The sequence below is a fragment of the Arachis stenosperma genome, chromosome 9 (assembly GCF_014773155.1).
Source record: "Arachis stenosperma cultivar V10309 chromosome 9, arast.V10309.gnm1.PFL2, whole genome shotgun sequence".
NCBI classification, from domain to species: Eukaryota; Viridiplantae; Streptophyta; class Magnoliopsida; order Fabales; family Fabaceae; genus Arachis; species Arachis stenosperma.
The window spans coordinates 133,969,948-134,030,895 of NC_080385.1; the positions used below are offsets into that span (position 1 = coordinate 133,969,948).

Sequence of the window (60,948 nt, forward strand, 5' to 3'; positions counted from 1 at the left end):
TTTAAATGGTATAATTTTTTCATATTTACCTAAAAAGTCATACTTTCGAGTGTCTCTATCTTTAATAATAATAAAAAAAAACATTCATGAGGTAGCGATGTTTGTGAACCTAGCTATATATACGTGTCTTTTTATATCATTTGTCAAAGTGGCATATTTAAGAAAGATTAAAAAAAATCTATGCATAATTTACACACTTATTTTAATTAAAATATACATTTTAGAAAATTAACTAAAAGGTCTAGCTATTTTCACATTTAAAATAAATTAAAAAAATAATTTCACATATTTTTTAAAATTTAAAGGCTACATACATAACCTAAAATATTTAACCTGTATAACATGCAATTAACCCTAAATATTGTATAAATAATGATGAAGCATTATTATTGTTATTTGTAGGGTGGTGGGCTCTTACATTTTGAGATAGCTGACTTCTGATCAAACCCAATAATAAGAGTAAGCATAAGAATGTATATACCACCACCACCAATACAGCATCTCCTACACTTCATTTGGAATTTGATTTCTTTTTTTGGGTACCCAGAAATTATTTATAATTACTGTGCTATTATTATCATTATTCATTTTATCAGGCTGTACAATATTTTTTATCACAACACTCAATCTTTTTTGGACCTGTAATATATTACATACCAAATATTTATTGGACTTTTAAAAAAAGCCCAACAACCTAATCATCTTCATTAACAAAATCAAATAACATCTAATTAACTTTTCTCTTTCATCAATTTTTGGGCACATTGTAGAATTTGTCGGGATTTTGGAAGCAATAAATACACGCGTAAATTTTTCTATAATGCCACCTAATTTCAGCAGCTGCTGAAAATTTTCTCCTTCAGCACTATAGCATTACCCTAATAATTTATGTTATCGAGTCATCAAAATAATATAAAGTGTAAACACATAAAGAAAAAAGAAAGTGGAGAAGGGGTCTCACTATTTTTATGTATTTATTTTAAGGTGGATGTTAGGATCAATTCTACTAGAGAGACGATAAAAAAACATGAATAATATAAATAATGAACTGTAAGTTTTGATCCGATACAAAAATAAAAAATAAAAAATACTTTTTAAATTATCTAAATAAAAAAACTCACACAGTTATTTTAAATAATTAATCATTTCAAATTCTAATTTACCAAAGCATTTCATTTAAATACTCTCTTTTTTTCAAACTGTTTGCCACCCCACCTTCATCAATTATCCTACCTCACCGGCATTAGAAGCTCCCTCACTAGCCATCATCGTTGCCTCCTATAGACCCTTTTCCGCGCGTCTTTCTCTCCCTCGCCGGCAGCCAATGTCGCGAAGGGGCCCGTCATCCCCGTCGTAAGTCTCTCTCTCACTCGCCGGCAGCCATTATCGTGGAGGGCAAGTCATCCCCGTTGCGCATCTGTTTCTCCCTTGCCGGCAACCAACATTGCGGAGGGGCTCATTCTCTTCATCGCACATCCGTCGTGCCCCGCTCGTCTCTCTCTCTCCTATGCCGAAAGCCAACCTCGGGTCATTTTCAACCACCACCGTTTCTCTCTTTCCATACCATCATAATCCTCGCTGCTGATCTCGTCGGCCCCGTCACTCTACGCTATCCATCCCCATCCGTCGTCGAGCTCTCACCCATAGAGCACCAACCTCGCAGCATCTGGGAAATTCGAGATAGATTCAAATTCAACAAATAACCATCTAGGTAGTTATTCAAATAACCATCTATCTACCTAATGAAATGGACATCCAGTATTTATTAATTATATATATACTTAAACTAACCATCCTCGTAAGAATTACAATAACCATCCACTAATCTATTGAAATGAACATCCATCAATGGGAATGTGAGGGGGAAGGCATGGGTGCAGCTGTGGCTACGGGTGGCGTCAGCACGGCTGGCGGAGGAGGGTGCAACGGCAAAGAAGATGCACGGGTGCGGCTGCGGAAGGGACGATGGCTTTATGCTCCATCGGAACGGCTGTAACCGACAATAACGACGAGTTTTTGCCATAGACCGGAGATTAATGACGACGAGTTTTGGGTATGTATCGGAGATTGGGAGGTTATGGTGAGAGTAGGAGTAACTGTACATTGTGTGAATGTGTTTAATTGTTAATCCTAATGATTCAAATTTCAAAATTTGAAATTAAATAATTAATTAACAATCTTATTTTAAATATTAATTTTACCTTTTTTTTAATTCATTATTCACATTGTTCACAATTATCATTGTTTCCGTATACTTTCTCTATTAGGATGGAAAGATGCTTCATCATCTTATTCATTGATTAAAATTTTAAATATGTTAGTGTTTCTCTATTTTCGTTAATCTCGACAAAATATTGAATCAAACTTGTATCAAAATCTCAATTCAAAAAGCAGATACAAATCCTCTTAAAAAAGGAAACTCAACCCGAAAATTATCAAGTGTATGTTTCGAAAAATAGCTTGTACGGGAGATGTATGAAATATTAGTGAAATTACATTATAAAAAATGTAAATAACTATAACAAATGAACATACAAAAGATAAATGAACTTTTAAATAAACATAAAAGTGAAATAGCAATTGAAAAAAAGGCAAGATGCTTGAAGAAAAGAAAAGAAAACAAATTGACAGTTGACTCCAGATATTCACATGCACTTGCACTCCATGATTCTCCTTGACATTAGTATGATTCGGAAATTACAGAACTTTAGTGCAACTATAAAAGTGTTCAGATTAAAGTCCCTAACTCCTATAAGCTTCTCTTATTTATAGGCAATGATGCTAAATTGCTTATTTCTTTTCTCTTTCTCACAATCTAGCTTCCCTTTTCTCTCGAGTTTTTGTGACCCTCGATCTTGTTTTGACCATGAAAAACTTTGTTCTCCAAGAGCTAAAAGTCCCACGTCTTTTCCTTTTACCTTGGTCACTGTTGGACGAAATTGTGATCCTCAAGGTTGGTCTCTTTGTATTCGTATGAAATCAAAAATACCCCAAAGAGATCATGGTGTGATGAATTGGGATCTTAATAATCCCTGGTGTGATCATAACTCCGTTCAACTTAACCAGCAAGTGTACTGGGTCATCCAAGTAATACCTTACGTGAGTAAGGGTCGATCCCACAGAGATTGTTGGTATGAAGCAAGCTATGGTCACCTTGTAAATCTCAGTTAGGCGGATTAAATGATTTATGATAAGTTCGAAAATAAATAATAAACAGAAAATAAAATAGGATAGAAATACTTATGTAAATCAATAGTGGGAATTTCAGATAGGCGTGTGGAGATGCTAGAATCCTTTCGAATCTTTACTTTCTTATTGCTTTCATCCAATCCTTCTTACTCCTTTCCATGGCAAGCTGTATGTAGGGCATCACCATCATCAATGGCTACTTTTAATCCTCTCGGGAAAATGGTCCTATGCGCTGTCAATGCACGGCTAATCGTCTGGAGGCATCACAATTGTTGATGGCTACATCACATCCTCTTAGTGAAAATGGTCCAAATGCTCTGTCACAGCACGGCTAATCATCTGTCGGTTCTCAATCAGGTTGGAGTAGAATCTGTTGATTCTTTTGCGTCTGTCACTAATGCCCAGCCTTCAGGAGTTTGAAGCCCGTCACAGTCATTCAATACCGGAATCCTACTCGGAATACCACAGACAAGGTTAGACTTTCCGGATTCCCGGGATCCTACTCGGAATACCACAGACAAGGTTAGACTTTTTGGATCCCTATGAATGCCGCCATCTATCTAGCTTATACCACGAAGATTCTGTTGGAGAATCTAAGAGATATGCGCCCGGCCTAAGGTAGAACGGAAGTGGTTGTCAGTCACGCGCGTTCATAGGTGAGAATGATGATGAGTGTCACGGATCATCACATTCATCAAAGTGTTGTGCAACGTATATCTTGGAATAAGAATAAAAGAGAATTGAATAGAAAGTAATAGTAATTGTATTGAAACTTGAGGTACAGCAGAGCTCCACACCCTTAATCTATGGTGTGCAGAAACTCCACCGTTGAAAATACATAAGTGAAAGGTTCAGGCATGGCCGAATGGCCAGCCCCCTAAAACGTGATCAATAGCCTCTTAAGATGAAGAATATAACAAAACTGAGACCAAAGATGAAACGTGGTCAAAAGACTTCTAATACAATAGTAAATTATCTTATTTATACTAGACTAGCTACTAGGGTTTACATGAGTAAGTAATTGATGCATAAATCCACTTCCGGGGCCCACTTGGTGTATGCTTGGGCTGAGCTTGATCTATCCACGAGCTGAGGCTTTTCTTGGAGTTAAACACCGAGTTATAACGTGTTTTGGGCGTTCAACTCCAGGTCGTGACGTGTTTCTGGCGTTTAACTCCAGACAGCAACATATAATTGGGGTTCAACGCCAATTTACGTTGTCAATTCCCGAATAAAGTATAGAGTATTATATATTTCTGGAAAGCTCTGGATGTCTACTTTCTAACGCCGTTGAGAGCGCGCTATTTGGAGTCCTGTAGCTCTAAAAAAATCCATTTTGAGTGCAGGGAGGTCAGATTCCAACAACATCAGCAGTCCTTTTGTCAGCCTTTTTCAGAGTTTTGCTCAAGTCCCTCAATTTCAGCCAGAAATTATCTGAAATTACAGAAAAACACACAAACTCATAGTAAAGTCCAGAAATGTGAATTTAACATAAAAACTAATGAAAACATCCCTAAAATTAGCTTGAACTTACTAAAAACTACCTAAAAACAATGCCAAAAAGCATATAAATTATCCGCTCATCAGTCACCAAGCTTTTGTCCCCCACATTCTTTATTCACCACGAGCCAAATGATTTTCTCACGTGTCTTTAGCAAAATTTGACCTAAGTTCGTTTATACTCGATTCATATCATGCATAGTACAATCAACACTTTTCTCATTGCGGTCGAACTGTACAGTGTTGAATTTTTACACTAACAAATTTTTCCTTAAAAATTATCATTTTAGGAATAAGATGATAAGTTTTACTTAACATGTGCCAATCACGTGCTATTTTTTTCAAAATTCAGAATTTGAAAAGATAGTTACACAGTTTCTGAAATGATGCTTGTATTTTTTTGGAAATACATAAAGTCTCCTAGGATTTTAATGATCTTATTTATTTAAAACATTGCCACTTGTTTACTACTTTCTTCACTTATCAATTCTGCAAAGAAAAATTGTTCTTTCTTCAAGTTTTCTCATTATTTCTATGGATTCCCAACCCGTTTAACAACAAGCTACCTCTCCATCCATTATAGTTGCATCTTCTACTTCCACAACCATTGCCATCACTGCCACTATTACTTCCTCCATTGCTCCAGTAACTATGGCCTTTGCGTCTTCTTCCATTCCAGTTGTTGTTGCTACTACAAAGTCTTCCGCTTCTGGCATGGTAACTACTGCTTAACAACTTCCTCATCATCATGAGAATGGTGATTATGTTCAAATCGTTCCTCCTCTCTCTCTGGTAGTTAACGTTATACAATTTTATAATGATGATGGAAGCTTAAGAGCCTCCAACCCAAATGTTGAGACCACATAGCTCTGGAGAAATCAGGTATTCCTTTCTTTCAAGGTTACTGGCATCTTGTATTCATTTTTAGGACCTCTTTCTACTTAAGAACAGATTGAATCCATTTTATTTTTCTTTCTATCTCACCTGAACATCTTCCTCTGATTTTCTGTAAAAATATTAAGGCTTCTTATTTTGCCTGTCAAATTTTCAAAACTACTCCTCCCAAAGAGTCTAATTCTATTTTCTTGACTTGGATGTCAAGATTAGTCCCCACTTACAAATCTATATAAAAATTAGTAGGATTACTTTTGTCCTTAAACTAGCTACCTTCGACCTATCATATACTACACCTCTTTTAGGAGCTAGTTTATATTTTTGGTGTTCTACTATTAACAACTTCCACTTTTCATATGGGATGATGGGTCCTACTTGAATAGAAGTATCTGCTTTGACTAGCATGCCTCTGATGAGCGGATAATTTATACGCTTTTTGGCATTGTTTTTAGGTAGTTTTTAGTAAGTTCAAGCTACTTTTAGGGATGTTTTCATTAGTTTTTATGATAAATTCACATTTCTGGACTTTACTATGAGTTTGTGTACTTTTCTGTGATTTCAGATAATTTCTGGCTGAAATTGAGGGACTTGAGCAAAACTCTGAAAAAGGCTGACAAAAGGACTGCTGATGCTGTTGGAATCTGACCTCCCTGCACTCGAAATAGATTTTCTGGAGCTACAGAACTCAAAATGGCGCACTCTCAATGGCGTTGGAAAGTAGACATCCAAAGCTTTCCAGCAATATATAATAGTCCATACTTTATTCGGAAATTGACGATGTAACTTGGCGTTGAACGCCAAGTACATGCTGTTGTCTGGAGTTAAACGCCAGAAACACGTCATGATCCGGAGTTGAACGCCCAAAACACGTTATAACTTGGAGTTCAACTCCAAGAAAAGTCTCAGCTCGTGGATAGATCAAGCTCAGCCCAAGCATACTCCAAGTGGGTCCCAGAAGTGGATGTATGCATCAATTACTTACTCATGTAAACCCTAGTAGCTAGTCTAGTATAAATAGGATAATTTACTATTGTATTAGACATCTTTTGATCACTTTAGATCTAAGGAACATCTTGGGACGATTAGTTCTCAGATCATGGGGGCTGGCCTCTCGGCCATGCCTGGACCTCTCACTTATGTATTTTCAACGGTGGAGTTTCTACACACCATAGATTAAGGGTGTGGAGCTCTGCTGTACCTCAAGTTTTAATACAATTACTACTCTTTTCCTATAAACTTCATTTATTCCTGTTCTAAGATATTTGCTACACTTCAACTTGATGAATGTGATGATCCGTGACACTCATCATCATTCTCACCTATGAACGCGCGTGACTGACAACCACTTCCGTTCTACTTTAGGCCGGGCGCATATCTCTTAGATTCCCCAACAGAATCTTCGTGGTATAAGCTAGAATTGATGGCGGCATTCATGAGAATCCGGAAAGTCTAAACCTTGTCTGTGGTATTCCGAGTAGGATTCCGAGATTGAATGACTGTGACGAGCTTCAAACTCCTGAAGGCTGGGCGTTAGTGACAGACGCAAAAGAATCAAGGGATTCTATTCCAACCTGATTGAGAACCGACAGATGATTAGCCGTGCTTTGATAGAGCATTTGGACCTTTTTCACTGAGAAGATGGGATGTAGCCATTGACAACGGTGATGCCCTACATACAGCTTGCCATGGAAATGAGTAAGAAGGATTGAAGGAAGAAATAGAAAAGTAGAAAAAGAAAGGGCACAGTATCTCCATACGCTTATCTGAAATTCCCACCATTAATTTACATAAGTATTTCTATCCTTTTTTATTTATCTTTTAAATATCTAATCCAAATACATTTGAATCCGCCTGACTGAGATTTACAAGGTGACCATAGCTGCTTCATACCAACAATCTCCGTGGGATCGACCCTTACTCACGTAAGGTATTACTTGGACGACCCAGTGCACTTGCTGGTTAGTTGTGCGGAGTTGTGAATTGAATTTTAGACACCGTGATATTGAGAACCAAGTTTTTGGAGCCATTACCGGGGATTATTTCGAGTTAGAAAAGAATGAATCACAATTTCGTGCACCAGCCTCCTAATGGGGAGTGTGTGTCATACTGAGTACCCAGATGATGTTTTCAATATCAATTTTGACTCGACTTCTATGTTGGGTTTCATTCAAAATAACATATGGGGTCTAATGATGAGTTAATCACTGCTAGTAAGCATATAAAGTTTTTCTCTTAATGTCTTAGTGCTTTTGTTTTTTGCTCAAAATCCATTCAGATTCAGAAAAATAATTATTTATCTTTGGCTATCATGATTTATCACAAAAAAAATCAACCTTCCTCAAATCCTCCCAAAAGGACTTCCACACACGAGTTTACAATGGCTTTAAAGAAGAAATTAGTCACCTATTCTCCTCAATATGTGTCTCGTCAATTTGGACTGGCACAAGCACTACTTTCTCCACTATCTCTTGACTCTAAAGCACAAATGATTTATTATGAAGTGTCGAGATTAGAGAAGTTCAACCAAATCTTTGACTTGAACTATCAAAGAATAAGTGCACAATATCATACGCTTGACCTCACTCGCGGTTTTCTTTCAATATCTTCCTTCCAAAAGTAGTAGTGGTCAGCTTATTATGCATCTCATTACACTTCAACTGATTAAACTCTTTCTAATTTGATCCTTCCTACTGCGTAAACTACTACAACATCAAAGAAGAATAAAGGTGAGCATGTCGAAGAAATTTTTAAGTTTGAGAAGTATTACAAGGTCAAATGGTATTTCAGGAAGATAAGGTACATTTTCAATAAGGCCTTATAGGTATGGAAAAAGAAAAAAGAAGCACACTTGTATAAATGTCTTAAATGTTATTTACAAGCCTTTACTCGAGATCTTTTAGCACAGAAAAAATATTTTATGCATCCTTTCAAGTTTTCTTCTTTTCCTAATGTCCTTTTGTACCTTGCTAATCGACTGTCTAACCCTCTTAAAGGAGCCTTAGGAGTGAATTATCAACTTCAAAAAAATGACCCACAGACGTTGGGTGTAAACATGACTAGTATTGTTTACTATCGAGGAACCAGTGATAAAATCCATGGTCAAACAAAGATCGCTGGATATCCTCTAGGTATCTTGTGTTTCCTTGGGTTTTAGCAAATTTTATCTTCTACTCATCTTATATTTTCTATGTGCGTTTTAGTTGCTCGACTTACCCAAATTGCTAGGGTTGCAGCTGACCCTCAATCAGTCGAATTATTTTAAGACTAAGTCAGTAATTGCAAACTTTTTATTCTTTAATTATTGTATGACCTAGCTCTGGATTATTTCTGTCAAATTATTCTATACAACGCCATTAATCGAGCTTGATCTAATTTGCCTAATTCATCCATCATATATACTCGATCAATATTGTTCAACATGTAAATCATTTTGTTTTTGCCACTTTGATAGTTTGTAAATTTATTTCAAGTGGTAAAACAACTTTATGGCCATATACAAGTTTGATGAATCCATATTTGATGATAAATTTTGGTTTGATTTGAGTGAATTTCATCATACAAACCCACATTTATTCATCTAAATAGCATACTTTTGTGTTTTCTCTCTAAATTGTGTCTAATTGTGAAAACATGCTATTTTGTGCTTAATTTAATCAATTTTATTCCACTTTCATTCTATTCGACGCCTTGATCTTTTTTATGAGTGATTTCAGGTGTAATAGATAGGAATGGCTTGATAAGAGTGGAAGAGAAGCATGCAATTGGGAGAAAACATGAAGAAAATAAAGGAGAAAAGCATTTCAGAGTGTTCCCACGCACAAAGGTCAAAATCAGTACCTGTGCCCACGCACAGGTATGTGTGCATGCACAGAATGGAATCAGAAAGTGTGCCCATGCACAACTTCTGTGTGTACGCACAGGAGGAAATTCAGCAAGTATGATTTTGGAAGCTCCCATGCCCAATTCTGATTGTTTTGAAGCCTAAAAGAGGCTAGCAACATACCATACAATACCATACTTCATACAACACACTTAGGAATAGTTTAGGTTAGGTTTTCTCTCAATTTTTCTTAGGGTTTAATTAGGGTTTGTAGAATTTTATAGCTTCAAGTTTTTATTTTGGATCCTTGCTTATTTTCATTGTAAGTATTTCTTAATTTTCTCTTTTATTACACTAATTATTCTACACTTTCTTATATTTTAAGTCATTTTGTCAATACATATATGCTTCTTGCAATTTTGAGTTTTGGTTAATGAATTTGATGTTTGAGTTGTTAGCGTTGATTTTGATCCTTTGTGGTTCATAGTTTTCATCATTTTTCCAATTTTGCCATGTTTCGCCCACCATGTATTTGATGAAATGCGAATTTTAATTATGGGGTAGATTTCGACCCCTTGGCTTGGGGGATTGAGTGTATGGAATACTAGCGTCATAATGTCCGATATTTAGTGATAATTCTTGGGTTGTTAGTTGTTATTGTTTCCACTAACGCTAGCTTTTTACTAAGGTAATTTGTAAGCTAGCTAGGATTTGTGAATTAATAACAATTATGCTCATTTGACTTACTCTTCGATGTTAAGGGTTGACTAAGTGAGATCAATCCATCATAATTATCATAGTTGTGGTTATGGCAAGGAAGGAATCCCATAACTCATCCCAAGTCAAGGTTCCATTTATGTTTTGAACCACATTTCCATCAATTTTGAGCCTTACTTGTTCATATTAGATACTGATGAGCGGATAATTTATACGCTTTTTGGCATTGTTTTTAGTATGTTTTTAGTATGATTTAGTTAGTTTTTAGTATATTTTTATTAGTTTTTAGTTAAAATTCACTTTTCTGGACTTTACTATGAGTTTGTGTATTTTTCTGTGATTTCAGGTATTTTCTGGCTGAAATTGAGGGATCTGAGCAAAAATCCGATTTAGAGGCTGAAAAGGACTGCAGATGCTGTTGGATTCTGACCTCCCTGCACTCGAAGTGGATTTTCTGGAGCTACAGAAGCCCAATTGGCGCGTTCTTAACGGCATTGGAAAGTAGACATCCTGGCTTCCAGCAATGTATAATAGTCCATACTTTGCCCGAAATTTGATGGCCCAAACCGGCGTTGCAATCAGCCTCAGAACTTCCAGCGTTTAACGCTGGAACTGGCATAAAACTGGAGTTAAACGCCCAAACTGGCATGAAGCTGGCGTTTAACTCCAGAAAAGGCCTCTACACATAAACTTCAATGCTCAGCCCAAGCACACACTAAGTGGACCCAGAAGTGGATTTTTACGTCATTTACTCATTTATGTATACCCTAGGTTACTAGTTCACTATTAATAGGATCTTTTGACATTGTTCTGTACCTCACGACACTTTACACTTTTTTTGTGTACTTCCTACAGCATGAGTCTCTAAACCCCATGGTTGGGGGTGAGGAGCTCTGCTGTGTCTTGATGGATTAATGCAATTACTACTGTTTTTCATTCAATCATGGATGAATATGATGATCCGTGACACTCATCATCATTCTCAACTATGAACGTGTGCCTGACAACCACCTCCGTTCTACCTTAGATTAAGTAGATATCTCTTGGATTCTTTAATCAGAATCTTCGTGGTATAAGCTAGAACTGATGGCGGCATTCAAGAGAATCCGGAAGGTCTAAACCTTGTCTGTGGTATTCTGAGTAACGGTGAAACCCTACATACAGCTTGCCATGGAAGGAGCCTTGCGTGTTTGATGAAGAAGACAGTAGAAAAGCAGAGATTCAGAAGATGGAGCATCTCCAAAACCTCAACCTATTCTCCATTACTGCATAACAAGTACTTATTTCATGTTCTTTTGCTTTTCACAATCAACTCTGATAATTTCTGATATCCTACTAAGATTTACGAGATAACCATAGCTTGCTTCAAGCCGACAATCTCCGTGGGATCGACCCTTACTCACGTAGGTATTACTTGGACGACCCAGTGCACTTGCTGGTTAGTTGTGCGGGTTGCAAAGTGTGATTGCAATTTCGTGCACCAAGTTTTGGCGCCGTTGCCGGGGATTGTTCGAGTTTGGACAACTGACGGCTTATCTTGTTGCTTAGATTAGGACTGTTTATTTTTGTTGGTTTAGAGTCTTTTAGTTGAGTCTGGTTTCATATTTTAAGTTTGGTGTCAATTGCATGCTTTTTGCTTTTCTTTTAATTTTCGATTTTGCATGTCCTAGTCCCTTTTTGATCCGTAAAAACTAAGTTTGGTGTCCTCTTGTGTTTTTTCTCTAAAAAAATTTTCGAAAAATTGTGTTTGATTTTCTAAAAATTTTAAGTTTGGTGTCATTTTGTTGTTTTTCTCTTTCCTCTTTTCAAAAATCAAATCTTTTTCATAAAAATTTTTCAATCATATCTTTCTAATTGCTAATCTCAAAATCTTTTTAATTAACTAATTGATTCAGTTTTCAATTTACTTTGATCTTATTTTCTTTCAATTTTTGAATTTTTTTTATTTTATTTTATCATCCTTTTGTTTTTATTTTATTTTTCGGTTAATTCAAAAAAAAAAACAAAATTTATCTATTTGCAATCCATATCATTTCCCTTTATCCATTATGGACCTAAGTGGGATTGATCAGTCCAGAAGGACTCTGGGGTCATATGCCAACCCCATTACAGCTGCATATGGGAGTAGCATCTGTACACCTCCCATCAAAGCAAGCAGCTTTGAGCTAAATCCTCAACTCATTATCATAGTGCAGCAAAATTGCCAGTATTCCGGTCTTCCACAGGAAGAACCTACTGAGTTTCTGGCACAGTTCTTACAAATTGCTGACACAGTACATGATAAAGAGGTGGATCAGGATGTCTACAGGCTATTACTGTTTCCATTTGTTGTAAAAGATCAAGCTAAAAGGTGGTTGAATAACCAACCTACAGCAAGCATAAGACATGGAAACAGTTATCACAAATTCCTGAATCATTTTACCCTCCAAAGAGATGACACAGCTAAGGCTGGACATCCAAGGCTTTAAACAAGAGGATAATGATCCCTTTATAATGCCTGGGAGAGGTATAGAGGTATGCTAAGAAATGCCCCTCTGAAATGTTTTCAGAGTGGGTACAGTTAGACATCTTCTACTATGGGCTTACAGAAAAAGCTCAGATGTCTTTAGACCACTCAGCTGGTGGATCTATCCATATGAGGAAGACAATTGAAGAAGCTCAAGAGCTTATAGACACTGTTGCTAGAAATCAATATTTGTACTCTAGCAATGAGTTCTCTCCAAAAGAGGAAGTCATGACAGTAGTCACTGACCCTAATCCTCAAAAACAGATGATTGAGCTTAATCAACAATTGCTCCTGATGACAGAATAGTTAGCAGAATTTAAAGAGATGCTCCATGAAACTAAAGCTGCTAACAAGAACATAGAACTGCAGTTGAATCAAGTAAAACAGCAAATATCTAAACAGATAACAGAGGAATGTCAAGCAGTTCAACTGAGGAGTGGGAAGACACTGGATAACACTGCTCAAAAGAGCAAAAGGCCAAATAAGGAACAATTGACAGAGGATAACCAACCCACTGTTCAAAATCCCTCTGAGGACAGTAAGAGCCCAGAGAGGAATACTTTTGGCGTTCAAACGCCAGAGAGGGAAGGAAAGTTGGCGTTAAACGCCCATTCCTTGCCCAGTTCTGACGTTCAAACGCCAGAAAAGGGGGAAAAGTTGGCGTTAAACGCCCATTTTCCACCCAATCCTGGCGTTCAGACGCCAAGGGGAGATCAGACACCTGAGAGTGCTGACAGTAATCCCTCTAACAAGACTTCTTCAACCACTTCTGTAAGGAATAAACCTGCAGCATCTAAGGTTGAAGACTATAAAGCCAAGATGCCTTATCCTCAAAAACTCCGCCAAGCGGAACAGGATAAGCAATTTGCCCGCTTTGCAGACTATCTAAGGACTCTTGAAATAAAGATTTCGTTTGCAGAGGCACTTGAACAAATACCTTCTTATGCTAAGTTCATGAAAGAAATCTTAAGTCATAAGAAGGATTGGAGAGAAACTGAAAATGTGTTTCTCACTGAAGAATGCAGTGCAGTCATTCTGAAAAGCTTACCAGAAAAGCTTCAAGATCCTGGAAGCTTTATGATACCATGCACATTAGAAGGTGCCTGCACCAAGACAGCCTTATGCGATCTTGGAGCAAGCATCAATCTAATACCTGCATCCACTATCAGAAAGCTTGGGTTGACTGGAGAAGTCAAACCAACCTGGATATGCCTCCAACTTGCTGATGGCTCCATTAAATACCCATCAGGCATAATAGAGGATATGATTGTCAAAGTTGGACCATTCGCCTTTCCAACTGACTTTGTGGTGCTGGAAATGGAGGAGCACAAGAGTGCAACTCTCATTCTAGGAAGACCTTTCCTAGCAACTGGACGAACTCTCATTGATGTACAGAAAGGAGAAGTAACCCTGAGAGTCAATGAGGATGAGTTCAAGTTGAATGCTGTGAAAGCTATGCAGCATTCAGACACACCAAATGACTGCATGGGCGCTGACATTATTGACTCTCTGGTGGAAGAGATCAATATGACTGAAAGCCTAGAATCAGAGCTTGAAGACATCTTCAAGGATGCTCAACCTGATCAAGAAGAACCACAGAAAACAAAGGAATTTTCGAAAATTCCTCAGGAGGAGGATAAGCCTCCCAAACCTGAACTCAAACCACTACCACCATCCCTGAAGTATGCATTTCTGGGAGAGGGTGACACTTTTCCAGTGATTATAAGCTCTGCTTTGAATCCACAGGAAGAGGAAGCACTGATTCAAGTGCTAAGGACACACAAGACAGCTCTTGGGTGGTCCATAAGTGATCTTAAGGGCATTAGCCCAGCTAGATGCATGCACAAGATCCTGTTAGAGGATAATGCCAAACCAGTGGTCCAACCACAGAGGAGGCTAAATCCAGCCATGAAGGAGGTGGTGCAGAAAGAGGTCACTAAATTACTAGAGGATGGGATTATTTATCCTATTTCTGATAGCCCCTGGGTGAGCCCTGTCCAAGTTGTCCCCAAAAAGGGAGGCATGACAGTGGTTCATAATGAAAAAAATGAACTGGTTCCTACAAGAACAGTCACAGGGTGGCGTATGTGTATTGACTACAGAAGACTCAATACAGCCACCAGAAAGGATCATTTTCCTTTACCATTCATAGACCAAATGCTAGAAAGACTAGCTGGTCATGATTATTACTGCTTTTTGGATGGCTATTCAGGTTACAACCAAATTGCAGTAGATCCTCAGGACCAAGAGAAAATAGCATTTACTTGCCCTTCTGGCGTGTTTGCCTACAGGAGGATGCCTTTTGGTCTGTGTAATGCTCCTGCAACCTTTCAGAGATGCATGTTATCCATCTTCTCTGATATGGTAGAGAAATTCCTGGAAGTCTTCATGGATGATTTCTCAGTATATGGAGACTCATTCAGCTCCTGTCTTAATCACCTAGCACTTGTCCTGAAAAGGTGCCAAGAGACTAACCTGGTTTTGAACTGGGAGAAATGTCACTTTATGGTGACTGAAGGAATTGTCCTTGGGCACAAAATTTCAAGCAAGGGAATAGAGGTGGATAAGGCAAAGGTAGAGGTAATTGAAAAATTACCACTACCTGCCAATGTTAAGGCAATCAGAAGCTTTCTGGGGCATGCAGGATTCTACAGAAGGTTCATAAAGGATTTTTCGAAAATTGCAAAACCTTTGAGTAACCTGCTAGCTGCTGACACGCCATTTGTGTTTGACACACAGTGTCAGCAAGCGTTTGAGACCCTGAAAGCTAAGCTGGTCACATCACCAGTCATCTCTGTACCAGATTGGACATTGCCATTTGAATTAATGTGTGATGCCAGTGACCATGCCATTGGTGCAGTGTTGGGACAGAGGCATAACAAGCTTCTGCACGTCATTTATTATGCTAGCCGTGTTCTAAATGATGCACAGAAGAATTACACAACCACAGAAAAAGAGTTACTTGCAGTGGTCTATGCCATTGACAAGTTTAGATCCTATCTAGTGGGATCCAAAGTGGTTGTGTACACTGACCATGCTGCTCTTAAATACTTACTCACAAAGCAGGATTCAAAACCCAGGCTAATAAGATGGGTGTTGCTTCTGCAAGAGTTTGATATAGAAATAAGAGACAGAAAAGGGACAGAGAACCAGGTAGCTGATCATCTGTCCCGAATAGAACCAGTAGCTGGGGCGTCCCTCCCTTCTACTGAGATCTCTGAGACTTTCCCAGATGAGCAACTCTTTGCCATTCAGGAAGCTCCATGGTTTGCAGATATTGCAAATTATAAAGCTGTGAGGTTCATACCTCAGGAGTACAGCAGAATGCAAAGAAAGAAATTAATTTCAGATGCCAAGTACTACCTATGGGATGAGCCATATCTCTTTAAGAGATGTGCAGACGGAATGATCCACAGATGTGTACCCAGAGAAGAAGCACAAAGGATCCTATGGCATTGCCATGGATCACAGTATGGAGGACATTTTGGAAGTGAGCGAACAGCCACTAAAGTCCTCCAATGTGGCTTCTACTGGCCTACTCTCTATAAAGATTCCCGAGAGTTTGTGCGTAACTGTGACAGTTGCCAAAGAGCTGGTAACTTACCTCACGGATATGCCATGCCTCAACAAGGGATATTAGAGATAGAATTGTTTGATGTATGGGAATGACTTCATGGGGCCATTCCCACCATCATACTCAAACATTACATTCTGGTGGCAGTGGACTATGTATCTAAGGGGTAGAAGCAATTGCTACACCCACTAATGATACCAAGACCGTACTGAAATTCCTCCAGAAACACATCTTCAGTAGGTTTGGTGTTCCCAGAGTACTAATCAGTGACGGGGGCACTCATTTCTGCAATAGACAGCTATACTCTGCTATGGTTAGATATGGAATTAGCCACAAAGTGGCAACTCCGTATCATCCACAGACAAATGGGCAAGCTGAAGTCTCTAACAGAGAGCTAAAAAGAATCCTAGAACGGACTGTGATAGCCCGAAGAAAGGATTGGGCAAAGAGCTTGGATGATGCTCTGTGGGCATACAGAACAGCATTCAAGACTCCTATAGGAACCTCTCCATACCAACTGGTGTATGGGAAGGCCTGTCATCTGCCCGTGGAACTGGAACATAAAGCCTACTGGGCAACCAGATTCCTAAACATGGATGCTCAGTTAGCTGGTGAAAAAAGATTACTCCAGCTAAATGAGCTAGAGGAGTTCAGACTCAATGCCTTTGAAAATGCAAAAATTTATAAGGAAAAGGCAAAGAAATGGCATGACAAGAAGTTGTCATCCAGAGTCTTTGAGCCAGGACAAAAAGTTCTGCTCTTCAACTCTAGGCTCAGATTGTTTCCAGGAAAACTTAAATCCCGGTGGAGGGGTCTGTATGTGATTACAGGAGTGTCACCATATGGATATGTTGAGCTTCAGGATATTGATTCTGACAAAAAGTTCATTGTTAATGGACAGAGAATCAAGCATTATCTTGAAAGCAATTTTGAGCAGGAATGCTCAAAACTGAGACTTGAGTGATTCTCAGTAAAAGTCCAGCTAAAGACAGTAAAGAAGCGCTTGCTGGGAGGCAACCCAGTCATTAGGAGGTTATATGATTTGTTTTTACAGAGGCAAGTATCAAAAATGAAGGAATTCACAGAGTTACAGAAGGATTCAGCTCAAAAAGCAGAGAAAAAGAGCTTACTGGCGAAAAAATGCTAGTAAGGGGCATTTTGGGCGTTAAACGCCAGAATGGGTACCATTCTGGGCGTTTAACGCCAGGAATGGTGCCATTTTGGGCGTTAAACGCCAGAATGGGCACCATTCTGGGCGTTTAACGCCAGGTGTGCAGCATCCTGGGCGTTTAGCAAAACGCCCAGTGATAAAGGAATTCTGGCGTTTAACGCCAGCCAGGGCACCTGGCTGGGCGTTAAACGCCCACAATGGGCAACAAATGGGCGTTAAACGCCAGAATGGATACCATTCTGGGCGTTTAACGCCAGAAAGGTGAGGGGACCAAGATTTTGATTTTCAATCAAATTTTTTTTTAAATTTTTCCTTTCTTACCCATACTTTTCTACATAAATACATCTCAACCTTTCATCATTCACTTTCAAATTTTCAAAAATCTAAAATCATTCTTCAAATCTCTCAAATCAATCCCAAATTTTGTTCAAAAACTTACCCTTCTCTCAAATTCTTTCCATATCTTCTCAAATCTCCTTTCAAATTTTTCTTTTTTTTTCGAAATCTCTCCTCCCCCCTTTATAAATACACGTTCAGCCCCCTCATTCCCCCACACCATTCGAATTTGCTCTACCTCTCTCTCTCTCTTCTTTCCTTTCTTTTGCTTGAGGACAAGCAAACCTCTAAGTTTGGTGTGCTTTTCCGTGATCACTAAGCCAAGATTCATCAAGATCATGGCTCCTAAGGGAAAACAAACCAATTTAAGAGGAAAGAAAGAGAATAATCCAAAGAATCTTTGGAATCAAGAGAAGTTCTTAACCAAAGAACATGAAGACCATTATCACAAAATAATGGGTCTGAGGTCAGTGATCCCGGAAGTAAAATTTGATCTGAAAGAGGATGAGTATCCGGGGATCCAAGAGCAAATTCGAAACAGAGGATGGGAAGTTCTAACCAATCCTGAAATAAAGGTTAGAAGAAATATGGTTCAGGAATTCTACTCAAATCTGTGGCTAACAGATAAGCAGAGAATGACTGGAACTGCTTACCATACCTACAGAACCATGGTCAGAGGGAAAGTTATGTACTTCCATCTGGACAAAATAAGAGAAATCTTCAAATTACCTCAACTGCAAGATGATCCTGAATCCTTTAATAGGAGAATGGTGAGAGCAGATAAAGGGTTGGATCAAGTTCTAGAGGACATATGCCTCCCTGGAACTAAGTGGATAACCAATTCTAAGGGTGTCCCAAACTAAGGGGTCCTCAAAACCAACTCAAGAGGGAGACCTCAAACCAATTGCAAGAGGTTGGCTAGACTTTATTGGGCATTCCATACTACCCACTAGCAACCGTTCTGAGGTCACTATCAAGAGAGCAGTGATGATTCATTGCATTATGCTTGGAAAAGAAGTGGAGGTTCATCATGTGATTGCTTGTGAGATCTACACAATTACAAATAAGAATTCCACTGAAGCCAAACTAGCTTACCCAAGCTTGATCTCCTTGCTCTGTAAAGAGGCTGGGGTAAAGATGGGAGTAGATGAATTCATACCCATTGAACATCCAATCACCAAGAAGTCAATGGAAGGACAAATGCAAGACAACTCTATCAAAAGGAGGGCGCAGGAGTTCCTCCCTGAATTCCCTGAAATTGGCTACTGGGCCAGCCTAGAAGCATTTATCAACAAGTTGCAAGAGACTATGGAGCAACTTAAGGAAGAACAGCAGAATCAGAACTGCATGCTCTGCAAATTGCTGAAGGAACAAGAGAAGCAAGGGCGTGAACTCCAAGAGTTGAAACGCCAAAAGCTCTCCTCTCAAGCTGAGGGAGCATCCACTTCTCAAAATCAAGGTTGTTGAGTCCTAACTCTGTGAAAACCTCTATCATTAGGAGCCTAGTTTAAATTTTTGTTTTCTAATTTTTTTTTAGTCTCATCTTATATCTATTTTTGAGTCTTGTTCTTAATTCATAATTAATAAAATTTAAAATTCATGTCTTAAAGCTATGAATGTCCTATGAATCCATCACCTCTCTTAAATGAAAAATGCTTTAATCACAAAAGAACAAGAAGTACAGGATTTCGAATTTATCCTTGAAACTAGTTGAATTAGTTTGATGTGGTGACAATACTTTTTGTTTTCTGAATGAATGCTTGAACAGTGCATATGTCTTTTGAATTTGTTGTTTTGAGAATGTTAAAATTGTTGGCTCTTGAAAGAATGAGGAAAAAAGAGAACTGTTATTGAGGATCTAAAAAAATCATCAGATTGATTCTTGAAGCAAGAAAAAGCAGTGAATAAAAAAAAAGAGAGAAAAATTTTCAAAAAAAAAAAAGAGAGAGAAAAAAAAAGAGAAAGCAATAAAGTTGTGAACCAAGGCAAAAAGAGTGTGCTTAAGAACCCTGGACACCTCTAATTGGGGACTCTAGCAAAGCTGAGTCACAATCTGAAAAGGTTCACCCAATTATGTGTCTGTGGCATGTATGTATCCGGTGGTAATACTGGAAGACAGAGTGCTTTGGGCCACAGCCAAGACTCATACACTAGCTATGTTCAAGAATCATTATACTTAACTAGGAGAATCAATAACACTATCTGAGTTCTGAGTTCCTAAAGATGCCAATCATTCTGAACTTCAAAGGATAAAGTGAGATGCCAAAACTGTTTGGAAGCAAAAAGCTACTGGTCCCGCTCATCTAATTGGAACTATGTTTCTTTGATATTTTGGAGTCTATAGTATATTCTCTTCTTTTTATTCTATTTTGATTTTCAGTTGCTTGGGGACAAGCAACAATTTAAGTTTGGTGTTGTGATGAGCGGATAATTTATACGCTTTCTGGCATTGTTTTTAGTATGTTTTTAGTATGATTTAGTTAGTTTTTAGTATATTTTTATTAGTTTTTTGTTAAAATTCACTTTTCTGGACTTTACTATGAGTTTGTGTGCTTTTCTGTGATTTCAGGTATTTTCTGGCTGAAATTGAGGGATCTGAGCAAAAATCCGATTTAGAGGCTGAAAAGGACTGCAGATGCTGTTGGATTCTGACCTCCCTGCACTCGAAGTGAATTTTCTGGAGCTACAGAAGCCCAATTGGCTCGCTCTCAACGGCATTGGAAAGTAGACATCCTGGGCTTTCCAACAATGTATAATAGTCCATACTTTTCCCGAGATTTAATGGCCCAAACCGGCGTTGCAAATCAGCCTCAGAACTTCCAGCGTTTAACGCTGGAACTGGCATAAAACTTGGAGTTAAACGCCCAAACTGGCATGAAAGCTGGCGTTTAACTCCAGAAAAGGCCTCTACACATAAAAGCTTCAATGCTCAGCCCAAGCACACACTAAGTGGACCCAGAAGTGGAATTTTACGTCATTTACTCATTTCTGTATACCCTAGGTTACTAGTTCACTATTAATAGGATCTTTTGACATTGTATCTGTACCTCATGACACTTTACACGTTTCTTTGTGTACTTCCTACAGCATGAGTCTCTAAACCCCATGGTTGGGGGTGAGGAGCTCTGCTGTGTCTTGATGGATTAATGCAATTACTACTGTTTTTCATTCAATCATGCTTGCTTCCATTCTAAGATATTACTTGTTCTTAAACCGGATGAATATGATGATCCGTGACACTCATCATCATTCTCAACTATGAACGTGTGCCTGACAACCACCTCCGTTCTACCTTAGATTAAGTAGATATCTCTTGGATTCTTTAATCAGAATCTTCGTGGTATAAGCTAGAACTGATGGCGGCATTCAAGAGAATCCGGAAGGTCTAAACCTTGTCTGTGGTATTCTGAGTAGGATTCAATGATTGAATGACTGTGACGAACTTCAAACTCCTGAGGGCGGGGCGTTAGTGACAGACGCAAAAGAATCATTGGATTCTATTCCGGCCTGATTGAGAACCGACAGATGGATAGCCGTGCCGTGACAGGGTGCGTTGAACATTTCCACTGAGAGGATGGGAGGTAGCCATTGACAACGGTGAAACCCTACATACAGCTTGCCATGGAAGGAGCCTTGCGTGTTTGATGAAGAAGACAGTAGGAAAGCAGAGATTCAGAAGATGGAGCATCTCCAAAACCTCAACCTATTCTCCATTACTGCATAACAAGTACTTATTTCATGTTCTTTTGCTTTTCACAATCAACTCTGATAATTTCTGATATCCTGACTAAGATTTACGAGATAACCATAGCTTGCTTCAAGCCGACAATCTCCGTGGGATCGACCCTTACTCACGTAAGGTATTACTTGGACGACCCAGTGCACTTGCTGGTTAGTTGTGCGGGGTTGCAAAAGTGTGATTGCAATTTCGTGCACCAGATACATAGTTCTTTATTCCTTTATTAGTTTATTAACTGCAATTTTGATCGTTCTTTTATCTCTTTATTGCTTGCTTCTTTATTGAAAACACCCTTATGCTTCTCGCAACCAAAATTGTGCGCTCTTAGGCATTAGTTCCTAGGGAACACAACCCGAGATTTGATTACTCTCGGTTAATTTGAATTAGAAATTTTAAACTTTGATGATGGGAGTTGGTTGTCGGTTTGGTCTATACTTGCAACGGAAGTTATTTTAAGTGAAAAAATCCAAACCGGTGCAAATCTCAATTATCAAGTTTTTGGCGCTGTTGCCGGGGACTAGTGCCATGAGTGTTATAGTTTTGGTTGCTGTGAATATGTGAATAGTGTGAATAGATACTTTTTGGGTTGTTTGATTGTTTTTACTATTAATTAGGATTTTGTTTCTTTTGTTAATTGATGTCTTTAGTTTTTATTTTCAATTTTCTCTATGAGTTATCACCCTCTTGGTTCGGAGTATGGTTGCGATCAATTTGTAGGGCTTGATAACTTCAATTTTGGATTGCATCATACGATTGGGGCATCAATTTTGGAAGGAGCAACCTCCTCTATACTACAATGAGCAAAACCCTCCCCAATATGCATACCCAAACCAAGAATATGGTGGATTTCACTTTGATTATGCACATCCACCACCATATACCTATGACCCATACTCCCAACATAATCTCAATCACCATACTTTCAAACACCACACCAATACCACCATCCACTTCCTTACATATCACCTCAAAACACCTACCAACATGAGTCACCTCACACACATATAACCTTTCTCCCAAACAGTGGACCTCTTTACTCCAATATGAAGTTTTTCCACCCTTGACCCAAAACCATCAAGACCTTCAAACTTGTCTCCAAGAGCAAGAAGGATTCCGAAGAACATAAGGGCGATTCATGGCTACCATAGCCGAAGCGGTGAGCCACTTGGTCCTACTTCGCTCATCCGATCAAGGCATTCCTCTTGAGGAATGTGAAGGGTCAACTAAAGATTGTAGTGAAGAGAAGAGCATGGAGCCACAAGGAAAAGAGGAAGAATTAGAGCATGAATTGAAACAAGAGGAGGAAGGTGGGATAAGTGAGTCGGAGGAGAGAAAGGGAGAGTTGAGGGAGATTGATCAAGATGTAGATTCCATCATTGATGATTTTTTGTCCACCTTGGTCAATTCCCTTAATAATCTTAGTGAGCCTCTTCCTATTGAGTTTGAGAGAGACATGGAGGTAGACTTCTCACAACTTTCTTGTTATGACTTGAGTGATAGGGAAGAGAAAGTTGGTGAGGAAGCAATTCTGGTCGAAAAGCACATTGAGTGGGTGGCAATTTCATCTATGAGCTTCATTGGCCCCCATCAATATGCTATCTTGGAGATAGATTACCAACTCAAAATCTTTCTTGGGTTGTTACATGGTGGAGAAAGGAGTGTTGGTTGCCAAGTAAATCCAAGGCTCATCAAGAAAGGCAATTCAAGCTTTGGGATTCAAGTATGGTGTGAAGGGCAATTGAGTGGTTTGACCTCATGCATAGCACAACAATTATCTTGATTTTTTCTAACAAGGATTCTTGCCAATTTCTCCCAGCCTCCATCTCTCATCTATCCATACAAAATATTTGCAATCCATCGTCTGCAGCGTGAAACATAGGAATAAGGAATCATTCACAATAAGTTAACCTAAACATAAACATAAACATAAAAACAGAAGGACTTACCTTTCATAGAAGACACCTAATGAATCATCTTTTAGGATTTGTCAAAGTTTCAGATTGTAGCAATACCACATCCTACTCACAGAAGCATATCCAAGATAGAGTTTTCTTTTCACCCTTTTTGGAAGGCGAAGGCCCCTCTCTGCTGATGCTTCCATTTGAAGAACAATAGCTACCTCTGCTTCGCCTAGACATTCTAAGGTTTTCAATTTCAAATTTAGGAAATAATTGATGATGAGGATAAATTTAGAAAAGGAGTGATGTTAACGGTAACAAGATGCTTGGACACGTCACATTGCTTTTTCATAACCAGATAAGCACTTAACGTGCCACGTTAGCCTCTAGTTTAACGTAGTAAATGAGTTAATGACGCTTGTGTACTTTCGACAAACGAACCCAGTCTTTCATGGGTACAAAGTCACTTTTTGTGTTGTATGGGTATTTTTGTCAATGTTCGTAAAGTTCATGGATACAAATGGCAGTTTTTCATTCCTTCTTATTAAGATACGATTGGACACAACAAACACGCATATCGATAAGTATGGTATCTGAAATATGTCTGACACGCGAATACAACAACTCAATGAAGTATCAGTGCTACATAGCCTCTCATAGATATTGACTTAATTACTATTAGTATAAAAACTACTTGTATATGTGACCCTAATTTTGAATCTACATCATCCTTCTTTAAAGAAAAATTTCTCATTTTATGACGCACATCAGATATTTTTTCTTTTTTTTTCCTTTCTTTTTTAAAGTAATCAATTAAATTTTTTAGTTTTCTATAATCTATCCAAAACTATAAAAGGGAACATGAAAAATTGATAGAAGAGAGTAGGGAGGAAAAAAAAGCTTTGGACACACATTTTATATTATGAAAATGTGATATATATCTATGAATTATACAGTATTTTAAAAATAATTAAAAACGTTGTTCTAAATTAAATTTTGTTCCTTTTGTCATGATACTATTTTCTTAAAAGTTAAAACCGATAAGAGAAAATAATATGAATAGTCTTCAAATAAAAATTTTTTTTGGATTTGTTTTATTTTTTTATAAATTTTTTTATTTATTTTATGCTATTTTTTTCTTTTAAAATTTACAAAGGATCGAATTCTATATTTTTTTTAGACATAAAATTTTAATATTATATCATAAAACTATATTTTTCAAAAATTTAAATTAATAAAAAAATAATTTGATAAATAATTATATCTATAATACTTTTTAAAAATTACCTTTATATAGAGTTGGTATATGTGTTTTTTTTTTTTAATACGTGTATGCTTATGTTTAATTTTAGTTAGTCACGCAATACAGCTAATTAGCCTCCAGCATGCATGTTGAGTGTTTAAACATACCAATATCCTTATATCCATTTGAAAAATGACTAGTAGTGGACAAGGCAGATAAAATAGACATTTTACATAAAATTGAAGAATAAATTAAACACCTAAAACATAAAATTATATCAAAACTTAAGCAGTAAAATTGTTCGATCAATAAAAATCTTTTAGAATTAATTTATTTATTCATAATCGTAATATCAAAAAACTTTATTAGTTAAATTGAGATGGTAGAGTAGTTAATTACCATCCTTAGATTTTTAAATGCTAGAATTTAATTTTGTTTTTGAAATTTTTTCGCTCGCTTCAAAAATGACCAAATAAATATTGACTCTAATATGTATTTTTATTTCTTAAATACTTATATGATTTAGTAAACATTTATTCAAAAGACACGTAATAACATTAGTTTTTAAATTTTTGTTTTTTAATAAATAAAAAACAAATATATTAAAAATTTAACTTGTTTGTATTTTTAGTATTTTTAATTTATAATCTTAATATTTATTCTAAAAGTACAAGTTAGCTAAACCAATACTTATACAATTTAGGATTTTAACTATAGTGTCTGATGAATTTAAAAAATTCTAATTTAAATTGATGATAATCAAACATTATTAACATACTTAATTACAAAATTATTAATTTGATTTTAGATTATATGTGCTAAACTAAATAATTTTGTGATGCAGATTGGGGCGAAATGTAGCAAGCCCATTGGAATAATTTTTCAGCCTTGGAATGAAATTGTTATGGCTGATTTATTACTCTCCTTGTTGGGCAGATTTGATTATTATTAGCCCAAATCAACCTTGATGGAGAGACCCACTAGTTTGGTCTAAATTGAAAAATGAGAAAGAAAGATCCATGCATGCTTCCACGGATGTCATATGCATCTTTGGATGGATTTCAAATTATGTTCTATTGCACTTAATCCAGACATTGGAAATAGGAAAGAGAAAGTGAAAAAATGATGGGATTGCCTTAAGTATTCTACACGCTTCTAGGCTTGGGTTTCGAAACAATTAATTCATTTCATTCTCTTTCCTAACTTCACTAAAAGTATTTCAAAGTTATCTCTCTTCTCTCTCTACTCTTTCTTCTCTTTCGGTCATTTCAACAGAGAAAGCATGGAAGCTAAAGCTAGCTACCGAAAAGAAGAAGCAAGCAACAAGACCATCACAATGATGGTAAGAAAAAGAAAATAAAAAGTATGTTGTGGCTGAGATCTTCACCAAATAAGGGTAAGATTTGGTGAAGTAAGCTCAAGCTCTCCATACCAAAAATAGAAAAGGAAGATTTCGGTCAGAGGAAGAAGATCCTTAAGGGATGGCTTGTCTCAGCTTTTGATCAACTGCCACAGGAGATAGCTACTGTAGCTACGTGGAGAAGATGCAGAAGTTTGAGCAGAAGAAGCTGTCATGCATCAAGATGCATCAAGGGCTAGGAGTCCTTCTTGGAGTGCAAGCAAGGAGGGATAGCTCGGATTGATGAAGTTTGGTGTAAAGGAAAAACTCAGAGGTAATTGCATGTTAGATATAGCATTCGGTTATCTCTCCTCTCTCTCTGGCCGAACCGATTTTCTTGAAGAAGAAGAAGTTTAGCTTGGTTCAAATGGTTTCAACCGTGGAGGCTTCCCCCTTTATAAATAAGGGAGAACAACCAGGGCTTGAAGCAAGGAGTGAGAGTGCAAGACACAGTGTTCACATAGCTACCTAAGCTGACAGAAGTTCTTCTCCTTCAATGTTCTTCATTTTGTAATTTTCTGTTTAATTTTGTTTGTCTTGAGTCTCATGGAAAAAGGCAAACAGTAAGGTTTGTAAGAAAAAGTCATAGAGCGAAAAAAGGCAAAGAGTGCAAAATTAAAAGAAAAAGTCATAGATATTCTTAGAGGTCCTTTGCACATCTATGTTATGTTTCATGATTCTGTGGGAATCTCCTTACAAGTTGGGTTAGTAGTTAGCAGTTGAAAGTTTGGCAGTGACCAAGTCAAGTTCAATTTAGATTCTGGACTTGTCCCGAATAGGAAGGGTAGTTCCTAGGGAGAATTGGTGTATGTAATCAAAGATGATTATAGTGAAATTCCATCATTATTGTGATGAAAACTGGATGTAAGCTGCATTGCACTTTGCAGCTGAATCAGGATATATCTTGGTGTAATTTTCTCTCTTTTACTCCATTTCTGATTCTGTTGCATTGGAGACAAAACTGAAAAATATCTCCTGGCTGGTCACAAGACAAAACGAAAAAATCTCGTGGCTAGGCAGGAGATAAAACAAGAAAGATCTTCTCAAGTGTTCTGAAGGACAGCAAAAGTTACTAAGCGAAAAAGGGGCTAAGATTCAACCCCCTTCTCTTAGCCACTGGTAAACCATCAGTGTCCACTAAAATTAATTTCTAAAATTAATAATTAATATAAAATATAAAATATATATTAAAAATAAAAATAATTGATTTTAGTGTGAAAGTTGCATTCTTGTAAGGATTTTAAATTTTTTTTATTTTTTTGTCTTAAGAGGTTTTAGTTTGTTATGAGTGGAGATAATAGATTGATGATTGATCTATTTGTCATTCCTAAAAATTACTATTTACTTCTCCATAGTCTTTAATTTAATCAAATAAATCGTTTATTTATTTTATTATGACATGGTTAAATACAATAAATACATATATCAATAAAATATGTCCGACATGCGAATATAATAACTTAACAAAATATCCATACTTTATAACCTCTTATAAATATTGACTTAATAATTAGTATTAATATAAAAAATACTTGTATATGTGACCATAATTTTAGGTCTACATCATCCTTCTTTAAAGAAAATTTTTTCACTCTATGGCACACATTAGAGATTTCTTCTTTTTGTATTTTTCCTTTCTTCTTCTAAGTAATCAATTAACTTTTAGTTTTCTGTAATTTATCCAAAACTATAAAAGCGAATATGAAGAATTTAAAGAAGAGTAGAGAGAAAAAAAAAGCTTCGGACACACATTTTATATTATAAAAAAAAAAAAATATATATATATATATGAATTATATATAGCATTAATATTTTAAAAATAAAAAAATTGCTTTAAATTAAATTCTGCTCCTTTTGTCATGATATTATTTCTCTCAAAAATTAAAATTGATAAGCAAAAATAACATAAATAATTATATCTCTAATACAATCTTTCTAATAAAAATTTCTTTTTGGGTTTGCTTTAATTTTTTGTGTAAACTTATTTTTATTTTATGCTATTTTTTTAAATTCACAACAAATTAAATTTTAGATTTTTTGAATATAGAACTCTAATACTATATCATAAAACTATATTTTCCAAAAATTTAAAATATATATTAAAAATATAAAATATATATAAAAAATAAAAATAATCAATATAAAATATATATTAAAATATAAAATATAAAATATATATTAAAACAGATTTTAGTGTGGAAGTTGCATTTTTGTAAGGATTTTATTTTATTTTATTTTTTTGGTCTTAAGGAGTTTTAGTCTGTTAAAACAGATTGATGATTAATCCATTTGTCACTCCTAAAAATTACTATTTACGATTCTCCAAAGTCTTTAATTTAATCAAATAAATCGTTTATTTATAATGAATCTTTATTCCGAATAAATTCGCCGCGTCATGTCCCATATATCATTATATCTCACGTTCTACTTGTGGTTAAATAAGTGGTCCCATTATCGTGTTAAAATATTTGTCCCCGCGTTAGAGTCTCCTTATATAAACGCATATATCCTAAACCCTTATTCATGCTCCTCCATGGTTCAAGAATCAAGAGTGTATTAATTAGTTAGTTCGTTTCTCTCTACACTTTCTTGATTGCACATTACTATAGACTAAGAGATTAATTATATTAATGGAGTTGTTTCCTTCTTCTCCAAAAAAATATGATGTTTTTGTGAGCTACAAAGGCGGGGACACCCAAATCAACTTCATTAATAACCTAAACTCAGCACTTACTCAAGCAGGCATTAAAATATACATTGATAGTTACCTCCGAACCGGAGATGCAATATGGCCGCCGCTTCGCGAAGCCATCGACAACTCCAGCGTAGCCCTTGTAATCTTCACAAAGGGCTACGCGTCTTCCAAATGGTGTTTGGAAGAACTTGGGAAGATACTCGAATGCCGAAGAACCGAGAGAATGGGGGTTATACCTCTGTTTTACAATGTTGATCCTTGTGATGTACGGAATCAGAGTGGAACATACGGGGAAGCATTTGCAAAACATGAACGGTGCTTGTTGTTGGATGAAAAAGACAACATCATCAACAAAGAAGATGTTCAGAAGAAACTGTCTCAATGGAAAGGTGCACTCACTGAAGCTGCTAATATATCTGGATGGTACACTCGAAGCAATAAGTGAGTACTAGTTAATTCTTGTGTAACAATAAATTTTGGAAGTTTCATTTTCATGCACCTACCATGCATTACATTATTTGTCATTCTTGTGTAATTTAGATAATTCACATGAAAATAGTTTTTGTATGCAAACTCTTCTTACGCTATAACATTTTAGCTTTTAAATTATTGTTTTTGTTGTCACGTTTTAAATGTGTAACCTAAAATAGAAAACGGAATAATAAAAATTAAACAAAAATTGAGTTTTTATTTTATACAATGTTATTCATTATAATTCTTCAATTTGTATGACTATTTAAATATTGGGTATGGAAGATTAATTAATTTGTAACATAAAATTTTTTATTCTAATTAAAAAAATTAATTCTATTTGTTTTTCATTTCTTGATGTGAAAGGATATTAAAGGTTATGTTCCTTAGTCGTTATTATATATAAAATTAACAAATATATTTTATTAAAACCCTTCTTTTGTGCAAACTAATCAAAGGATATATGATAACTTTAAATTGAGTAATTCTAGTATGTCTAAATATCTTTGAAAAAGTTTATTCATTATCTATGCCTAGATCTTACATTCTTACTACTAAAATTTTGGCACAGATCTGAATAATTAATATTTGCGAAATGACGTACATTCGCCAAACACTATGCGATGAAGCAACTTCAAAAGTTCACTTACGAAGGAAAAAAAAACTGGTTTATATATATATATATATATATATAATATATATATATATATATATATATATATATATATATATATATATATATTTGTTCACCTTTTGCTTAACTATTGTTTCTCTTTATCAATATTTTGCATATTTGTTGTCATTAATAAAAGAAAAAAAAATAATAGAGAAGGAACACAGAATAACTTTACTTTTTCAATGATACAATATTTTAAAAGGCGAAGACCCACCTCTAGTTATTTTTATGTAAAGTTAATAATTGAAAATCGTTAGATAATTTGACAGATTTAACTAGATTATTATTTAACAGTTTTCGACTATCAATTTTACATGAACTGCATGCAAATTTTTCACCTATTTAAAAATGGTAAAGTAACACATAGAGTGATAAGATATTATATTGTTTAGGCACTATACATTTAGTAATTCCTTACCAATTTTCAGTCTCATATATATAATTTGTTAAAAATGAAAAAATAGACAAAAATAAATTATTAGTATATTTTAAACTTTTTTAATAATTTCTATTTTATTAAATATTATTTTATAATTATTATATTTTTTTCACAAATAATTATTATTTTTTATATTTTTTATTATTCATTTATAATTTAAATTTAAATTTAAATTTAATGAAGATGTGTAAAAAAAATAGTTAAGCATTCTTATACATTAAAATCTAATTAAGTCTGACAATTAAGGCTGGAAGTGAGTCAAGCCAACTCATGAGTCTACTCGAGCTCGACTCATTAATAGCTCGATAAGCTGAACTCGTGAGATGGTGAGCCGAGCTTGAGCTTGGAATTGAACTTATAAATTAAATGAGTCGAGCTTGAGTTTGGGTAAGCTTAGCTCATTAGCTCGTGAGTTAGCTCAATTATATAAGTTATAATTTCTTGATATAAAATTATAGATTATGTTCCTATTATTTGAGCTATCTCATGAGCTTTCGTTGAGTCGAGTTTGAGCTTACGAAATAGGCTCGATTGTTAATGAGTCGAGTCGTCAAACTTTATTTACGAGAGTGGAGCTTGAGCTTGGTCTAGCTCGACTCAACTCGGCTCATTTTCAGCCCTAGTGACGACGCCACTTCTGTTATGGATTAGTTAATCTATTATTTTAATATATATATATATATATATATATATATATATATATAAAAGGAAGTTATATATAACCAAAAATTTATATTAATTACATTTGGTAATATTAGAGGGACAATGATTTAAATTATTTTATTTAACTTAGTATTTATAATTTTATGTATGTATTATTTATACTTACATATTTATTATATTTAATTAGTATTATCTAATTATTTCAGGTATAATTAAAGAATATAAAATAAGATAAATTTAGACTTTTTTTATGATTTTTCAAACTTTTTATCATTATCTTAACGTACACCAGCGAACGGCCAATATGATCTTATTTGAAGTTTTCTTTTTTTTCTTTTTTAATTGATTTCTATATATGTGTAGTGTTTAGAATCCAAATTTACTATTTAGTTTTAATTGATTATATATATTTTAATTTAAAAAAAAAAAAAGAGTAATACTGTAATAGTAGTTTCGTGGCTAGAGTAATGTATAATTACTAATTAAGTGTTGGTTTCTCCGCCAAAAAAAAATTAAGTATTGGTTTATTTAATCTTTTCAGTGGAAATTAAAGTTTATTTAATCCTCCGTTTAATCTTGCTTTTTCACTAGGAACCAATCTCAAGTCATTGAGAAAATGGTCGGAGATGTATTGGAAATGCTGGAGTTAAGGTTCCCTAAGGAACTAAAATCCAAAGACCTTGTTGGATTTGACAAAATCCTCAAAGAGATGCAATTGTTGCTGTCAAGAAACAGAGGTAATTTGTTAGTTGGAAATGTTCAAGTAATCGGAATTTGCGGTATGAGCGGAATAGGTAAAACAACCATCGCAAAAATCCTTTTTTCCCAACAATTTCCCTTATATGACAGTGTTTGCTTCATAGAAAATATGAAAGAAGCATCACAAAACATAGAATCTTTAAAAGAGAAGATGGTTTCTGAGCTTCTAAAGGATGAAAATCAAAACTCTAAAGAATCCACATTATTAATTGGAAAGAGGCTTAGTAACAAAAAGATTTTTGTTGTGCTTGATGATGTGGATAATTTAGAACAATTAGAAGTATTGTGTGAAGAGTTTAAATATGCAAGTCCAGAGAGTAAACTCATTATAACTACAAGAAATAAGGATTTGCTTAGGGGAATAATGGTTGATGAATATGATGTTTATGAGATTAAGACATGGAGCTTTGAAGAATCTCTAGAGCTTTTTTGCTCGAGTGCCTTCAAGAGCAAGCATCCGAAGAAAGGATACGAGGATCTTGCGAAAAGGGCGGTTGATTATGCCGGTGGTGTTCCGTTGGCTTTGAACGTTTTGGGTTCGAGTCTTGGTGATAGAAGCATTGAATTTTGGGAGAGGGAATTGGATAAGGTGGAGAACTATTCTTGTGACCGGATTCAAAAGGTGTTGCGAGTGAGCTATGAAGGACTACATGATCTTGAGAAGAAAATATTTCTAGACATTGCATTCTTTTTCAAAGACGAGAGTAAAGATTTTGTGGAAAGGGTTTTGAATGCTTGCGGTTTCTATGCTACCGGTGGTTTGAAGGTCCTTGAAGATAAAGCTCTCATAACCATTTCAGATGGCAACAAAATAAAAATGCATGGTTTGGTGCAAGATTTGGCTTTGAGTATTGTTCGTGAAGGCATCGAAGATCATGGAAAACGTAGCCGGTTGAGAGACATTGCTGAAATTTCTAGTGTACTTGAATGCAAAAATAAGGTAACCAATTATAAGCATGGAATGATTTTAGTTAGAACTGTTACTAGTTAATGTGATATTAATTGTTTGCTTATTTTTCTTTGTCAGGGGAGTGATGCTGTTGAAGGTATAAAGTTAGATTTGTCACAAATTGACGATCTACACTTAAATGCTAACGCATTTAGCATCATGACTGAACTAAGATTTTTGAAATTGCATACTCCCTGTGGTAAGATTTCGGGTAACATGGACTATCCTATTGTCCTTGATCAATTTTCTTCCAAGTTGAGTTATCTTGAGTGGAACGGATACCGCTTAAAGTCTCTTCCAGAAAGTTTCTGTGCTACGAAGCTTGTCGAGATTCGAATGGTCCAGAGCCACATAACAGAACTTTGGCATGGGGTTAAGGTATAGTCATTTATTTCATAACTAATATACATTTAACATTTAAAATGTCTCGGATCAACGATGTCTCTGATATATCGAATGTTTCTTGCAGAATCTTGTGAATTTAGAGGGAATTGATCTAAGTGAGTGCAAATATTTGGAGAATCTTCCAGATCTGTCCAAGGCATCTAAACTCAAATGGTTGAATCTTTCTGATTGTGAGAGCTTGGTTGAGCTTCATCCATCCGTTTTGTCTCTTGACACGCTTGAAACTTTGATCCTCAATGGCTGCAAGAAACTCAAGAGTTTAAAGAGCGAGAAGCATTTCAGATCTCTCAAGAAAGTCAATGTGGAGGGATGCACCAATCTGAAGGAGTTTGCGCTGTCCTCCGATAAGATGGAGAGCTTGGAACTGAAGAATGCAGGAATAGAACAACTGCACTCGTCGATAGGGCTTTCGAGCAACCTTAGATATCTGAATCTAGAAGGTTTGAGATTCCAGAATGTTCCAAATGAGCTATCATCCCTTACAAGCCTTGCGGAACTAAGAATTTCTGATTGCAAAGAACTAGTTCTTGAAAAACAGAAATTGCAAGCATTGTTTGATGGTCTAAGATCTCTAAGATTGCTGCATTTGAAGGATTGTTCAAACTTGCTTGAACTTCCTGAAAACATTAGCGTGTTGTCCAAGTTATGTGAGCTGAGACTAGACGGAAGCGGCGTAGAAACGTTGCCTGAAAGCATCAAGCATCTTTCGCTGCTCGAAATTCTTTCCTTAGAGAATTGCTTGAACCTCAGGCAACTGCCAGAGCTTCCAACAACCATCAAAGAATTAACCGCCGCTAACTGCAAATCGTTGGTGACAGTTCCCACTTTGAAGACTCTTGCAACCATGATGACAGGGCGAGAGAAGTTCGTGTCGTTTGAGAATTGCACGAAACTAGACGGATCTTCGCTCTGCCGGATAGCGGAAGGTGCAGAGTTATCATCAATGAATGCCGCTTTTCAGAATGTGTTTGTAAGAAGCAAAGGCGCCAGCGGTGCCAGCTGTCACAACTACAACTTTGTTAAGGTGTGTTCACCAGGAAGCAGAGTCCCGGAGCAGTTCACATACCGAAGCAGAGAGTCCTCTTTCAAAGTCAAAATTCCTTCACACTCCAACATTTTGGGAATGGTTTTGTCTGTGCTTATTTCACCAAGCGAAGGAATCAAGAACCATGGTGCCAGAATATTTTGTCAGTGCTATGATGCTGATGGTAGAAAGGTGGGGTATGCTACTAGGTGGTTCCATGAAGCTACCAAGGATTTGAAAGGTGATCATGTTTTTGTTTGGTATGATGCACTTCATTTTGATAGCATTGTTAAAAGCCTTGAAGAACAAGAAATTATTTTTGAGTTCTTTGTTGCAAATGAATTGGGGGAACGTGATGTGTTAAATGTTCTTCCAAAAGAGTGTGGGGTGCGCTTGATTTTTGACTCAGAGTTGAACAATCTTTTGAGGAATTTGGAGTTGGATTTTGAATCCAAGTGGGAGTTAGGGTTGCGGTTAGGTTCGGAGTTGGGATTGGAGATGGGATCAGAGCTAAGGTTGGAGTTGGAGTCACAACAACATATGGCAACTGAGAGATTTTATTTCAATGAGGACGAAAGCGATGGATTATACAATGAAGAACACGTTCATCAGAGTGAAAGAAAGGGGATACACAATATCAAGATGTTCTCAGTGGAAGATATGATTGTTTCTATGACTTCTTCAAATGCGACCCGTATAAAGTATTAGTTTCGCGGAGAAGAAAATTAAAAAAAAAAAAAAAGTGAGGGGTTCATATCATTGAGAAATTTATTAATTTAATGTCTTAAAATTTAGTTTGATGTAATGTCTTCTTATTTTGTATTTTTACTAATTAATTGTGTATTTAATTTTTTTTAATTAAGAAAATATATATTTAGTTATTAAGAAAACATTGATGTCAAAATACTAATAGTATTTATTATAAAGAAAGTAGACATAACAAAATTGATTTTACTATTTTAATTTTCATAGGAAAATTAGATAATTAGGGATTGATTTTACTACAACAATTTTTCTAGGAAAATCAGACAATTAGCTTGTTTTGAATAATACACAGAATAAAATATCTAAGGGTAATCTAGATCTTGTCCGACCACATGATTCTCTTCAATTTACGTCCAAGGTCATTCGTTATTAGCATCCGAACGTCGTCTAGCAAAACACTTGGTGATTTGGGTAAGTCTGAGTCAAGAATTAGGCGCACCCCACACTCTTTTGTACAAATGTTCAACACACTCCGCTCCCCCAAACCATTTGTAACGGAGAACACAACAGTGAAATGCCTTTTATAACCTCCAACAACACTGCCATCAAAAAGAAATTCATCATACCATATATACACATGATCACACTTCAACTCCCTTATAGCTTCATGATGCCACCTAGTATACGCCACCTTAGTGCCATTTCCTTGGTATTCGTAGCATTCACATGAGATCTTAGCACCATCCTTCTCCATTTCATCAAATGGAGACAGAACTGCACAAAAAACTAAGCCCCGCACCTTTGAGCTGTAAGGAAGTACGATTCTGAAAGAGGATTTGGTGCTTCGATAAGTGAATTGCCTTGGAACACTGCTTCCTGGCAAACAAACCTTCACGAAGTTGAAGCTGTAGCTATGGCCTAGCTCTGGTGCACTGTTATATTGCTGCGAACGAACCTCCTCCTCCACATCCTTATTTTTAAGTATCGCGTTTGTTGCTATTAAATTCGCACCTTTCGTGATTCCTTCACGTGAAGGTCCATCCAGGTTTGTGCAATTCTCGAACGAGATGAACTTGGTGCTTCCTCTCATCTCTTTCGCAAAGGTCTCTAAGGTGTTTATTGTCACCAAGGACTCGCAGTTAATCACATAAAGCTCTTTGATAAGTGTCGGAAGAGTAGGTAGGTACTTAAGGTTCTTACAGTTTCTCAGCGACAAAATTTCCAGATTGATTAGATCCTTGACGGTTATAGGCAATGTCTCTACAGCACTTCCATCTAATCTTAGGTCACACAGATATTCCAAGCACCCAATGTTGTTAGGGAGTTCAGACAATTTATCACAATCCTTCAAATACAGTAAGTGAAGACACCTTAAGCCGTTGAATAAGGTATGCAGTTGCTCTTTGTTGAGTACTAGTTGTCTGCAATTAGAAATTCTCAGCTCTGAAAGATTCTTAAGGATTGATAACTCATTTGGAAGATTCTCAATAAGTATCAAACTATCTAGGTAGAGCGACTTAAGCTTGCTTGAGCGCTGAATTGATTGGTGCAATTCTTCTATTCCAGCATTTATCAGATCTAGACTTTCCATCACACGAGAGGACACGGAAAATTCTCTGAGACTTGTGCAGCCGTTAACACTGATCGTCTTGAGAGATTTCAAGTGCTTCTCACTTCTCAAACTTGTGAGTTTTCTGCATCCATCCAGTGCTAGAATTTCAAGAGCGTCAAGAGACCAAATAGATGAATGAAGCTCTGCCAAGCTCTCACAACCAGAAAGGTTAAGCGATTTAAGTTTTGATGCCTTGGACAAATCCGGGAGATTCGCCAACTCTTTGCATTCACTTAGATCAATTCTCTCTAAACTCACAAGATTCTGCCACATAAATAAAAATAATCTTTCATAAAGCAAACTTATAAGCATACATTGATTAAGTTTGCGGAAAATATCTTTTACCTTCACCCCATGCCAAAGTTTGGTAATGTGGCTGTGCGGCATACAAATCTCAACAAGCCTCTGAGTAAACAAATTTTCCGGTGGAGACTTCAAACCATATCCATGCCATTCAAGGTAGCTCAGCTTACCTGAAAATTCATTAAGGACTTCCGGATACACCATGTTACCCAAAGTCTTGCCAGAAGGAGCATACAATTTTAGATATCTTAGATCACTCATCATGCTGAATGCTTTAGAGTTCAAGTGTAGATCATCAATTTGAGACAAATCTAATTTTATACCTTCAACTGCATCACTTCCCTAATAGAAAATAAAGCAAACAATATGTATCACATTTAGTTAGAAATAATATTTTTATAAAGTGAGTATAATGATGAGATTTAAGTTTCCTTACCTTCCTTTTATATTCAAGCACATCTGAAACTTCTTCAATATCCTTCAATCGGCTACGTTTTCCAGGATCTTTAATGCCTTGTCGAACAATATTCAAGCCCATATCTCGTATTAAATCATGCATCTGTATCTTCTTGTCCTTTGAAATAGTTATGAGAGCTTTATTTGTAAGGACTTTTATTCCACTAACAGCAAATAAACCACTAGCACTTAGTATCTTTTCCACAAAATATTTGTTCTCATCTTTGAAAAAGAACGCAATATCCAAAAATATCTTCTGCTCTAGAATATCTAGTCCATCATAGCTCACTCGTAACACCTTTTGAATTCCATCATAGGGATAGTCCTTGAGTTTATTCAATTCGCTATCCCAAAATTCAATACTTGTGTCACGGAGATTTGAGCCCAATACTTTTAAAGCTAATGGAACACCCCCTGCATAATCAACTGCCCTCTGAGAGAGATCTTCATATCCCTTTTTGGGAACCCAATCTTTGAAGGCACTCAAGCAAAAAAGCTCTAGAGATCTCCCAAAGCTCAATGTCTTGACCTCATATATATCATCCTCATCAACCATTCCCCTAAGCAAATGCTTATTTCTTCTTGTTATAATCACTTTACTTTCTGGACCAGCATAGCTACATTCTCTACACAATTGTTCTAGTTGCTCTGAATCATCCACATCATCAAGTACAACTAAAGCTTTTTTATTACTAAGCCTCCTCCTAATGAATGTGTTTGTTGTAGAGTTCAAATATTCATACTTTAGTAGCTCAGAAAGCAGCTTCTCTCGTAAAGATGTAAGTTTGCTTTGTCCTATGTTTTGGGGTGCTTCTTTGACATTTTCTAGAAAACACACACTGTCATAATAGGGAAAGAGTTGGGCAAACACAGCCTTTGCAACGGTTGTTTTGCCTATTCCGCCCATGCCCCAAATTCCAATTACATGCACATTTTTGCTTTTACTTTTTGATAGCAATAATGACACATCTTTGCAACTTTTGTCAATTCCAACAAGGTTAACTTGTAGCTCATTAGGAAACCTTAATTCCAACTTTTTCAATACATCTTCAACAATCTGATCGATGACTTGTGACTCGTTCCTTGCAAAGGAATGATCAAATACAAGATGACAGATGTTATTGAATTTAGCACAAACGGCGAAACTACATATTACATGATCAAATTTAATTATAAAAGTACACAGGGAAATTAAATGACAAACTGTATTCAAATAAGTAAAAACATACATTAAAAATTATGGGTTTGATGTATTGGTTAACAAATAAAAAAGGAAAAATGTTGATTGAAAATACATTTTTTTTTATATTTTTAATGTACTTCTAATGTATTAAATACAATAAATCATTAAAAATTTAAAGAGAATATTAAACTTTTTTCAAAAAAAAACTATATTTCTATCTTTTCTTTGTTTTTGGTTGTTCATAATATCTCTCAACTAAACCAATCAAAAACTAATATGTTGCTAATTTACACTCTATTTAAGAGTCTGTTATTGCCAATAGATTGCTACATACATAAAGCAAGATCGAATATCGACATTTAGTTAAACCGATGAGTAAAGTGACCATGCAACCAATCCAAGTTGGTTTTATTTTTATCTTCCCTAATCATTTTATGTTGTTGTTGATACAAAAATTTCACCAAATAAATACACTTCGATCATGATTGAAATAGAATGTCGATCATATCTTGTGTGACATGAGTCGAGGAATGGTGTTAAGTTGGAGCTTTATCAACACGTGAATTAATGCATTGACACATGGTAAGATAAAAAACGTGAGTAAATGCTTGATGACCAAGTTAAAAGAAAAGACGTGGGTTTCCAGTTTGGAGAATAAGACTTTTCACGGTCAAAGTAAGGTCGTGAGCATAGTTATTAAAATCGGACCGGATTGACTGGTTCGACCAAAAAATCGGTAAACCGGACTCTATGTCGGTCCGGTCGAAGGTTAGGACGGTTCAAGACAGAGAACCAGAACGAACTGGTTGAATCCGTAACGAACCGACCAAAACCGACAAATTCCGGTAAAAATCAAATCGGATCAAACCGTTTGGTCGCAACTGAAGGTGAAGCTACGATGCATCTGGATTCTACAAGTCCACCATGCTCTCCATAAGCTCCAGCGTGCCAAGTGTCAAAGCTGTGTGGTTTTTCGAACTTTTCGCTCCAAGGTTACAAGGTGGACAATCATACCACCAAGCTACATTGCTTCTTGCTAACATATATTCAAATTATAATACATATAGCAATTTTTTATTTTACTTATATTCAATTAATTTTAATTTTAAAGTCACTAATTTTTAAATCAATTATATTTTATTTAATTATAAATTTTATTAATATATATATATATATTAAAAAGATAAAAAAAATTATTAATTATAATTTATTTTTTCCTTTCATGATTATATGATATCTATTAATGTTATTTTTTCAATAAATACTTGTAGTATATAATAATAGGTAAAGACCCACATGCAGTTGTCTTCATATGAAGTTGATAGTTGAAAATCGTTAGATGATATTTAGTTAAACTTGTCAAATTATCTAACTATTTTTAAATATTAACTTCATATGAAAATTAACTGTATGTAAGTTTTTACTTATAATAATATAATAATACAATAAATATAAATTAATTGATAAAGTATTAAAATTTGAAAATGATAATTATTTTTATAAAAATAAAATAAAAGTACTTATAATAAAGAAAAAATAATTAAATTTTACATAATTATTTAATTATACCGGGTTAACCGGTTTGACCAATGATCCATCGGTTGAACTAGTAATCCAGTGACCCAGTAACCTTACCAGTTCGATCACCGGTTCGATTCTGACAACTATAGTCGTGAGTTGTGAGAGTCTAAAGAAAAGAAAAAAAGCTAAATCATGGAAAGAGAGAAACATTTCGCAATCCATCATTGTGATCTATAAATAGGAGAAGCATAAAAGAGAGAGAAACTTCAATTTAAACACTTCATAATTACACTAAAATTTAACAAATTCCAATCACATTAATGTCAAAAAGAATCATAGCGTGCAAGTGGGTTTGGAGTCAATTTTCAATTAGCTTCGTTTCTTCAAGTATTTTATTCTTCTTTTCTTGAGACATTTTACTTTTTTATTTTTTTATTTTTTAAAAATTTTTATTTATTTTATGCGTTTTCTTTTGTTACAATTATTTACATTATTTGCTATATAACTTAGTATCAATAACATTTTATATCTTTTTTATCATACATAATATTTTGACACAAACACTTAGTAAATTTCGAATCGAATTCTCTCTTTTAATAGGAGTTTTGGAGTCAATTTTCATTAGCTTCGTTTCTTCAAGTATTTTATTCTTCTTTTCTTGAGACATTTTACTTTTTTATTTTTTTATTTTTTAAAAATTTTTATTTATTTTATGCGTTTTCTTTTGTTACAATTATTTACATTATTTGCTATATAACTTAGTATCAATAACATTTTATATCTTTTTTATCATACATAATATTTTGACACAAACACTTAGTAAATTTCGAATCGAATTCTCTCTTTTAATAGGAGTCGTTTATATTTCTCGAATTAAGATCTTGATATAAGTTTAATTCCACCTCTATCGAAATCAAGCGAAACAATTGCATGTGTACATGTCATTCTTGGCTTCACCCATCCCAAGCTATCATTCTCCATAAACAAACCGTCCCAATACATGTAAGTTCCAAAGCGCATATAGTTCATAACCTCAAAGGCGCCATTGACCGTGGTTTACGTCTCCTCGTCAGTTCGACTCTTCGATGCTAGATTAGTGGAGGCCCCTTGCTTATCATCGCAATTTCGGCCTCATGCGTGTAGAATATGGCCACGTCTCTGGTGGCCATATTATTGGTGGCTACAGGTGATTAAGCGTTGACCACTCAATAGAAAGTTGACAAGTGACTTCTGCTCAAGCAGTCTTAAATAGTGTTTAAACTCACTAAATTTTTCTAATTTTAATGCTAATCATCCTTTCTGGTTAAGAATCATACAACTGAATTCCAATTGAGAACGGCGGCGTGTTACCAACATTCCGCTTGTTGTCTTTGGCCTTAGACAAGATATGGAAGGGGATGCAGCGTCGAGTAGCATTTGGCCACAAAGCTCATCTCGTCGAGTATCAAAGTGGCACAGAAGACCTTTGTTTCAGTCGATATGGGAAGAGATTCGGGTTAGGTGGTATGGGCAGATGGGTTAGGCTTATAAGACTAAGCCTGACATAAAAATATGATGAAAACTCAAGTGAAGTCGACTTCACCTGAAGTTGATATCTGAAAGTCGTTAGATAAAAATTTAGTTAAATCAGTCAAATCATCTAACGGCTCTCAAGTATCAACTTTACATGAAGTCGACTGCACCTGAGTTTTCACCTATATATATATATATATATATATATATATATATATATATATATATCACTTATCTTTATAGTAATATAAATGAGGAGCTCATCTGCTGACATAACGTTCATACGTTGAGTCTGAAAATTTATTTGTTTAGATGTCGTCACTAAAAATTTTTAAATTTATATTTATAAATTATAAATTATTATTTATTTAGGTTATTATTTTTAAATTTTAAATTATTTGTTTAGGTTGTTATACTTGTTTATCATGTTTGCTTAAGAATTTTACTGTCATTAACAATGCCAAACCTAAATTCAAAACACTTTCTTTTACTACACGTGTAAGCTATAAATTGATGCAACCAAACTAATTATTGTAGCCACTAAATATCTGTCACCACAATACGATACGCACCGTAGAATATTGTCCTTCAAGGACATGGCTTGGATATTGTTAATTCTAAGTGTGTTTTTATTTGGTGTTTATTTTTTAGTTAATTTATTTTTTACAATAAATTATTTAAAATTTATTAATTTTATATTTTTAAATTAAAAATTAATTATCTAACTTTTTTGACAATTAGACATTAATTTTGAACACCGTCGCAACACTCATTCGACAAAATGTGTAGTATATTTAATTTTGTTTAAGCATGCAAGTTGTAGGATAGAATAATCTTTTCAAATTTTGCAAATGATGGTAAATGTATCTCTCAAATATATCTCTAATAAGAAGAGTTTGCTTCCTACATCTTAGAGAAAAGTGAACGTATATTAATGTTTTGCAATGACGTAAATTCTATACAAAAATTAATATATTTTCGCTTTTTTAAGTGGTAGAAGACAAATATAGAATTGAATTTTGACCCACTTGTAAATAATTATTTATGCAATGATTATAAAAATAGTTATACTAATATAATAATAAATAATTAAATATCCAAAATACTTTGAGAGTTAACTATTTTTAGTAATTTTAATTAGTATTTAAGCAATAAAAATATTAAATTATTTTTAATAAATAAATTTTATTAATTTATATATACAAATTTTAATAAATATATATGTAAATTATGTGTATAAGTTTTAATAATTAATTATAAGTAGTATTAATTATGTATGTAATTCATATATATAAAGTGTAAAGTTTTAGTTCGTAAATATAAGTGTAAATTATTATTGATTAAATATTTTTATAAAAATAATAATATTTATTAGTGATGTAATATTATTGATAAAAAAATGCCAGGCAAGTCAACATTTTTAGTAATAAAAATTAGAAAAATGGTTAGTATTAATTAGTTGAAATGCAAAGAAAAAAAAATTGGCATGTTTGTGTTTGTAATGGAAAAAAATTTACAAAATTCATTCCACAGAGGTCAAAGCAAGGGGCGCAAAAAAAAAGAATTTAGAAATACTGACTTGTACTCGCGACTACGAGTGTCACGCCCCGATATGTTTGCCGCTTCCATGAGAGCATCCTTCCAAGCGGACACTATCTTCTTCACTTCTTCCACACTTTTATCACCCAACAATCCTCTTTCATGTTCTGCAATGGCTTCCCCGTACACTCCTCTCTGATTTCGAATCTCCGCCGGATCGACCTCGTAAAACACAGGTATCACTACCTGTCCCATCTTTTTCCGGCATTCGAGTACTTTCACAAGCTCTTCCAAGCACCATCTGGAAGACGCGTAGTTCTTGGAGAACACTACTATGGCAACATGGGAGTCCTCGATTGCTTGGGACAGCGATGGCCAGACATCGCGACCCTTTTCGAGGCCTTCGTCGTCCATGTATGCCTTGATGCCGTTTCTTGAGAGCGCGGAATAGAGGTGGCTGGTGAAATTGGTGCGGGTGTCTTCGCCTCTGAAGCTGACGAACACATCGAGTGGAAGAAAGGGCTCCACGTGAACCAGAAACGAGTTTTTCTGGTCATCGTCAACAACGAGAGACATATCTACCTTTATATGGATGTGCTTTTCTTCCTTTTTATCTAATTGGCTTAGCTTGTAATTTCATTTAGAGAGATGAACAAAGCAGTAAGAGTAAGTTCTATGTAGAAACTTAGATCCAGGAGATACAATGGTCTCATTTACTTCAGCTACCGCCTACCTGCTCTATATAACAGCAATAATAAAAGAAGAGAAATGCACTACTCTTATAAACACGCAAAAAAACGTCTTTTTCTAAAAATATTTTTTAATAATTAAAATTTAATATATATAATCACTTAAATTATAGGACAAACAAATTAATTTGACTAAAAAATAGTAAATTAAATTTTAAATTTGTCTAAATTAATATTATTTTTTATAAAAAATTATTACAATATCTCTATTATATAAAATTACTAAAATATTTTTATTATATATATTAATTTTGATAATTGTAAATTCTAACTCTTTTCTTTTCTATGGTTATAGGGTTAAAATTTAAAATTTTTAAAATTTATATATATATATATATATATATATATATATATATATATAATATAATAAAAATATTTTAGTTGTGTTTTATAATAGAGATATTATAGTAATTTTTTATAAAAAATATTAATTTATACTAGTTTAAAATTTAATTTATTAATTTTTTTGCTAAACTGATTTATCCAGTCTAATTTAATAATAATAATATAATTTAATTAATTATACGTGTTAAATTTTAATTTTTAAAAAATATTTTTAAAAAAAGATATTTTTGACATCTTTATCTAAGTGACTCCCTTATTATTTTTACATATTTTAACTATTAATTTAATTTTTTTAGTTTAATAATTTAACAATATATATTTTAACTCACACTTTTAAATATCAATAACTAGTCAATAATAAAAGATAATAAATTTTAATAATTTTCTAATATTTTTCTTAAAAGAATATTAAAATGGAAATACCTTTTATTAATATTAACTAATATTTAATTAATATTTTATTTTGGTACTATTAAAATTTAAGATTTAGAATTTAGAACATTAATTAAAAATGATAGATAAAAATTCAGGTACAATTAATTTCATCTAAGATTTAATAGTTAAAAGTTTTTAAATAATTTTACAGGTTTAACTAAATTGTCATCTAATAACTTTTAACTATATATCAATTTTACATAAATTTAAATACACCTAAATTTACATCAAAATAATAAATTTTATTATTCATATAATATTACTTTTTTTTTGGACCTGATATTATTCTAATAATAATAGTAACTAAAATCTTCTTTTGTCGATTATTATTAGGTATTTCATTAATTATCCAAATTTAATCATGATAATTTTATACTAAAATTGGTTATTAGTATAAAATATATATTAAAATATAAAATATATATTAAAAATAATTTAAATAATATATATACTTATACATAAATATATAGTAACTAATTTTAGTGTATAAATATTATTTTTTATTTAAATTATATTATGATCCTAAATTTGATATTAGTATGCTTTTTTTGTGATTTTTCATATGGGTTTTGATTGAAAAGTTATACCCTATTTTTCTTTTACGTAAAGTTATATGGTAATTTTTTTACCATTCAAATGATATAGGGCTGTTAAATGTGTTAGTCTGGTCCACTTAAATTCGGTTCTTCATTTAATTTGTGGATTAATTCATTTTATTTATAGGTCATAATTTTTAGCCTAAATTGTTTATTGTTAATTCTAAAAATGACAAATAAGACAAAATTCGTCATACTGATTCGCGTAACTCATAAAAAAAGCGAGTCAGACTAAAAATTTAAAATTGTTATAATAAAAAGTCTGTTTAATTCGCACCGCCTAACCCACGAGTTTTAGCGAGGCAGGATGGGCTTACGTGCCAGACTCGCCATTCTATAATTTTGCTTCAAAAAATTTTGTTAATAATTATGTTTATTACATATTTAGAATTATAAAAATTTTAGTGCTATATGAATTTAGAAATTAAATTTTTTTATCTTTATAAATTATAAGTTTATTGAGATGTTTGTGAAATTATATATTTTTAGTATTTAATGATTTTAAAAAAAAAAAACAAGAATTAGCATGCTTATCCCACCAATCCGCTATTAGATAGGGCGTGATAGAAATTTGAGACTGCATCACTAGACAAAACAGGACAAACTAATCCGTTTGTCACTCTTAGTTTGTCCGATAAGTTAAATGGATCGGTCTATTTATTCTTTTATTTTATTTTTTGAAAAGTTTTTGGTAAAATATATTATTTTTAGGTAAAAAATCTTAAACGCACAATATATTTTAGTTGATGAGTTAGAATTTCGGCTTAGATCGGGCAAAATATTGGCTAAAAATACTACTTTAAAAAAAATGTAAAAAAATAAACAGTCTGCGTATTTAGTTTGCAAACTAATCTGTTTAATTTGTTATTTTTTTTTTGAGTTAGTTGAGTTCAATCTGTTTAACTCAAAATTTAACAAACTTAATTTTAGAAACAAAATTCACCTATTTAAACGAATAAATGAGTTGACACAATAAATTTAGCCAGTTTTAACGAGGAAACATGACTCATTCTTCTTCTATGTTTCGTCACTTTAGTTTTGTGCTACATAACATCCGTTGACTCATTTCTTCTCCAGATATAATTCTTGTACTTTCTTTTTTGTACATTAATAAACCATGTATCCAAACATAATTTTTAGTTTACTGTATTTACTTTTTTAATGTATCAAAAAGATTTAAAGTGATAATTAATAGGAACTCAAAAATATAATAGTATGGGAATTTAGAAGTTAATATAAATTTGCAATTAAGTAATATCAATTTATCCCGGTAATAATATAAAAACGAATTCAGGATCAAAACGACAAAAGTCACATGAATAGTGGGTTTCTGGATGGACAATGGGATATTGACTTCACCTTATGTATATATAGTATGGTCATTGGTCAACAATGGCTGGCCTGATTCATTTTCCCGTTATTATTTAATAGAATGTCAAACAATTGTTTGCCTCAATTTTTTAATGATTATTAATAATCCACATTGAATTGGCATGCGATGACAGTGGCAGGGGAAACTAAAGGGTAATGAAGGCTGATAACATTGTAATTACAAAAATATTATTTGGATGTTAAAATTAATTATTATGCATTTATATTTAAATATATTATTTAATTATTTTAATATATATTTTATATTTTAATACGTATTTTATATTAGTGATTGATTTTAATAATTAATTTTAATATATATTTAATATAATTTATAAAATATTTTTATTACTAAATAATATTCATCAATTAGAGGGAAGAGAGAAAAGAGAGAAGTAAGCCTCACAAATCGTTATCCAAACAAAATCTATTGAACTTATCCACATCAAGTCAAGTAATGAGTTTGTTTAGTGATTATAAAAGACATTGGATCCATTGTATCAAAGCAAATTTTAGAATGTTAGATTTTATGGTATTTATATAGTTTTTTAGAGTATTTTTATAGTATTTATATAGTTTTTTAGAATGTTTAAGAATGTTTTAAATAATTTTTGCACGTTTTAAAATGTTATAAAAGGTTTTGAAAGACCTTAAAAAATTTTTAAAAAACTCTAAAATATTTTAAAGTATTTTAGAAGAGTCTGAATATATATAAAAAGGGGACTGCTACACATACAAGTAAAAAAGGCCTACAAGTGTTATAAGTTGGCCCAGCCCAAGATAAAGACACGCGCACTCACTCCCTTTGAATGGAGCGTCAGTGCCACGCGCATAACTCAACCGTTACGCTTCGCAAAGGCGCTCGTTATGGCGCACTCTTCCACTTCTCCTTCGAACAAAACACAAACCTTCAAACTTCGAGCAACATTCCAAACCGAAAAGATAGAACTCGTCGCAGAGATTAGCAAAAACCATCAACAAAAGATAGAACTCTCGATCAACAATTTCAAGAGAAAACGAAGAAATATTACTCAAGGTACGTTACTATTTTACTCATCTTGTAGATTTTTCACATTTCGAAATTGAAGAACTAGGTTTGACTGTTCTTCTACGTTCTTCTAGGTTTTACTGTTATTCTTGTTCTATCTCTCATTTTACTGTTTTTAATATTGTTCTTGTTCTACGTTTTAATGTTCTTCTTGGTTCTAGGTTTTACTGTTCTTCTTAGTTATTTACGCTTTACTGATCTTCTTGTTCTAGTTTTTCTCGTAACTGATTTTTAGGAGTATATTGCGTAATTTGTTGGGTGTATATGGCATAATTTGTTGAATGTAAATTTCTGAACTGATATAGTGTAATATAATCAACTGTTGCAACTATTCTGATATTTCTTGTCCTTGTAATATTGGTTGTTCTTGGGTGTATATTGCATAATTTAGTGGGTGTATATGGAGTAACTTGTTAGGTGTATATGGCATAAATTGTTGGGTGTATCTGATTCATATCTATGGTGTATCTGACTGATATATATGGGTGTATCTGAATCATATCTATGGGTGTATCTTACTGTTATCAATGGGTGTATCTGACTCATATATATGGGTGTATTACTGATATCTTTGGGTGTATTTTTCATTTCAGAGAAAAAGGCAGCGAGAAACCAACCTGGAAGAAATGTAAGAACAAATATATGTCTTACATGAAATCAGTTTTATATAATAGAATTATATCTGACTATAATTTTATTTTTGTTTACAGCAAACAAAAGACCTTAAGTGTGCAACACATCTCTTAAGTGATAAATTCAGAAACATGAGTGATGAAAAGAAAACAATTGTGAGGGATTTGGGATTCGGTGGCTTGATGCACATCCCACCACTAAGGGTGCATCACCAAGTGTTAAGGGAGCTGGCTAATAACTTCAAACTAGGGGAGAACAGGCTGGAAACGGGATACGGTTCTTTTAAAATAACACCAAGAAAAATAGGTGATGCGCTTGGCATCAATGCAACAGGTAACTCGCTAAAAACTATAGGTGTATATTAACTGATGCTTGGGTGTATTTAAGTTGATGCTTGGGTGTATTTGAACCGACTTTGATACTTTGTTATTTTCCTTTTTGTAGGAGATCTATTTCCTCAGAAAGTCGATTATAAGAAACTTTCTGAGGATGACACAGTAATTTTTAGAAGATTCCAGGGTAAGACCCTCAAAAGTCTTACAGATGAGATGATGGATATTGGTGTTGGTAATGAAGAGGAACGCCTAATGTTCAAGAGAATTTTCATCCTCTATATACAGATGGCGTTCCTTTTAATAACGACAATAAACAAAATCTCGCCTGTGCACCTGGCCCCAATTTTTGAGATGGACAGCATAACGGAGGGAAATTGGGGGGGGGCATGTTTTAACCTTTATGGTCAAGGGCATAACCGACTACAAGGAGAAAAAGAAGAAGGCAATTGATGGCTGCCTCTTTGCCCTGATGATAATTTACTTTCATCTTTCTAAAAATAAGGGCAAGAAGAGAGCTGAAAGACCGCCAAAACCCTGGATTGCCAACTGGAGTAAGGAGCAGTTGGTCAAAAGAATGAGTGCAGAAACAGATGAAATTTTGGTAAGTGAACGTAATATGTTGGGTGTATTTTATTTACCTGAATGCTGCTAACTAAAATATCTAATGTTTCAGGGGATTGTAAAGATGGCAGAAACAAGAGAGAAAATAAAAAAAATAGAGAAAAAAGAAAAAAAACAAGAAATAAAAAAAAAACAAAAAAAAGGAAGGCGAGTTCAACATCGTCTTCGGAGACAGAAATAACTGACAGTGATAGTTCTACCTCTGAGTCTGAGATTCAAGAAGACTCAGAGGATTCACCAAGAAAACAACCCAGCAAAAAAGGAAAAAAGTAAGTACCATAATTGGGTGTAATTTCTTCGTCGAGTTGGGTGTATTTTGTGGAACCATTTGGGTGTATTTTGTTTATCAAGTTGGGTGTATGTTATTTATTATGTTGGGTGTATATTGTCGATCCAGTTGGTTGTATCTTGTGCATTCATTTGGGTGTATTTTATATCTTTAGTATGTTCTAAATAATGATTGTTTGCCTTCCAGAATGGACTCCAGAAAAAGAAAAAAGAGTCAAGAGGATTCAGAATCTGAATCAAGTGATGAGTAATGTTCTGAAATTATTACTCCTTTCTTTTGGCCTCATTATAAAGATTTCGTGTATTAACTGAAGTGTCTCTTATTAACTTATAGAAGCGAAGAATCATCACCGGTGGAGAAGCAAAAAAGAAAAAGAAAAAGACACAAAGAACACCAAAAAAGTAAGCACTTCTTTGGATAATATTCTGTGATAAAATTAATTTTTTATTTCTGATTCATACTTGTTTTTTCCACCCAGAACACAATCCAAAAAGAAAAAGGTTGTTGTTGAGCATTCATCTCCTGAAGAAGATCAATACAATGATGGGTACAGTACCTCGTAAGCTATATTACCGTCTATCATCATAATTATTTTTGTTAACATCTTCTTTTATGAATGTAGTGAGAGATATGAAATAGGAAGTGAAGATCTAGATGAATTATTAAGGGGAATCGATGAAAAATCTGCAGCAGAGGGGTATGTCTTGTTGGGGTGTATATTTCAGATTTTAGTGTGTTTTCTTTGCTAATAATTGTTTCTTGTTTCGCAGGCAGAACGAAGCTGACCTGCGATCGACAGAAGGTCGCTATGTCTCCTCTGAAACGTAAGAAGCTTTATTTAATAAAATCTTGTTATCATGAATTGGGTGTATTTTGTTGATCAAGTTGGGTGTATGTTGTTTATTAAGTTGGGTGTATTTCGTTTGTTGTGTTGGGTGTATATTGTCCATTCTGTTGGTTATATCTTGTGCATTCATTTGGGTCTATTTTATACCTGTATCATATTTTGTCTGAGTAACATGAAATCTGTTTAGAATACCGGATGTGAACTTGGGAAGTGATGATCCTTCCTCTCAAGGATGCACAGAACAAAGTAGTGTAAACAACCCGACAGAGAGCATGTAATTTCTCTTTCAAATAACCGTTACTTTTGTTCTTCTATTACCTTCTACTTTTAATTCTGTATATATTTTTTTTAGAAAAAAAGCCCTTTATTATTTTATTCGAGAAAAAAAAGGGAGGAAAAAAAAACAAAAACTGCAAGTATGTAAGTTCTCAAAAAACAAAGCCTGTCTTCTTTTTTAATTGTTCAGGTGTATTTATTGACTTTCTTTAGGTGTATTTTAGGTTGAGTCCGGTTCAACAGTCAGCCAGTGAGCCGGCTGATTCAAATATGATGGTTGTGAGGGAACGGACACCGTCGGAAGCACTTGCAATGTGAGTTTTTCAAGAATATTTCAACCTTATAACCTTATTATTTTCAAAGGCATTGTTAACCTTTCATTTTTCTTCTTGTTTAGAGTTCCGATTCAAGTTTTTGTGCCAGTGTCCCAAACAACTACTGTGTCGGAATTTGAAGAAACACCTGAGACAGATTTTGAACCAACCCCTCTGCTACAAATTGAAGGAACTACAAAAACGTAAGAAATAGTATTATTTGTTTAGAGTTTGGGTGTATATTGGATTATAGTTCAGGTGTATATTTGCTAACAGTTTGGGTGTATATTGTTCCTGAATAGTTTTTTTTACGCCATGATTAATTTGTGTGTAACTGTGCAGCACTCCTGAACCCCCCCAACAACTTTAAGAAAGCACACCCACGCTTCCCCCAGCTCCAACTAAAATGTAAGTTCATCAGACTGAAATCAATCTTTGCTTATCATCCGTATATTCTTATTCCTGTAATACGTTATACATGATGACGCAGTTATCCAGCTGCAGAAGACGCTGCTGCCCTATTGATGATGGCACGTACAACATCGTATGCTCCTAGAACAGATCAGATGCCATCATTCAGCCTTGGCCTCACTGATTCAAGCCAAGAAGAAGCATCAACGCAGGAAGCAGAAAGGGCAAAATCTCCAGAAGTTGCAAATTTGCTAGAACAATTAGATAATTTGGTACAAAAAATAGCAAGAAATGCAGCGAAAGAAGAAAGTAAAAGTCCCAAAGGGAGACTGGGGGAGAAAGTTCTGGGAGGTTTGAAACTCCTGCGGCAATAAATCAGAATACGGATGATATGAAACAGAAGTGCTACATCTAGGGGACGCGAGTCAAGACATACGCAGATGGCAGAACTAACGAGTATGAAAACATGTGCACTCTGATGGCCCAAGATAAATACATTTTGACAAAAATGCACATTGCATCACTCCAGGCAGCAACTTTTATAGAAGCTGAGGTAATATTAGAATAACATTAATATTTACACCAAAGGTTACTACATGTTTATTAATATAAATTGATTTCGGCATATATTTCTAGATTGTATCTGCCATGTGCCTCATCTTCAACCAGACAAATGATAAAATGTTTCAAGAACAAGTATACTGTCTCCCCCCCGATATTGTGGTAAGTGTTACTTCTACGAATTTTGGGTATATTTTCTGTATTCATTTGGGTGTATTTTTTAAGTTCAGTTGGGTGTAAGTTGTGTAGTCATTTGGGTGTATTTATAGAATTCACTTGGGTGTATTTTCAGTATTTCATTTGTTGTTTCACGATTGTTGCAGAACATGGCCATTTCGAAGCACCCAAACGGGGAATTCATATCACCTAAAACCAATAAAGAATTCAGAGTGGAAGACTACCCAAGTTTTATTCCCTTCATAGATGCAAAAAAATTAACTTCGCATCCATATGTAAGTTTTCATTTGTAAAATTTGTTAGTACCGTTCTTTACTTATATGCCAAATAAAATAACACACTGTTGAAATATGCAATCCTTCAGATTTTTGCACCTGTTTGCCACGCGGACCATTGGTGGTTATGGTGATTGATACAAGAAAGCGGAGATTTCATATACTTGACCCCTACACAAGAAAGCTCCAAGCGATCAGAGAAAGCAGCTTAATAAATTCACTGTAAGTTGGCTCTGTGTTCTCCTTTGGGTGTATTTTGTGGTACCATTTGGGTGTATTTTGTTAATCAAGTTGGGTGTATGTTGTTTATTCAGTGGTTGTATCTTGTGCATTCATTTGGGTATTTATCTTTAGTATGTTCTAAATAATCATTGTTTGCATTCATTTGGGTGTATTACTGATTTGTTTTGGTATTTAAGGGATATATAATTTCAAGAATGAGAGCATATGTTGGTGGGGAACCTTTGAAGAAAGGCGAGAAGGAAAAGGAAATTAAAGCATCATACGTTAAGATATCAGGCCAAAAATCAACGTATAAATTTGTGACTCTGAACATTAAACTTTCCTAAATAAGATTTGTAATTTATTTTCTTCATTTTCAGATATGACTGCGCTATCTACGTTATGAAGTGGCTTGAGTTAATTGAGCCGGAAAACATTAAAAAGGGGAAGTATGAATGGGATAATTGGAAACAGGTAACTGTCTTTAGAACTATATAACTCTGTATTACTTTACTAAATTAATATTGCTGTTTAAACAGAATATAATTTTTAATTGTAGGACGAGGTGGACCACTATAGAGTGGAGTATGCTTCGCGGATACTATTCAATGAAATGAGTAAAGAGAGAGATGAAGCAATTAGAGCGAGTAATGCAATAAGACTGTCGAAGCCATCCTCCGTATTATTGAGTCCGTTTTGTCAGATAAATTCTACTGATATAGAAAATGTGTAATCCAATTGCTAGCTAGTTTGTAAATTGAACAAATGCTGTAAAAAATTGCCATTTATAAACAACTTCTATTCAATAAAATTTTTTTCCATAGTTAAACTATATGTGCTGTTAAACTGTCTGTGCTGTATTCAAAAGCTGTATTACAGGTGGTTAAATATGAAGGAAAACATCAAGGCAGATCTAAACACAGATTATAAATTTTACACCCAACGGGAGTTTAATATACACCCAAGATTGATTAAAATATACACCCAAACTGTCTGTGCTGTTAAACTGTCTGTGCTGTATTCAAAATGTATAAATTACAGGTACTAAAATATGAAGAAAAACATCAAATCAAATATACACCTATAAGCTGCGATTTTTTAAACCCAAATAAAGTTGAATATACACCCTGAAATCTATCCCCCCATGATGTTTTGAGACTAAAACCCTGAACCCTAAACACTTAAAATGTAAAATGTGAATTCACAAAAATACACCCAAGAGAAACAGTGCTTTTACACCCATATTCTGTAAAACTATACACCCAAAGAGTTATCCCCTGCTGCTGGTACCGTAAACTGATAATTCATAACATGTCCTTGATATTGGCTGGAATTTGAATGCAACACTGATGCAGCATCAAACAGGTTTATCTGAATATAACACTCACATATTAGCTAAACTATTAACAAGAAAAATAAACTCAATCAACACAAATTTAAAGAACATTACTTTTACCTCGCTTAAAACTTTCGTTTTCTTCTTCTTTGTGGCATTTACAATCTGTTTGTCCAACTTTGAACCTAGCCTATTTTTTGGACGTCCTCTTGTTCGGATCCTTGGCGGGCTTTGAAGCTCGTTAACGGATTCCAAGTTGGCGTCTTCGTGGGATAAAGAAGATGTCCCCTTCCTTTTGGCTTTTAATGATTCCATCTCAGCCATGACATTATCGTATGCACAGTGCAGAATTGCAGTCAGCTCCTCCGATTCGGATGCAAATTCACAAATATTTTGCGAACGAAAAACCAATTGGTCAAACCTCTTACTTCTTGGCTCCATCAGTGGCTCGTTGTGGCTGCTCTTGATGTGTGTGTGTCGTCTCTTTACCTTCTTGCTCCATCGTTCTAGTATATATCTAGATGACACTTGGCTTACTTGTTCAAAGCTTAACACCCTTAGTGCGTGATGACACAGTATCCCTCTCGACTCGAATAATAAGCATTGGCATTTTACCTCGGCTGCAACTGAGTCGTAAGTAACCACAAACTTGTTGAATATTGAGCTGGAAACTAGTTCTCTGACTTCGTATACTGAATAGCCTAGAGTGGAATTCGTTAATCTGGTGATGCAATTCGCCTTACCTCTGAATTGTGCTTGGACTTCCCTAAACTTTTGATGAGTGTACACATATTGAAACTGAGCTTCAATGGAGGACTTAGTTGCACACGGTATGACTGTATGAAAATCTACAGCATCTAATTCTCTCTTTGCTTGCTCCCTGCTTCCAAGGCAATTATTGTATTGTTTGACGAACTGAATAAGCGAGCTGTTCCGGGTAATAAACTTGTTAAAAAATGAATGCATGCTCTCGCTCCTTTGTGTGCTTCTCATCCCTGCCCAGAAGTGGTGATCCAGATAGATAGGAACCCATATATGACGGTCTTCATACAGATCTGCAGAATACACCCAAACACAGACTATAAATACACCCGAAAAAACATGCAATTTACACCTTTGCTGCAGATTTTAAACAAACATTACCTGAAAGCCACTTGTTCTCCACAAGACCAAAATTCAGAAGAAAATCATTCCAATTCCTATCGAATGAGTCTTTGCTATGAGAGTTAAAAACAACTTGGCTCATTTCTTGTTCAATATCTGCATGTCCCTTGTACCCGTTTAATTTGCTTGGAATCTTCTTCATGATGTACCAAATACACCAACGGTGAATTGTTGTTGGCATACAGGCCTCTAAAGCCCTTTTCATTGATGCGTATTGATCGGTGAGAAACCCTTTCGGAGCGTTTCCTCCCATGCAACGAAGCCAACATTGAAATAACCATTTGAATGATTCAATTTCTTCGTTTTTCATCAAAGAGCATCCGAGAAGTGTTGAATGACCGTGGTGATTCACCCCGACAAAAGAACCACAGACCAAATTATACCTGAAACAAATTACCATAGTGCAGAATGCAAAATCATTAGGTACACCCCAACACATGCTTCGTATACACCCAAAAAATAGCCAATATACAACTCTGCTACGGATTCATAAAAATACATTAATTTAGCATCATAAACAGGGGCAGTTTGTTACCTGTTTGTATTGTAGGTGGTGTCAAATGAAATGACGTCTCCGAAATACTCAAAGGCAGCTCTACTTCTTGCATCTGCCCAAAAAGCCAGCTTAATCGATTGATCCTCCTCGAGTTCAAGCTCAAAAAAGAAATTCTGATTCTTCTCTTTCATTCTTAACAAATATTTCCCGAATTCCTTTGCATCTTCTTGTTTGGAAACATTCCGCACTTCCCTGGTAATGTAATTCCTCACGTCCTTTTCGATAAAATTTAACTCGCGGTGACCCCCGACAGCCGCAACAAATAATTGGTAGGTTTTGCTTGGTCTGATACCAGCCTCCTCGTTATTCTCTATTGTACGACGAATGGACATGCTTAGTTCCCTGTGCTGTTTGAGCATCTCTGCTTTACTTGGACAGTAGGGGTGTGAATGATCCAGCACAACCTTTGAAATGATCCAAGCACCGACATCCTTCAATGTGTGTATATAAATTCTTGCAGGACAGTTTAAACCGGCTGTCGGATTCGTTTCTTCGTCGGAGATATTTTAGATTTCCATTTTCTCTCTCTGCTACATGTAATCAATTGATTATTAATCTCGTTTCCTTCCTATTTGCTCCGAACTCTTGTAGAAAAACCTGCAACCTTGGCGTAGTTCCTGTAAAATTTTCCAGCATTTTCAAGGGTGGTAAAGGTCATTCCAACCTTCGGAATAACTGTCATCAACAACAGAGTGAGGCTGCAGAATACACCATGTCAAAACTATAAATACACCCAACTATTGCAAAATAATACACCCGAACGGCACCAACTCAACTAAAATGAAAATAAAAGCCATAAGTTGTAAACAAAAAACAAAAACACACCCATCATTCTGATATAATACACCCGAACGACACACTCAGCTAAATAACAGAAAAAGCCATAAATGTAAATACACCACACTACCGAAACAAATACACCCAAAAAGTTTGATCTACACCCGAGCGTCTGCTATAAATTCCAGATAATCAATCAAAACTAATACATTACATTCAATCCACAGATTTATGTTGACGCGTTAGTCTCACAGTCAATGTTCACGAATTATTCAGCTACACAATGCTATACAAATTACTACAACAAAATTCAGAGTAAACGTATGTAAATCAAACCTCAGGAACTTCGTTAGATTCAAATTCATAATCCACTTCGCCCTGATTCACCTGAGAATCTGATGTTGAATCAACCATTATCTTCAAAACGAATCCAAACTTTGATTTCAGTAAACAAAAACGAGAAGAAGAAGAAGAAGAAGAACGAGAAGAAGAAGAAGAACAAGGAGAAGAACGAAGAACGAAATAAATCTAGAAATAAGGAGAGAAGAACGAGAAGAAGAAGAACCAGAAGAAGAAGAACGAGAAGAAGAACGAAGAAAGGAAACAAATCTTTTAAATTTGGTAGTTATATAGCGCGTGTATTGGACGTAGGGTTGCAGCGCGTTTTGAGGGTTTATTGGTTAATGAACTTGTAAAGCATACAAGCCATTGCTTTTCTGATATAAAAATATGAATAGTAATATAAAATAATCTAAAAATATTTAGAAAAATGTGGTAAAATAGATATTTGCAGTGAATGTTCTAAATGATCAATTTTAGATCATTGATTAGATTTAATCCTAACTATCCATTGACACTACAACAAATTGAATATATAGCTACACTTATTTTACGACACTTGAAATAAGTGTCTCTATTTAGTAATATTGTGACACTTTTGTATCAAATTTTTCACGGTCACTAGTGAGTCTATATCTCTGACACTTTTTCATTTACTTCCTATTTCTTTCACCCTATTCACGCTCCTTTGATATGAGAAGAGGACATGAGAAAGTATCACCACACTGCAGTTTGCGTTCGCCGTTGCTGTTCACCGTCGCCGATCGCCGATCGCCGTTCACCGTTCGCCGTTCACTGATCGCCGTTCACCGGCCCCCTCATCGTCTTTCTCTTCCCCTCTTTTACGAGTATGAACCCTAATCTATTCTGTTCAGAAAAAAGGAGCTGCACCCTATCCACCAAGCTATTTCTTCAAACTTCTCTTCTAAGGAAGGTCGAACAGCTTCATCTCCTTCCCTTTATCCTCTAATTCAAAATTTCTAAACATTCCTCTAGCTCTATTCGTACAAATTATTCAAATTTTGTTAGCACAGACACCACCACAAGCAAAGAAGAGTGATTGTTCTTCCCTTGCTCGTGTTTGAATTGGCCGAATGTCCTTAAGGATGTGACCGAAATTCTGGTTTCTTGTAATTGTTAGGGTTCAGATTCAGGGGAGAAGCAGAAGTAAAATTCTGTGTTTTTGATCAACAATAAAAGGTAAGGGATTATGATAGCTAGATATTCATGATTGTAATTGTGTTTGAAAGTGATGATTGCTGTTTGATTATGTGAATGGATGATGATGAGTGCGATTGTTTCTTTGAATTCTCTTATATCATTTTAATTTTACTTGCACTCAACATGTTCGATGAAATGCTTCAACCAGATTTCTTTGAATGCCTTATTTGTTGTATCTTCTCTTGATTCCTTTGATGTTTTTGTGCTTTGATGCCATAATGAAATGGTTAATTTTCTTCTTGAATTATGTAGGTGATGGTAATAGGTGAAGCTGGAAATGAGAGAGCTGAGTCAGCAGTTGAAGGATTTCTAAGCACAGTTGGTAGGTTGTAAGCTGAACAACATAAATATGTACTTTATTGATGTCTTGATGGTTCTATATTTTATTATAAGTTTATGCACATGTTGTTTTGTATCCTTGTTCTGCATCACAGATAAGGTTCCCTGCAGGTTGATAAAGTTGATAAGGGAACCTTATCCTTATTTGCAGGTTGATAGAGTTGAAGAGAGAGCAAGAAAGTTAGAAGAGAAGGTGCGATTCATGATGATGAATAGTTCAGACTTGGAGCCACTAAACTTGCTTGAACTCATTGACGATCTCCACCGGTTGGGCCTCTCTTACAAGTTCCAAAACCACATCAACTCTGCTTTTTCCCGCATTCATTCTTCACAATATATGCACCTTCACACACACAAAACTCTACATGCTACTTCTCTCCTCTTCAGAATTCTTAGACAACATGCTTTTCACGTCTTTCAAGGTCTATAAAACTAAACACATCATGATCACAACTCTTTAAAAATAAGTAACCTCCATCATCCAAGGTTATTTAAGTAATTTCACTGATTTTGTGAGGTGCAAATGTATTTGAAAGTTTCATGGATGATGAGAAAAACTTTAAGCATGAAATTGGCAATGATGTGCAAGGAATGTTAAGTTTGTACGAGGCATCATACCTTAGCTTTGAGGGAGAAAATTTATGTGAGAAGGCAAAGACATTTTCAGCAACAAGCCAACAAATTTGATGAACATAATATCAAAAGATGAGACAGAGAATAAAGTCAAAGAAAGCACTAGGAATGTGTTGGAGGGTCTTCCGTACCACCATAGTCCTTACAGAGTAGAGGCACGATGCTATATTGTCACATACCATAAAAAAGAACCACATAATCAGTTGCTATTAGAGCTTGCCAAGCTTGACCTCAACATGGTTCAGTCATTATATCAACAAGTGCTTCAACAAATGACAAGGTCAGATTTGTTAACTTCAACATGTAAGTTAAATATTTAAAGAAAATAATTTACTAGAATGTTACATGGCTGGACCAACTCAATGTTACACATTTATAGGTGGTGGAGGGACATGGGCTGGCTAGCAAGCTTAGCTTTCCCCGGGATAGATTAACGGAATCCTTCTTTTGGTCACTGGAAATAGTCTCGCATCCAAATTTCTCTTATTGTCATAAAGAACTTACCAAGGTGGTAGCTTTAATCACCGTCCTTGATGATGTTTACGATGTCTATGGTACTTTAGATGAACTGAAGCTCTTCACGGATGCTGTTGAGAGGTTGCTTCATTATATTATTTAGCAAATATTTCTAACAATAACTTAACGCAACAAAATTTAATAATAATTATATGCATACTTTTATATCAGATGGGATGTAAATGCTATTAATAATCTCCCGGACTACATGACATTGTGCTTCTTAGTGCTTTATAACACTATCAATGAGATGGCTTTTGATATCTTCAAAGATTATGCAGTCAAGTGCCTTCCCTATCTCAAAAAGCTGTATGTACTATAAGTTTAATCAAGTCTTATTATGTCAAGTGCTAAGGTTGTCATCAATTTTATTCCAGCTTGTCCTGAGCTAGATTTCTGAGCGTGTTTTTCAATTTTTTGTTTTACACATATATATATATTAAAATTTTCCTTCAGAGTCAGAGATTCAGGGTGTGGCTCCAGTTTTGTATTCTTCTCTGTAATCTTGGCTCTTCCTGCTTCATCTTCTAGACCTAGATGTAACTGTATTCAAAGGTGCCATTTCTATGTTTTCTCACTCCTTTCTTTTATTCCCTTCTATTTTTGTATCTTTGTCTTTTTTGAGTTAGTACCTTTGTGCTTGAATAATTCCTTCTCTTTCAAGAGAGACACAGGGGAGGATTGGCCATACCTTGCTCACATCCTTCACATCCACTTGATTCCATTGCATCTACAATGGAGATTTGCGTTTTGTGGTAATTTCAATTCATTTCTTTCTTTTCTTTACCACTGCTCAATTTGTCTTTTCCTAATCACCTTTCAAATACTTGATCACTTCACTTCTTGCATACAGATCAATTCAAATTTGGAGGGAATAAGAGCAACATTACTTTGTCTAGTGCTCGTTTTCGATCTTCAAAATTTAAGTTTGATAGAATAGTTGAAGATCTCGAATCAAAGTTCGCATAGATGTAGCAAGCAATAAAGCATCAGATGATTAGCACCACAACCGTGTAATATATATATAATAATATATATATATATATATATATATATATATATATATATATATATATATTCTCTCCATTTTCAATAAATTTTGTGCCACTTACATTTGTTGCTTTACATGATTTTATGAAACAAAATTGGATCATTCAAATTTCCACTCCATTCCATATTATTAGTTCTCTGTGGTTGATCTTCGCACAATCTTCTATTCTCTCAAAACAAAACCTATAGCATCTTACCGGTTTGAGGTCTAAATGTCCACACCAATAATTTTCCAGTGACTTATAATACTATGAAAGCTTTGAGCTTGTGTACAATGTGTGAATAGAACACTGATTAATTGTGCATTTCAATTCGATTTGGGTCCAATCTTAGGGATTTTTTTATGAGCTTCATTATGTTTGTATAAATATTCATTCACTCTTTGGTATGTTCTTCACATTACTTTGCTCAAATATTATCTCTCTTCCCTTTTAAAACAAGGGAAACTATTCTTAGCTATGATAAGGCTTGTGTTCTATGAGATAATATGTTACTGTGTAACAGGGTATTAGGCATGGGTTCTCAGACATTGCAAAATTGAACTTCAAAGTTGTTCATTCTGTAACCTGAAAATTTGCTATCTAGTCATACTGAGAACTCTTCTCTTTTTCTTC

At 34.7% G+C, this 60,948-nt stretch overlaps 2 protein-coding genes and 1 pseudogene across 4 annotated transcripts; 2 read left to right on the plus strand and 1 right to left on the minus strand.

The window, feature by feature from the left end:
* The first annotated feature begins 28,528 nt into the window (after window positions 1–28,528).
* Window positions 28,529–34,891, plus strand: LOC130948392 (disease resistance protein RPV1-like). Of its 2 annotated transcripts, XM_057877112.1 has the most exons (5): window positions 28,893–29,122; window positions 29,724–29,819; window positions 31,522–32,629; window positions 32,717–33,016; window positions 33,108–34,891. In XM_057877112.1, exons 2-5 carry the CDS (start codon window positions 29,776–29,778, stop codon window positions 34,773–34,775), a joined length of 3,120 nt encoding a protein of 1,039 aa, XP_057733095.1. In that variant the 5' UTR covers window positions 28,893–29,122; window positions 29,724–29,775; the 3' UTR covers window positions 34,776–34,891. The 2 variants fall into 2 exon arrangements, with proteins under 2 accessions (XP_057733094.1, XP_057733095.1); XM_057877111.1 differs by lacking the exon at window positions 29,724–29,819 and having other exon boundaries at window positions 28,529–29,122; window positions 33,108–34,888.
* Window positions 34,892–35,044: 153 nt separating this feature from the next.
* Window positions 35,045–43,632, minus strand: LOC130948394 (disease resistance protein RPV1-like). 2 transcript variants are annotated; one of them, XM_057877114.1, is made up of 4 exons: window positions 42,939–43,632; window positions 37,124–38,225; window positions 36,730–37,029; window positions 35,045–36,648 (listed from the first exon to the last, which is right to left on the minus strand). In XM_057877114.1, the coding sequence occupies exons 1-4, from the start codon at window positions 43,472–43,474 to the stop codon at window positions 35,146–35,148; spliced, it is 3,441 nt and encodes a 1,146-aa protein (XP_057733097.1). In that variant the 5' UTR covers window positions 43,475–43,632; the 3' UTR covers window positions 35,045–35,145. The 2 variants fall into 2 exon arrangements, with proteins under 2 accessions (XP_057733097.1, XP_057733096.1); XM_057877113.1 differs by having other exon boundaries at window positions 35,045–37,029.
* A 13,636-nt stretch (window positions 43,633–57,268) lies between these two features.
* On the plus strand, window positions 57,269–60,253 carry LOC130949946 (isoprene synthase, chloroplastic-like; annotated as a pseudogene).
* The last annotated feature ends 695 nt before the right edge of the window (window positions 60,254–60,948 follow it).

Bases quoted from the DNA above. Each gene is read 5' to 3' on its own strand.
- LOC130948392 (XM_057877111.1), top strand. From the start codon at position 28,617: ATGGAGTTGTTTCCTTCTTCTCCAAAAAAATATGATGTTTTTGTGAGC. The intron at 29,123-31,521 runs GTGAGTACTAGT...CTTTTTCACTAG, and splicing joins TGGTACACTCGAAGCAATAA to GAACCAATCTCAAGTCATTG. The intron at 32,630-32,716 runs GTAACCAATTAT...TTTCTTTGTCAG, and splicing joins TACTTGAATGCAAAAATAAG to GGGAGTGATGCTGTTGAAGG.
- LOC130948394 (XM_057877113.1), bottom strand. From the start codon at position 43,474: ATGTCTCTCGTTGTTGACGATGACCAGAAAAACTCGTTTCTGGTTCAC. The intron at 38,226-42,938 runs GTCAGTATTTCT...TTCCTTTGCAAG, and splicing joins ACTCGTAGTCGCGAGTACAA to GAACGAGTCACAAGTCATCG. The intron at 37,030-37,123 runs GTAAGGAAACTT...ATTTTCTATTAG, and splicing joins TGCTTGAATATAAAAGGAAG to GGAAGTGATGCAGTTGAAGG.